Source organism: Diorhabda carinulata, chromosome 8 (genome assembly GCF_026250575.1).
Source record: "Diorhabda carinulata isolate Delta chromosome 8, icDioCari1.1, whole genome shotgun sequence".
NCBI lineage: Eukaryota > Metazoa > Arthropoda > Insecta > Coleoptera > Chrysomelidae > Diorhabda > Diorhabda carinulata.
Window position 1 is genome coordinate 18,151,872 of NC_079467.1, and position 72,089 is coordinate 18,223,960.

The window sequence follows — 72,089 nt, forward strand, 5'->3', positions numbered from 1 at the left end:
TTCAAATAACCAAATGCATGTGTAGCCAACTTCTCTGGGAATTAACAATATATTATTTGCAATGTTCTCTCATGAGGCTTTCCTTTAAGTAAATCTGTCTAGTCTTGTGAATTGACTTTATATTTTAGATTCACTATCAATCTTGCGTTCTGTTTCGAATTTAAAATCATCAAGTTATGATGACATATACAGCTATTCAAAATTGAAGGATATTGATTGATTCCGATTTTAAAAGCTAGAATATTCAAATTTAGTGATATTTCTTAATATCATATCTCATAATTAGGTATAAATCTCGCACGTTGCGACTAGCATTTTTTGACACGTGCCACTACCATGCACGCTGCATGTGCTAGTACCAAGGTAGGAGAGGTGGGAACTTTTTGCTCCCATTTCAACGAAAAATATCACGTCGAAAACAACGTCGAGGAAGAATAAGTATTAGGTACACCCTTACTGGCACTAAAATGTTTATAGTACCCAATAAATAATCGACAAACAGCTCTTGGTACACCCAGAAAAGTGCCAGAAGTTGTACCCGCATGAATCCAGACACATTTATAAAATTACGTGACCTTCTGAGAGACCATTCTGTATTTTCAACTTAAAATTATAAAGTATTGGAGTATCCTCCAAACCTAATACAAATTCGATATTTGTTTGTTTGTCTTCCGGAAAAGGGCATTTCTAATTATAACAACAAACTAACCACACAATTTGAACTAGAGTATACACTATTCAATTACAAATCACTAATAACAAATTCAAGATATTTTAAAAGTGACTTTTGTACTTGTCAACGCAGTACACTGTGGGAACTACAGCGTCAGGACTGTTTGCGTATGTCCAGGGGACTTGGAAATGTGTTCTGCGAATGCGCCAACTTAAGACTCACGTTCCCTGCAGTGTAAGTGTTAGTTCCACCTAATTAACACAGTTTGATCTTCAAGCTGTAAGCTGGTCGTACCGTGTGAGATGCATATGTGTGTAATCCGCCTAAATATAAAAAACGAATCAAACAATTGTTTTTTCTCTTCTTAAAATACTTAAAATTAGACAAAGTATTAAATAAACAATTTCACCAAGTAAATATGGAATGATGAAAAATAATTTTTAACCAACAGTTGTGTGACCCCCTTTTGGACGCTTCACAGCAAGACTTCTTCGCGAAATGCTTTCAACCAAGTTGTAGAAGAAACTTTCTGAGCTTCTGTATGGTTCTGTATGCTCTATGGGATTTAGGGAAACTTTATATTTCTTCTAGAACATCTGCAGCTCGTTTTGGCGTTATAGTCACGATATATCGATATATCCCTTTGTACCAGCCCTGTCATGTTTACAGCCATTATAATCAACTTAGGACGATCATTAGAAACAAATTCCTGCACAGATCTCCTTGAAAGGAGTAATAGGTCGTTGATGCGAGAGTACTATGAATTTTTCCATATTTGTTCTTGTCTGCTGTCTGAAAAAAATCCATAACGAGATTGTGAATATCACTTTTGTCTATTGATTACGTTAGTATTGGTATTCCAATTTATTACTCAATCCAAGGTGTCAAAGTCTTTTAAAAATGGCTTGGATATTCAATGAGCATTTTGGGCTCTAGTCTTAATTGTTGAGATTGATACAGGAGCATTTATAGCTTAAGTCTTGTAGTTTTTTGTCTCCCGACCACAGCTTCCTGAATCCGATTTAGGGAAATTACACTCTAGGATACATTTAGTTGACTTACAACATCCGTATACATTGACTTTTCTTGGGGTAATCTAATAGACCGATAATTAATTATCTCTTATCCTCATTAAAATATACCAAACTTTTCAAAAGATTTGTACAGCCACAAAATTTTCACACAAATATTATAAATAACCAATTCTGATTTCAACCTGAAAAAAATCTTGTCGATTTACCGACTGACATTGATAGGATGTCATAAAGCATTATAATGGCTTTGTAAACCAAAAATTGTTTATTCTCTTGACATTATTTAGACATTAAATAACAACTTATAGGATAATGTAATGACATTACATTATAATTTGGTTGGACAAATCTCCAAGCCTGACAGTTTTTCAAAACCTTTACGCTTTAGTTGAATGTTAATAGAGAAACTTTCAAAAAGTAGATAACCAAGTTTTACCCAACAAAGATCAAAAAGATTGATAGGAAGAGCAAAAGACATAGACGGGGTTTCTGTAAGAAATTTTGCGCGTAAATACCAGAGCCGCCAAGTGACTTTTGTTGACCTAGTGCAAATTTTGATCTCCTCTTGATAAAATTGAAAAAATCGGGAATTGAAAGTAACCTTCTTCGTAAACTGCCTCAATATCTCTTTTCTCCAAATTCGTGGCATGAGCAGAGCTTTTTTTAAACATCTTTAGATCAATAGGTCGATAGACCGATTTTTATACATGAAATTTTTAATTGAGCTACCAACTTTAAATTTTTATTAGTTTTTACCTTATACTATTACAAATTACTATGTTCACTTACTAGCATGAAGCTTTTCCTCACCGACTAAAGTTCTTTTTTATAGATAAGGCTAAGTACATCAAGGGCAGATAAACTGTGTGGATTACTTACAAACCTTAAAACAAAATTCCAGCTCTTCCATCAAATCCTCCTTGCTAAGATCTGACGGGTATATGAATGCAAGATGTTCAGCTAGTATTAGAGTTTGGTTTGTACGTGTAGACTCAGTGTGGAGGGATCATCTTCTTCGTCTTCTTTGGAGCTTAGCTGTATTTTTGAGCTTCAGAAGTAAGGATTGGTGACAACAGTCTTGAAATGTTTGGTTTGGAGCAACAACTTCCATAAGAAGGAAGTCGAAAACTGGATACTTTCTATTGTTCCTCAGAGGATTTAAAGACGCATTCCTCATTGGATTCATCATGAAATCTTTTCTTTTCATAGAATCTAGTAATCTGAGTGTCTTCGCTCCACTTCTCGGTGGCACAGGCGAATATCATATCGCGAGAATTAGCACGAAATTGTTAAAATACTGATAAAGACGAAATTATTCTGAATATACCCCGAACCAATTATCACGAATACCAAGATGCTGCCATTTACTGAGGCGGATACATTTTTTTAAATTTTTTTATACAGACAAGATATAGACGAGTGCCCTATGTACAACCAAACGGAATTCACTTTATGTATACGTCTCGTAAGTATCATAATTTTTGAAGGGAAGCGGAATAATGTTTTGATCAAATACCAATTCATAATGTATGTTACTAATATTTACATTGTTATTATAAAACTATATCCTTTTGTTTTTATCTAATTGATGGTTTAAACCAAATAAAATTCCATTGTTTTTCTTGATAACCTCACTTTAAATAGTCCAGATAAAATATGAAATTCCTCACGTCTATTATTAATTCCCATAAGATCTGATTTTCTCTCTGTCTGAACTTTTAGCTTGGAACTGAATTTTTAAATAGCACTAACAAGTCGAGTTCAAGATTATCAATTCCATCATTGAATATAACCGTGGATTCATCCGGAAAAATCATCTTACTTGTAAAATGAAAGCCTTTTGCATTATATTTTCCCAAATTTCTCTCGGTCATGACCATCTTCAGATAACTTTCATAGGAACGTTATTTTCTGAGGAGGAAATTGAAGGTTTCAATCCCAAATGAAACGTTTAATTTTTTAATAACAGAAATTTTGACGTTCAGACACAATTCGTCCTTGCTCAATTCATGAAATGAGTCTATTTATTTTTATTACTGATATCGTTATTGATGGGCTTGAAAAATTTGAGCAAAGTATATTTTTTTTAACAAGAATACATGCAAATCAATTTTACAAAGATAGGGGTTTGTTCGTAGTTCTTCAGACAACTTGCCTTAAATATATTCCTTTGCAATGGTTAGTTATTTTACCATAATTTACCGATATAACTGTTGAAATCCGCGATATAAACGCGTGAGTTTTTATTTTCAACATCAGATGTGTTTGTGGTATTATCAGTTCATTGCCTGAACCAAAACTAGGTCTATCATCAGAGAAGTTGAGTGGATCTTCTCCAATAGTACCACTACCACTACTATAATTAAACCTCTTCCCTGCTTTTGAAATATGTGTGATATTTGATGACTTTATATTCTGGAAGATCTCTATGCGCTGCAGTACAATTAGTTTGATAGACTTAGAACCTGACTGCTGACACTTGAAAATATGAGGTAAAATACTATTACTGAGTCTTACGTTCCCGCCCATCATATTCCATTCCATATAATTTTCATTGCAGATTGATCTAATCTATTCATCTGCTATGATCAATCCAGATGACTATAAGCGAAGCAAGAGTCAGCATATTAACACCTAGAAGAGAATCTATTAAGTTTATGATTAACAAAGGAGTGAGGCAAGACGACGAGTTAAAAGCTTGGAATATATTTAAAAAGAATAAATAAATTCTATAATATACAATATTATGCGATGGAATCTCGATGGTAGAGATAGAATCCAGAGAGATGTGCCGCGGAATGAGTCACAACTTTCTACGGATGAAAGAAACTGGAGTATATTGTAAATCCACCTTCTGCAGCCAATAAAAATCTAATGACTTTGTGGTCGCTAGATACTTTCCAATAGAAATATTGAAAAATTCTTAGCTTATTATAGGACCAAACAAAATTTCAATGTCAAAATAATTTATTACTCAACATATTCTCCTCTTAATTGGATAAATTTATTACAGCGAACCTGGAACGTCCCTAGACCTTTGAAAAAACAAATGTTTCTTCTTGCTCTGCAAACCAGACATCCACAGCTTTTATTACCTCCTCGTTGGAAGAAAATTTACGACCTTTTAATTTTTTTTAAGTTGAGGAAAGAGATGATAGTCGGACATAATCTGGTGAATAAGGGGGATGTTCTAGTAATTCCCTATTTGGGTTGTATGAGAGCCAGAGGCTTAAACAAACATTATTCATATTATTTGAAAGAATACTGAAGAAAAATCAATGTATTCTAAATAGAATTATCCTGCTCGTCAAGATAACCAAATGATAAATATTATTCTTTCCAGTGAACTGATCCTGAGAAGTTTTTTGTATAGGCATGATCAGGAAAACCTGATGAAAAATTAATTCATTTTAAATAAGGTGCGATGCTAGCGTGGACCTCATCAGTACTGCCCTAATAAGATTAATTTTGTTCTGCCCCAACATAGTTGATAATGCTTCAAGGACATCAATAGAAAGTTCGGGTCGAGTGGTACCAATAAAGTTCATTTAAATATTTTCGCTAAAACTTCCCTAACGATAATAAATTTGAGGTTTCTTCGACAAATAGTCACAGTGCTTATTTGATTCAACGTTCCAATAATTTATCTTCCGCAAATTTATGAAAATAAATATTGAGGAAGTGAAAAATCCCATTTTATATATAAGATATATATATTTCATTTAAATGTTTAATATAACGCAATAGATATCATTGTCTGGTATCTTGGTTAAATATTTGTAACACTTCTTCAAACAAAACAATGACATTCAGAATTAATAGTAGAAAATAAAAATTAGTACTATTGTATTATCTGAAGAAATATAAGACATTGATTGTAAAGTTAACAATTACAAAATGGATGATAGTGAAAAAATTCAAAGGTCTACCAATCCTCGTGAAACGGCTAATGTATTCTCTTTAATCACATTCATGTAAGTATCAAGTTGATGATACTAGAAATTATGAAAATAAATATTCAAATTCATTTTAAGCTATACAAAAAGTTTATTTACACGCGGTTACAAAAAGGATTTGGAGGATGATGATCTTTACGAAGTTATCGAAACTTGTCGATCGAAAAAATGTGCTGACAAACTTGAAAGTGCGTATCATGCAGACCGAAAAAGAAAAGGAAAATCTTCTATTTTTCGTGTTTTATGGAATTGCTTTGGTATGTCCTATCTAATATTAGGACTTTTCAATTTAGCTTGGAAATTATTAACAAGGTATAATATGAAAAATTTTGAATAGGGCAAAAATATTAATTTCCTAATTATTCTTCAAATATTTCTATTACTATATGAACAAACTTATTCGTATTTGATTAAAATAATTGGTAAGACATCGAATTAGTACCAATATCCGATGGAACCTTCTATATGAGATGTGTTGGAAATAAGTTATAAGGAAAACGAGTTCCAGTCCACTGGATTGTTTTTGTCACCGAGAAAAGGGGATTCCAAGTGGCAAGCTCGAAGGCATTAAAAAACAGGTTTTAGGCTCAGAGTGCTTAGACGAGATCTAAACGGAATCATCGGAGTCCAGGGAATAAAGTGAATTTTGTCTCAAGTGTATAGTAAGGATAGAAAACCAAACAAAAAGTAACCGACTCTAACATTGTTTGTATCGAACCTTTCTCGGTGAAAACAGCCGGCACCCTGTCTGTGGGTGTCGGGTGTCTCCATAATCGATTAAAGAGGTATTGAACCAAATGTTTAATGAAATCGTCCTCCTAAATTCTTCGGTTCGGAATGAAAATTGAAGATGAAATCGATACGCAACGAGGGAATAGAAAGAGCTGAGTGAATTATGTCTTAAGTGCATATAAATCATATTTAGCTAACCTACTGGACTCACTGTTTATACACTACCACTACACCAACACTCACAATTACACTGTCTAAAGCTGACACTGTCTGAAGATAAACAGTCTTAAGTCTCTGAAGACGATAACTTGATTATCGAAATGCAGGTCAGACAGGGTAATTGTGAGTGATGGTATAGTGATAGTGTGAACGGTGTTTTTAGTAAAAATATGACTAACGTTTCCGGAAATACCAACTTAGTTAACTAATCCAACCAAACCTAACTCAATCCAATCAAAATCTACCTAACCTAACAATGTTTGGATTGATCCTTTCACGGTGAGAAAACCTGGCACCATTTGAAGTTGAGGGATGGGGCCAGCTTCAAACTGAAATAGTTGCTTCGCGTGACATTTCAAGCAAGCTCTGGGAATTTTACGGTTCTCCTCACCATCATTTCTTCATGAGTTCTAGTTATTTGAGTAAAAACTTCTCTGATTTCACAGACGGTGTTCACATCATCGACTCCACTGGTATTTAACCAAATGTTTACTGAAATTTTCGGATGATAAGTGTAGATAATATCGATACGTTACGGGGAAATGACAGGAATCGATTGAATTTCATCTTAAGTGCACAGAAATCGTATTTACCTGACCTGTATTGTTTGATTCCCGATAAGAATATCCGTCATCACGTGAAAGAAGGGATCAAGTCAGCTTTGAAATTGTCCTGTCACGGCTGGTACTGAAATAGCTGCTTCGCGTGACCATGGAAGCGTGTTCTGGGCAGTTTCTGGTTATCCTCGCTTCTATTTTCTTGCAAGATGTCATTATTCAAGAAAAAGCTTTTCCGATTGCATAGAGGGTATCTACACTATCAGCTCTAGAGATATTCAACCAAATGCTCATTGAAATCTTCCTTCGGGATTTTTTGGTTTCGGATAGAAATTGGAATTAACTTGAGTAACAATATTTTGTCCAGTTTCATCTGTTTTTTGGAAGTTCTCGCTTTTTCGAGTTATTATATGGATAAGAGAGCTGAGCTTGGATACTAATGCATCTATCAGCGTTAAGGGAGTTCCCAGAATAAACAAACAAGCTCCAGAATGAATTTTGGAGTTAATCTTCAAACTTTAATATTTAGCAAGCAAAATCGGTTGTTGGTACTAACTCGAAAGCAAATAACTGTACAAATGTACGTAAATGTAACAAATGTTTCTGTACTTATAATGGAAATAATTATTTTTTAGTGCCTTGGAACCTGATGCAATTGCTAATTTAGTTGCATACTTCAATCCTGGTCAAACTAAAATGTCGATGAACGACGCTTTGTATTATGCTACTATCCTTATAGGACTAAAATTAGTACACAGTTTTTATCATCCTAATTACATGATTTATCTTGTACAATTGGCCATTCAAATAAGAACTTCATTCTGTTCTTTAATATACAGAAAAGCTCTGAAGTTGAGTCCCAAGGCTTTAGAAAAAACTAGTTTAGGTAAGATGATGAGAATTTTTATAATTCGAGAATTAAGTATCATTCTTTGAAAATATATTTAAAATATGTTCCACTGAGTTTTGTCCAGATATATTTATCTGAATCTTAGTATCGTTCTTTGTGGCTCTGTTCAATCTCTTAGAAAGAGTATGAATGTGATCAAAATATAAAAAGTTATAAATAAATGTTGAGAAAATCACTCATAGAACAAGAAGAAAGTTTTGAAATCCAATTTTGAAAATAATAATTTAATAGGAAAACATCGGAAAAGGGCAGCTATATTGAGGAACAACTGGAGAAGTCAAAGCCTATAGTATGATGTATCACCATAAGAAAAGGAAGAATACAAATTGTGCCAAAATAACTAAATTTTGTCCTAGAAATGCGTGATATGAGGTTTTAGCTCGTTTCAATTTCTTTAACGCTCCATCTAAAAGGATTATTGTTTTGAAAATATTACACTTGGTTTATGCGTGACCCTTCATCTCCACTCTCATCACAATTTTCTTCTAGTTTCATTCTGTCACTTTGAAGTGGTTTCTCATGAACTAATCTTCAAATCTTCAATATCTGATATTCAATGTACTCGTTGCCTCAAAAATCACTCATGGATTTCATAAGGTAACAGCGTTTTTGACAAATAAAGATATTAAGTGTCGACTTTGAGACTAACGAGCTCAATCTACAGTCGATGCATTAGTTTTATCTTCTAAATATTGAATTTTGATCCACAAATTCATCACCCAAATCACTTCTAAGCAGTCTAAAGCTGCCAAATTTTATATCAATCTATTTACTGGTAGTTTTGGTATTTATTTCTATCAGTAATAAGTAATCATTTTAATTTAATTCAAATATTGATAGCAGCTCTAGTACACAAATTGATACAAAGAAATATACTATTTTCAGGGAATATAGTGACGCTTATAACTAAAGACGTAGCTCAGTTTGAAGGTGCTATATGGTTAGTTAATGATTTATGGATTGGAGCAATACAATCTGTGTACATCTGTTATTTGATATACGTTAGAATAGGATGGTCTTCCACAGTTGGAGTGATAGTTTTGGCTTCTGCTGTACCGATACAATGTGAGTAATAATCATTAGATATATTATTATCAATATAGTTTTTGAACTGATCTCTTTTGCAGATTGTTTTTCTAAAATTATAAAGAATCTTAGATTGAAAATGAATACTAGGACAGATAAACGTTTACAAGAAACACAAGAAGCTTTATCAACAATTAAAATTATTAAAATGTACACTTGGGAAAAAATTTTCGTAGACAGAATTGATGAGACTAGGAGGTAAATAATTATAATTACATTTCTTTATTTTCTTACTTCTCTTTTATATTTGACATTTCGACTACTTTTAGTCTTCATCAAAATATGACTTGACATTTGCGTATTAATATTAATATTAATCAATCAATCGCCTATATCATGAATATAAAAATAAAAATAGAATCAAAATAGAAATCTGTTTAAACAAGAAAAAGTAATTTTTTCTTACTTTTTATATCAAATATGTAGCAAATTATTCGTAGTTTCATCAAAACTTATAATATAGAACTATAAATTCTATTTTTCGTTTTTATACATCTTTTTTACAATCTTTATAATCGAATATATGATTTTTTGATATTTCGTGGGTCGTCGATGCAGTTTTATTTTGATTACCGTTCAGTCTATTCTCTAATTATTTTGATGTCTGCCCTATGTTATTATATTATATTGTATTATATATTATATCCTTTTTTTTTGGTCTTTTAGATTTTATTTTATTGAAATATTTGGATAATATGTTTATAACTCATACTAATATCATATTTATTGAAATAATTCGATAGTTGTTAATTGATTATATTTTTCATTTATCCTTTTCCTCAATATGTTGTTTATCATTTTTTCCGACTAATTCAATGCAGTTTTTACTTTTTGAATAGTTAACATCTGAATTCAGAATTTGATTTTAAATAGATCTATCAGCCGAACTTTTTGTTATTGATTTTTTTTGTGAAAAAGTATGACGTAGATTGAAGTTCAAATATCTTGAGGACCAAGTCGGTTTTGTAAACCGTTCTGTTCTTATTTTATTATCAATTTCATAAAATATGACATCAAGAAAATTATTTTCATGATTTGGTTTTATGTCGATTGGGAATTGAAGTTTTTTATGATGAGAATTGAATTTTTGATTTTTGTTTTCAATTCTATTCATAATACAGCAAAAGAATTAGATATTCATATCAAGTTCACTTAAGACCTTTTACTTAAGATCTTCCATTATTAATTGTGCTATGTTTGAAGTATGTTGTTGTAAGTATGTCTGTGTATTCTTTAATGTCATAATGTGATCTATTGATGAATACAAAAGCTCAAATTGTTAATGTGAAATAAGAAAATGTTTACATAAAGAATGGAAGCAGCTGAAACTCCAATACCATATGCTTTTAAACGAAAGCACAATTAATAACCTAAAATCGAAATAATTCATCAATCCATTCATGTTTCACCTAATTTTCTCATTGTATATTACTGGAATATTTTATCTTATAATTCCGTTTCTCTGGGGATCTATTCATCCAGTATGTCACTAAAAAGGCTTTAAATTTGAAACATACCCCAAATTAGAGCAATTATAATTAACCCTATTTGTTTTTTTATACAGACCACTTCAAGATTAATGTAATATTTCTATTCTGGTTTGATTTATTCATTTACAAAAAAAATCCAATAAATTGAACATCGATTCAACACAATAAGCTATTAAATTTTGTAAACCAATCGGAAATTGAAATACTAGGTTAGTTTATTTTGTGAACGAATTTTCTGAGTTTTATTTAACAAAAGTCCACATTTAAAGTTTGGCAGTTCAAGGATGCTGCTCGAATCAAATCAGTACTCCATAAATTTCTTCTTGTGCACGAGACACTCTTCACGTGCAATTTCTTGTTCTTCTTCATACCTTCAAGTCGGAATGTTTCGAATCCTTGTTTCATTACGACTTTTTCGGGAAATATTCCATCGTCTTAGACGGGACATCGTTCACGATAATATGGTTGTTCAAGTAGAAACTTTAAACTTTACTAAAAAATGTAACTTGTACTTGTTTTGCATGGTTTTAGAAATTTAGGATACATTTGGAACTTAACTTGTTGTTCTAGGTTTCAAATATAATTCTAAATTTTCATTGATTAGTTGCCTTCTCACTTTATTTTTAATTATATTCATGAAATAGAACGCTTGCTAGCACGAATATGTCGATCCGAAGATATTCAGCATGCCAAATGCCAACTTCTTCACCTAATTGCAGCAATGTAGGAGACTATTCCATGCATCGAGTATATGAGCGTCAAATCACGGCATTTCTTTCCAAACAGTCCAAACTCTTCTAATATATTTTTAGCTCCGTAAATTTTCCACTTCACAAAGCTCTACTTTTTATATCGATCAATTGCATGTCTAGAGATCCAGTTCCAGTTCCGAATGGCTCAATGTAGATTTCGTTACTATTTGTGTTAAGAGGATTTACTAGAAATGCTAGAGTGGTTTTTTGGTTTTGAATTGATCAAATCTGTCAGCAAATTCATCTTCATTTTTTTTTAATAAATGTGCTGAAGTAATAAGTGTCAACAGTTGTTTTAAAATTGGAAATGAAGTCATTTACCTCTTCTACAAAACATGGTCTGGGTTTCCCTTTACTTTATTTAATTTCGCTTTGATATACACCATAAAGTAAAATTTTTGTAACCACTCTTCAATTGAGGGTGATTAATGTCTTTTTCATTAAGAAATATATTTAATTCATTCAAGCACAAAGCAAAACGTTTCAACACCTCACCTTTAGAAAGCCATCGCACTTTACTATGAAGAAGGAGGTAGGGATACTTAGTCTCCTTTTCGTTTCACAATTATTAAAAATGGTAGTGGTAGAGTGCCTTTGACAAGATGCTATTATCAATTTTGATTACTAAATTCATGATCTCAACTACTTCGGCCGGAAATGTTTGGAAACAAAGCGCATCTTGGTGTATTAGGTAGTGAATTTATTGATTTATTTTGCTCCGAAGAACCATTTTTGTCCTTTTATTTTTTCCTGTTATACTTCTGGTTCCATCAGTTGCTATTAAAACGATTTTCTTCAAATTGATCTCATTGTCTTTAAAGCATTTTTGAACGGCATTCCCTATATCTGCCCTCTATAGTTTGTCTCTAGAGCGGTAGCAATCCTAGAAATTCTTCTTTTGAATCTTGAATCCCAAGAGTAAGAACATCTGCGACCTGGTAAGATGAAAGATAAGTTCTATGTATTGAGTGATTTTTTTGCTGGTATCTTTTTGGTAACACTGTTTATAATTGATCACGCGTGAATCGTGTCTCGTGTCATTGTCAAACTTGTACAGTTTGGTCTATAATTTAATCATGAATCGACTTATGACCGAACAACGCTTGCAAATTATTGAATTTTACTATCAAAGTTTGGTAGGCCTACTGAGGGAACTATTCGGAAGCCTGTGACTAAATTTCGAACCCAGTTTACACTATTGGACATTAAACCCCCAGCACGCAAACACTGTTCGGTGTGGATTACGAGTCGGTTGCATCATCGGTGGAAGAATTGGATATGCCTGAGATGTGGTTTCAACAAGACAGTGCCACATGCCACACATACCGCGAAAAAATGGACAAATTGAAAGCCACCTTCGGTGAACAGTTCATCTCACGTTTGGGGCCCGTCAATTGGCCGCCTAGATCGTGTGATTTAACGCCTTTGTACTATTTTTTGTGGGGACATGTTGAGGCTAATATCTACAGGGATGAACCAGCAACGATTGACGCACTGGAAGCTAATATTGAAGCATTTATTCGGCCGATATATTGGAGAGAGTGTGCCAAAATTGAACCTTGCGCATGGGCTATCTAAAGTGGAGCCTCGGCCAACATTTGCATGAAATCATTTTCAAACATGAAATTATACTGATCGTTCCATTGATTCCAATGATAATTTTATCAATTTTCTCAAACTTTTTTGCGGTTTTTTACAAAATCAAATATTATACCTCTTAAAAAATCGCTAATTAGAATATCTATTCAAAATTATTTCAGGAAATAAACAAACAAAACAATTTTATTGGTTTCCATTTCTATTTTCAGAGTGAATCTATCAAAAGCAGAAACATAAAAACAACTGGCAACCTCGCTAACGACCGTTATCACGTGTATCACGGGGGAGAAGGCGAAAGCATGCGCTAAGAGATATAATCGGTGCTTAATCTTCGAAACCTTATTTTCAAATATATTATTTTTCGATAAAATTATATTTGCGTATAGAACTAAAGAGTTACAGCTCCATATCCAAAGAGCCGCATGTGGCTCGGTAGCCGCAGGTTGTTAATCCCTAGTTTTGACTGATAAATTTTTGGTTTTTATTTTGTTGTGTTTTGTTATACCCTATTGCTGAAAGCTACAGATACAAGTCATAAGCAAAAATTTGATATGAAAAAACTTGAGAGGTGTAGCGATTTCTCAAAGTCAAAAAAAATCTCGTGAATAATTGTGATTTTCGAAATTTCCCATTATTTCAGTCTGTGATGAAAAAAGAAGAATATAAAAAATACTACTTTGTAAGGTAAAGCTTTCTCGATAAAAAATGTCTCCTACACTTTTCTTGTAAAAGCTGAAGTTTTCTTGGAAAAAGTATTAATGCAACCCGCGCGCAAGACATGCAAGGGCTGCGTAAAATACGAATTCTTCAGTTGCATAATTACGTACATGTGACGCAGATTGAACATATGGAATGAAATATTGGTACCACCCAAGCTGGTAATGTAAAAACATTTGACGTTTTGACTTCTTTCAGTCTTTATCATATTATATATTCATGAATACAACCAGGTACTAACCGTTTTTGTCGTTGTGAGACTGGATCTCAATAATCACTGTTTCATAAAATTCCGGTCTATTATAACATATACAAGGGGGTTCAAAGAATAGTCTAAGTATCATACAGCTAAGTATCCAGGTACAAATACAATGAACCCGAATGGGGACGGGCGGCCGGCGCGGTAGCTGCTATGTTTCTCAGCTTGTGAAACTTGTTACTCGGATTATTGTGAAAATTTTCACCAGCTCTCAAATGAGTCAAGTGACGATGAATCTGAGAGTGAAAAATCAGATTCCGATATCGACATCGATGTAGATTGTAGATATATTTTCAATACAATATTAAATAACAAGAAGAAATTTCTCTATTCATTGATTTTTTCCATATTGCCTACGATTACTAAAAAAAAAAATAAAATTTTTCCAGAATTTTCAATTGTTTACTTAAAAAACAGAAATATTCGTTTGGCGTCTATAGGAGGTGTCTTGCCTTACAAGACTGATAGATTTACTATTTTTTTCTGAGAAAACTATAGTTTTTACAAAAACAGAGCAGAGGGCCTTTTTTATTAAGAAAAGCTTGATCTACAGCGTGGTATTTTTTATTTTTTTCTTTCTTCATCACAAACTGAAATAATAGGAAATTTTATAAATCAAAATGATTTTCGAAATTTTTCTCTTTGGGAGATTTTAGCAGACCGATAGACCACTGAAATATTTTTTAAATCAATAACTAAACTTTGAAGTACAAGTACAAGTGAAAAAAAATCAACCTTTTTGCTTTTAACTTATTCTTTTAATGAGAAATTGCCTCCACCCATTGGGCTATTTTATATCTCGTCCCACGGAAACGGGATGAAGCTAACACCTTATCAATTTCTAGCCAAATCTGCTCGATCCTTATAGAGTTTATCTTTTATATATACCCATAGAATGTGAGAATTGTGGTAATTAGAAAATCATCAGCTTATTTTTTATAATGCCTTTATTTTGTTCTCCTAGTAATTCCAAAGTATTTTCAGGACTTTAAATCATCAAAACCGAAATATAATTCTCGTATTTTTTCAATTTTTTCAGAAAGGAAGTCGAAATATTACTCCGAAAAGCTATCACACAATTTTCGTTGATGATTTCAAGCGATTTACTTGGAAAAGTTGGATTTTACATACTAGTAATGATGTACATTCGGTTCAGCACCCATGCTCAAGCCGAAACTATATTTTATGTGATGAGATCGTATGGAACCCTCCGACATATAATATCTCTAATATTCACTTACGGTATATCATTAATTGCAGAGTTATCTGCAGCTATAGAAAGAATAGATAATGTATTGCAGCTTGATGAATTACCGAAACATGTTGATACACACGATGAAAATCCACAAATTGATATAAAAAATGTTAGCGTGGAAATGAAGGGAAAACAGATTCTTGATAATATAACTTTAACATTAAACGCCGGACTAAATGTCATAACAGGTCAATTGGGATGCGGGAAAAGTTCATTGATAAAAACGATTCTGGAAGATCTTCCCGTAGATAGTGGAGAAGTACACACCAGAGGTACGAAAAGTTATGCTTCGCAAGATCCGTGGTTGTTTCCTGCTTCTATTAAACAAAATATTTTGTTCGGTGAACAATATGATTATGAAAGATATAATAAGGTAAGTAATGTTATCAGTATCAAACTATAGCGTGCGGAAGCATAAATTTAGAACGTAGGTGAATACCTAAAGTTTCGCTTCACATGATTCCATATAAAACAATAATTTTATTACCAACAGATTGGTACACTTACGGTTACTTCTCGACATAATCACCGAAGAGATTGAGACATTTGTTATACTTGTGGACAAGCTTTTCAATACCCTCTTCAAAGTTCAGTAACATTAGAATACAAAATAGACTTTGAAACTTCTGGAACAGATTTGCAATGTTGGCCCTCTTCATCATGCACATCATTACGGCCATCTCTAAACTTTCGACACAATCACTCATGAAGTATTCCTCATACACATAACTCATTCTCCGATGGATTTCTGCAGCACTATGGCCCTCAGCCTGTAGAAAACGAATCACATTTCGCAATTCACACATCAATAATGACGGACATGTTTACGTGACTGTAGCACCACGCCGACTGACGCCTGAATGTCAAAAATGGCAGAGTGTGTAGTGCGACTTCGCAGTCGCCTACAGCGCACGGAGCGACCGGAGGTTCAAAAGAAAACGGTCATCGTAGATATATTGATAACATCGATTGTTATGACTCTTTAAGCATAGCTGATATTATGTTGTCAATATCCTCCCGAATGTTGTCCATTGAAATTCCGTAATAGAAAGAGAAACAAATTTGGGACTAATGGAAGATAGACAAAGAGAACTACCAAATATAAGGCATAAGTCATTAGACTCAAGATCAACAATAGGAACAATGGACCAGGATTACAAAAGCAATAAAAATTTATCGAAATATGAAGATGAACATCTTATAAAAAAATGGAGAAAGAAGACCACAAGAAGCCAAAAGTCTGAGAAATGTATATAAATACAGATAAGGAAAAAATTGAAGTAACTAAAAACAATAAAAAAATTGTACAAATATGAAGAAAGAAGATTATAAAAAGACGGAAACCAAAAGCAGAAGTAAGAAGTAAAAGATTGTATAATGTTTAACAAAGCTAAAGAAATAAGATCATTAAAGCCCAAAACTATGAAAATATGTAGTAAGATGTGAATAGAAGATCATAAGTAATCAAAAATCACGAAAATCTTTGGAAATATTGAACTTTAAATGTTAAAGAAATTCCAAAAAATTTACAGATCAAAAATCACAATTGGTAAAATAGGAAGATTGAGCCAATCAATACTAATTTCATGCATCGAGAATTGATGTTAATGTAGTAGCACACGCGTTGTTGAATCATGGACTGATACAATATAAAATAAGAAACAACGTCCGCATGAACGACAGTAAGAATAAAGTGACACCCAAAACTTGTAGCCACGTTTTGACATTTCCTACACACATCTTATATGGATGGATGGAAATGTAGATCGTCATGAAGAAATCTTCTTACAGAATAAGCGGATAGTCCAAATGCAAACGAATATTTGCGGTTGCAGAACATCGTGGATATCAGTACATTGAAGATTTTACTGCCTTAATGTTCTCAGGTGATCTAATAGGCCAAGGAGCTCATTTTTTTGTCCTACTTTTAGGTTGTCTAAATGTAGTGGGCTACATAAAACTCAACAGAGCTAAATTAAACCGATTCTGGAAGACTCGATTTGTTGCGATCACAGAATATCCAATCGAAAAGTAGGCTTCCATGGCAAACGCACGTTCCACAGTATTCCAACACATGATGGTGACTGAGCTGTGTCTGAATAAACTTTATGGCTCAGTCTATGAGAACAATCGACCGAATAACACGCATTCAAAAAAAGTTATGTTACCATACTTTGTCTAATACTCTATATTTCGACAAGTTTTGGTACTCTGGATGAAAAAAGGAAATTGTATACATAAATCTTAGTTCGGGAGAGCTTGAGTTTGGAGCTGTATGCTCAATATTGTGTGAGATATAAGCACATTTAGGAAATCATATCATTTTTGATCATTTAAAAAATTTCTTATCTTGAAATTTTCCCAGTCAATCAAATATGATATAAATTGATCTAGAATAATGTCAATGTCAATTCCGGAACCATCTTTTTTCAAAATTACTGTGAAAAAGACGCGATTGTTGCTTTAGGAATAGAGCTCAAATTAATAGCTCTATGTCTATTTTTTCAAAACATATCGTAACAATATGTGGTAGTATCTGAAGACGTGTTCACAAATATTTGATAGTTTGATATTTAATGGACAATAATCACTAAGAGCTAGCTTTGAGGCTCTGTATCTAGGAAAGACTGCCATTGAAAGTAACACTCTTTATGGCAGCCAACGGTGTTTGAAGGGTAAATTTTTATTATCATTACTGAACAATGATTACTTTTGAGCATTAATATTAATCGAACAACTAGGACTATTGCTAACATTGATGCCTTGGTCCGTTAGGGAGCTTCGCAACACATTACTACAACCCCCAATACAATCATAACTAGTAGAAACCGGCAGCATAATTTTGGATGATGACGTTCCAAATTCTGTTGAGTTGTAAGAGCTTGGGAGAATTTATCCAGTAGTGCTATTTCTATAGGCAATGGAATGATCAACATAGCCCTCGACTACCGTCGAAGACCTCCATACATCTTGTTTTTTTATTTCCGTAATATTTACTTCTACTGACAAAGAAGTAGAGGATCTACGAAACAGTATAATAGAGGGCATTTTCCCAAATGTATAGATATCAACTAGACTGGCAGTGCATTTTTTATCCATGTATTTCAAGAAAAAACGACGGTGTGGTGTTTGATTACAGAAGGACGCAGTTGAATATACTTACTTACATAATAGTCAACATACTCAATAGTACATAAAGAACAACTAACTTTTATTTTGTGCTTGGCAGTTGTGTGACCAATGATTGATTCCGAAAATAGTTGCAACCTCAAACATCAAGTATTTTTGTCATCAATTGTGAGAATTTTTTATGTTTTAAGACGATATTCTTTATTTTCACTTTTTAAATTTGCAGTATTAACCAACATCAAGATCATTTAAAACAAGGGCACTTGACATTGCAAAATTTGTTCCACAAAGTTGCCGAGTTCCATATTTTTAATTTTTTTTGTAGGTATGCTCAAAAAAAATGAATGACTGAAATTCTCTTCTACATTTTTCAATTTATCCCAAGCCAGGAAATTGTAAACCGCATTTTGAAGTTTAATCTCACACCAAATTTTAGTTTAATATCACAATAGAGAGTTAATCATTTTTTTGGAACTCATTACAAAATAACAAAATTCTCGAAACTTGAAAAACTAAAGTAATTTTTAGAGCCACTAATCAAGTGAACTAATGATATTGCAAAAATGAAAATCAGATAGTTTGAAGAACAATTATTCCCGATTAAATGAAGCTCGATTGTGAAACAAAACCTAAACTGTTCTTCAAATATGGCATATTCAAACATAGCACTATAATTATAAAACCATTATTAACGGATTCAATCTTGTATAACTAAAATTTTTCAGGTTATTGAAGTGTGCGCTTTGAAATACGACTTAAGTATATTGGAAAAAGGTGACGAGACTATAGTTGCTGATAGAGGAATGAATCTAAGCAAAGGACAACAAGCTAGGATAAATTTGGCTAGAGCAATATATAAAACCAGTGATATTTACTTACTTGATGATTCCCTTACTGCTCTAGATACGAAAGTACAAGATCATATTTTCATTAATTGCATCGAAGGTTTCCTAAAAGGAAAATTAGTTTTTTTGGTAACACATAACACCAAACATATTGCGAAAGCTGATAAATTAGTAATACTTGAAAATGGTGCAGTTAAGTATGAAGGAATTAAAGAAAAGATATTGCCGGATATGTTGAATAAATTGGAAGAACTAGAAGGATCAGATTCGAGTAAAAATTCTAAAGATGATGTGGAAATACAAAGTGAAAGCACGGAAAATACAAAATTAGTAGAAACTGCAACAATAAAGAAGCAAATTTATCACGAAGATAAAAAGAAAGGTGGTTTGGCGTTTGAAGTTTATACCAAATATGTTAAATATGGAGGAGGCATTTTCTTTGTTATATTGATTATTACCTGTTATTTTGGATCTACGTTTTTTGATAGCAGTTCTCAAGTTATGTTGACTAATTGGTAAGTTAGAATTTATGTGAATTTTGGATATTTTTTGTCTTTTAAACATAAAGTTAACTTTTCAATAACCGAATTATATGCTCCAGAGATCAAAGATGAATTCCTCATAGAAAATCAACCATTTTGTGAGCTTTCTCAACTCACAAGACATGCTTCGAAGTTTTGAACATTATTTCATATGTCACTGCGCGAAACGAGTTTCGCCTTCTTACTCACACCGAATCTTATTTCACGAGTATTTTTCGAAGTAAGCCAACGCCAGTCGGTTTTCGATCGCTCAACAAAGTGTTTTCTTATTGTCCACAGTGTATACTTGCACTATGTGCGAAAAATGGATCAAGCTGCACTCGGTGTCATTGTCTCGCACAAACTAACGGCTTACGTTATTTTCACATGGAACCCGAAATGTTTTGTCCAGTCGACCAAAGACATTTTCGCGAAACAGTTTTTTCCAGTTCTTTTTCTGCGTATCAAAAGTTGTTACTTATTTTTAGAAACTGTATTTCATAAAATTAAGAATAATTTGATGCAAATGAACAGTTATATGAATTTTGAAACTCTCTATTATGAAATCAAAATGTCATTTGCATTAAAAAACTATCCAGAATTTATCTTTAACTGAAGTGAGTCGTCCTTTGTTTTTGAAAGATCTCTTTTGTGAAATCGAAATGTCATTTGCATTTAAAAACTGTCCTTCACAAAGTCATCCTGTCATTTGTCTTCGGAAAGTTTTTTTTCACAAAATTTATTCGTGATTTGGCTACAGAATTTATCTTTGACTAAAGTGAGTCGTCTTTGTCTTTGGACGATCTCTTGTGTGGAATCGAATTTTCATTTGCATTTGAAAGCTGTCCTTCACAAAGTCATCCTGTCATTTGTCTTCGGAAACTTGTTTTTCGCAAAATGTATTCGTGATTTGACTACAGAATTTATCTTTAACTAAAGTGAGTCGTCCTTTGTTTTTGAAAGATCTCTTTTGTGAAATCGAAATGTCATTTGCATTTAAAAACTGTCCTTCACAAAGTCATCCTGTCATTTGTCTTCGGAAAGTTTTTTTTCACAAAATTTATTCGTGATTTGGCTACAGAATTTATCTTTGACTAAAGTGAGTCGTCCTTTGTCTTTATAAACTGTCTATTACTGGAACAAGCCATCATTTGTCTTTAGAAACAGTCTACTACAGAACCAAACTGATATATATGATCGGGAAAAACGCTGTAGATGGCGCGTCTGTATATTTTTAAGGTCGCGGCTTGATTATTCGTTAGAGACCGTTAGTTACAGTATGGCATAGTTTTTACGCGCGTGCTACGACTATTAGTGAACGTCAAGTTCTGACCGCCGTTGTGCAACTTATATTCATTCGTTTTTTGGTATGCATATGTGTTAAAAAAGTGAGTCTGCTGTATTAAAATGGATAAAGCGTTCAAAGAAGGCAGCAAACCGTCGAGAATGAGCCGCATGATTGTGGGCTAAGAAACCAACATCGCAACAGACAACACGAGGGGGGCGGTTTCTTAGCGCAAAGCTTCACTACCAACCAAGGGTTCACTATGACACTCCCGAAAGCAAGGTGTAGTCTAAAGAGTGGTGAGGCGCCAGTCAAAGCGAAGATAACAAGTCCGCCCGGGTGGCGTGTACTATAATCTGGGACCGAGGGGGGCGGGGAGACGTGTTCGTTCACATCCTACGCACTCAATGTTCCATAAAGGCTTCATAGTACTCTAACCTTCTGAAAACACACGCTTATCGCCGGAGATGGAGGAGCATTCCAGCGCCAAGGACAATTCTTCTCTAGGATAACGCGCGCTCCCATACGAAATCAGAACTAGAGTGGGAGATTCTAGAACATCCCGTATACATTCTGGACCGATCACTTTGCGAGTACTACGTGTTCGTACAACCGAAAAACGCCCTATGAGGGGGCAAAAATATATAACTAGTGAGGGGAATTAATAAAAAAATTAAACATTTTAATAATAAATAATGGTGTCAGAGCTAAAATTTTCCTTGTCTAAAATTGAAATACAAGGGACATATATGAAATTTTATCAGCTAGTTACGAGGTTTATTGTGAAATAAGTAGTTAATTCAAGAATAAAAACTCGATAACAGTTGTGAGAACAACGATTCATGTTGATATAAATTAAAACTTTCTTACTTTTGATCAATGTTCAACCCTATTTCATACCCTATGTTTATTCACAGTATTTATTTGTACTTTATTCAAATTTAAAGATCTCATGTGTTTTTTATTCTAGGGTAAATCATCAATCTTCGATTTCCACTTTAAAAGAAAAGTACTTTGGATACTCATTCGAAAGTTATGACCAGTTATACGACGTATATTTTGCATCTGCTAACTCCACAACCATCGCTCCTCTTTCAGTACCAAATTTCATAAGGTCGTCAAACGGAACTTCAATGGACGAGGAATTTATTTTGAATCGTACGGCCATGACCCAAAACCAAAACGAAACCTACCATTTATTGATTAAACTTGAAAATATAGAAACAGAGGCTGCGAAAACTTTGAATATATACACAATGTTATTGATAGCATCGATAGTGTTTGAATTTATGAAAAGTTATTTTTTTTTCAAATTTGGAACTAACGCTTCTATAGGTTTACATAAAGCCATGTTACAATCCGTTGTTTTTGGAAAGATGGCGTTTTTTGACACATTCTTCGTGGGAAATATTCTGAATAGATTTTCACAAGATTTAAGTGTTGTGGATGAGCATTTACCAATGATTCTAGCGCTGTTAATAGGGGTGAGTCAATCCTAATTACATAACAACAAACTTTTCTTCCCCAACAAGTTAACTTGCATTGATTTTGAGGATATAAGAAATGTTACTGATATTTGTTCGAAAATAAGAGGCTAAAGTGGTGTTGACTCAAGCATTAATGCAAACTGCGTAGCTAACGCCATCTATCAAAAAAATTCAATAAAGGATGTGGAGGAGCTTGTTGGGAATGTTGAAAATAACAATTGATTATTTTTTATCTATATATTAAAAAAAATTATTTTATTCCCTCAAACTATTTTAAACTTTCTGAAGTTCTGGTATTCATCAGATTGATACTCAAACAATGGATGAAGTTTTTTTCTTGTCTCTTCAGGCTGCTTTCGCTTTTGGAGGAATTGTTGGTATGATGGCAAGCGTGAGTTGGAAGTTTATAGTTCCATCAGTGGCTATTCTTATGTTGTTAATCATTTTACGACACTTATATATGCCAACTGCTAGGAGTCTTAAGCGTTTGGAAGCTGCAAGTAAGTTTTTTTTATTAATCTTGTTTCCTTTGTTTTTTAATGACTAATCTCATTTGAAACTCATGACAAAAGTGTCAAAAATTATGTTGTTTATGATCAGTCTATTTAGAATTCTAGTTCGGTTAAAAATGTTTTGTTTAATTTATATCAGCCCTAAAGCACGAGTTTGTTTGTGGTTATCATTTCCCTTTGACTGAAAATTTTTACTTCCTTGAGTCAATTTTTGTCAAAAAAGACATCTCTGAGCTCAATCTGTTATGAAAATTTTGTTAAAGTTGCCGTTGGTGAGTTTGTTTCGATTTAAAATAGAAATTTGTGAGATTATTCCACTCAAAAGTTCATATGATTTGTAGAAAAATTTAATTTTCCAAATATTAATATCGTCTTCAAGTTTAGCTCTGTAGTAAATTGAATTTAATCAGTTATTTTTTTATGCTTGTTTATTTTAGTATGACCTTGTTCTCAATTCAATTTGATAAATTGTGTTGATTGTGTTTCCTAGGTGAAATTTGGGCCAAAAATGAATTTTCTGTTTTGGTGGAACCTTACATTCTAAGCTCAATTTGTCAATCATACGCTTTTTTAATTCAATTTGGTAATTATTTGCTTTTCTGAGTTCAATTTTCTTAAAACTTGGAGTTATGAATCAAATTCTGTCATTCATGTGTTCAATGGTTCAATTTGACAGATAATTGCATATCTTAAGTTCAATAATGGTGTAGTATGAATTCAGTTCCTAAAAATTACCTTCTCTCATACTTATATGGTTGAAAATTGTATTTCTTGGGTTATTCTCACATTTTTTAGTTGAATACATTCAAAAATTAATTTTTCTGTGTTTAATTTTGTTCAATATTCTGGAAATTTCCTTCTTTACTTTTTTATCATATTTTTCCAAAAAATGTCTTTTCCACGTTCAATTTTGTCAACAATTATCTTGTCTATCAACAGTTTTATTCAAAAATGGCTTCTTCATGTTTGATTTGGTCAAAAAATTGGTTTTTTTCAGGATAACTTTGATTTAGTAAGGTATTTTATCAGTATTTTTTTCTTTTTTGAAATAAGTTTGATCAAAAATATCATCAGCTCAGTGCTCAATTTTGTTGAATATTGGATTTTCTCTAATTTAATTGGAAATATCCTTCTCATAATATTTTTTGCTTTTTCAAGTTGATTTAATGAAAAAATATATTCTTTGTGTAAAATTTTGGCGTTTCCTTTTCTGGTTTGGTTGAAAATCTCATATTCTGAGTTACTTTCTTGAAAAATCCCTTTTCCAAACTCAAGTTCTCCAGAAACTATCATTTCTACATTCAATTTTGTCAAAAATGTTTTTTCAAAAGTATCTTATCTTTCAAAAGTATTTTATCCTCGTTTAATTCGGTCGAAAATAGTTCTCTTCAACTATTTTTGTCAAAAATTAGTTTTTCCAGTTCAATTTTTTGAATATTTGTCTTCTCTAGGATCAATAAGATGAAAAATCATATTTTCCTGTTTAATTCTAATTGAAAAATATATTTTTTGAAGAACTTTATTCAAATGTTTTTCTCTCATCTTATTTAATCCAAAATTGTCTTTTCCTAGAGTCAATTTGGTGAAAAATTGTGTTCTTTATCCTTAACTTGGTCAAACATAGTCTTTCTCAAAAATAGCATACTTCTAGAAATTGTTTTAAAAATTATCTTCTCCGATTATAACTTTTGAATTGATTTCAATCAAAATTTGCCTTGTGCATCACTAATTTTATCGATTCTTATCTTCATTGGATCAAAAATAGCCTTTTCTGTTTATATTTGTCAAATATTTTCCTATTTTATTTCAATTTGGTCAGAAATTCCATTTTCCAATTAATTTTTCTGAAAATTATTTCTCTGAGTCTGATTTTATCAAAAATTGTCTCATTCAAATTTCATTTCGTCAAAAATTGTCTCTACCATTCTATTTTGGTAAAAATTTGTATGTTTCAAGTGATATTGCCTAAAATTCGCTTTTATTAATTCAATTTGATCAAACATTATTGTCTTCTCTAAATTTAATTTTTGAGGAAATTTGTTTTTCCAATCTCATTTTGATCAAAAATTGTATCTTCCACTAATTTGCTTTGATTGAAATTGGTTTCAGCTCGTAGTCCAATGATCGGCCATTTAAACTCATCAATGGAAGGTTTAACTACAGTTAGAGCTTATAAAGCACAGGATATACTTAGAGACGAATTCGACAGACATCAAGATCTTTATATTAGTGCTAAATATACATCACTATGTGTCAAGAATGCGTTCCATTTCTACATGGATATAACGGCAGTTTCTTTCACAGTATACACAATCGTTAGATTCCTATTTTTCGAAACAGGTAATGTCCCTACTAACATCCAATAATAATTGTAAAACAAGGAATTCAAATTGTTCAATTGACATTACGCCACAGATGTGGCACAAAAACAATGTGGAAATAATCCAGTTATTATATCAGCAACCGGCGTCGTGCCTAAGAACCTCTCCGAAAATAAGTTTGATACTTTGTATCCGGGATAGGTGAAAGATACCGGCTCTAAGCTACGTAGTGCATAATAATAATAATTGAGAAGCTCCTGAAATCTTAAAGCAGTTGAAACGTGAAAATTATTTCAGCTTCTATGGAATTACAAGTGAATGCATTCATTGAAAATAGATAATTTCGTTAATTTGCCTTCATATATAATGTTTGATATAATGGAGTTTTCGTTGGAATATTGCGCTATCAAATTGTTATTTTTGTGATAAAAAAGCGTGAATGGTCTTCTAGAAATTACACAACACGTCATAAAGTTGCTAGGAAATGATAACTCTGCAGACGTTTTTCATTGTGAAATCACAATTTTTCTATGTTATTTCTTTCGGAAATTGATATATTCACATTCCTCCAGTTCTTATCACTAATTTTCGATTTCTTCAACGATTGTTTCAATATATTCAATAATTCCTAGTGACATACGATATCATGAAATTAAATTTCAATATACAATTCGAAACTTGTTAAAAACATTTCATGCCTTCGTAACGTTGTCTTTGTGGCACGTGACATACGGAAATATATTACCAATTAGGAATATTCACTTTTCATATATTTTTCTTTATTAAATCAAATTTCTTCTCTGTTATTTCCTTTGTAATTTCAAATACTCACATCCCTATAATTTCCATCACTAATTTCTTCTTTATCTTACACAATCATTACTCCTCATATTCAACTGCATGCTGAACGAAGCGATGTGATTTTTTTAAATATTCAGTTTTGAAAGTAAATATGAAAATTTTTGTAAAAACTACTAAGGTATACTTTGATTCCATCACATATTAACACAGGAATCTTTCATCAATTCGTTTTAATTACTTTGGTAGGTAATGAAGATAGAAATCCCATATTTCATTCTCATTTGTTATTATACATGTTGAAGTTCTTTATTTTTAATTTGTTTATTATATATTAAGTCATTTAGTAGGTTTCTCATACCATACGACATCGTAGCAGTGCTTATAGAAATTTCTCTCCAAAGAAAATGAGGGATGGGAACAAAAAATTTTAGATTTATTGATTGTTTCTCGTAATTTATCAGTTGTCAAATGTCCTGACCAAAAACATCATGCACTGAACACACTATTTACATTACCACTACACCAACACTCATAATTACACTGCCTGACACGCGTTTCGATAACCAAGTTAAATTCGCGTCAGACAGTGTAATTGTGAGTTTTGGCGTAGTGGTAATGAAAATTAACATTACGTCTTTGTTAGAAGTTTGGAGTAAGGGGAATCTAAAAGCAAACAAACAACGCAAAATATTTGCCAACTTTTATGAACAAAATTAAGTTCTGAAGAAATCATTTACGGATAACTCAAATATTCGAGATAACTCAGTGGCGAGTTTTCGTCCGCAAAGGGTTTGGAAATCATTATCGACCACGTGACATACTTTACTTGTGACGAAAGTGAAATGACGAATAATCAGACTTATTGTTGTCATAAAGGCGAAAAAATATATCCAGAAGTGTATTTTTAAAGATACAAAAAGCTCAACTCGAAAGTGTTTTTCTAAAGAGACAAAAAGGTTAACTCGAAAGTGTCTTTGTCTTTCTGGAAATAATATATATAATATGAAATATTGAAAGAATGTCGTGGGTCTAGATCAATATAATTCATGAAGAAAAAGCATCGTCGAGAAAATTTTGTGCTCTGGCCAGATATGGGAACCGCTCATTAGGCAAAGAAAGTTGTAGAAGCCTTTGCAGCCTTGAATATTCCGTTTATTGAACGCTTTTTTCAAAATTTCTGAAGGCTGGGAAATAACTACAGACAGAGACATAGAATTTTGAGCAGACTTGGACAAAGGCCAGATTCAGTATTTCATAATTTAATGCAAAATTTAGAAACAAAAATAAGTATGCTGGCCATAAAAACTTTGTTTGCAAATTGGCCGGAAAGTGTAAAATATGTAGTGTTTAATGATGTTTAATATTGGCCGAACCCAAAACTAAAACAAATGTTTCATAGTTAAGCATGTTTACGCAAAACACTCATTAATTTTATGAAATTATTGAAACAAAATACAAAACAGGGTATTTACAAAACTTCAAAACATCCTTTTAGAAAATTTTTTCTCTAAAATAAAACCAATTCACTCAATTAAATAGTCTGTTCTATCAACATGTATACCAGTGACAGATTGTGTAATAAGAAATTACCAACAGTTTGTACTTTTATTTTATAAAACTTGAATAATAAAAATTTTCGTATTACTGGTAAAAAAACGGGACTTTTCGTAAACCAACGGTACAATCCCAAAAGCCTAAAATAACGGGACTCTCCCGTTCAAAACGGGATGTACTTTAGTTATATGAAATGTGTGTAATCATAAAGTAGTAACCATTGTTTTAAAGTGTAAGGTACAAATAATTAAATTCAAATAAACCGTTTGTACAGATTTTCGTCCCCACACCGTTATATCAAGAGAAAAAATTTTATATTCCAATAAAAATATTGCAGATTGTCGTTTTATACATCTACAACAAAAATAAAATATATAAGTTATCATTTGGTTTGGTATATTCAATTTGATCATATTCTAAAATATCCGAATATCCATTTTTTCATTATTTTATGCTCACAAACTCCTTTCAAACTATTTCTATTTTTAAATAATAAATATTTTTCCCAGACACAGCAGCAGGCGACGTCGGTTTGGCTTTAACCCAAGCAGGAGCTTTGACTATGGTTATCCAATTCGGTTTATTACAATGGTCAGAAGCTGAAAATCTGATGACGTCCGTGGAAAGAGTAATGGAGTATACGAAAATCGAACCTGAAAATAAAACAGGAACAAAAATCCCAGACTGGCCTAGTACAGGGAAAGTTCAATATCAAAACGTTTCTCTAACGTATACCAATTCAAATGAAAAAGTTTTACAAGATATCACTTTTGATGTCAAACCCAAAGAGAAAATTGGTATTGTGGGTAGAACAGGCGCCGGAAAATCCTCAATAATAGCAACACTTTTCAGATTATATAACCACGAAGGTACAATTCTAATTGATAACGTAGATACCAAAATACTCTCGTTGAAATACTTAAGACAACATATTTCGATTATTCCTCAAGATCCTATAACGTTTTCTGGTTCTATCAGAAATAACATCGATCCTTTCAAGGAATTTTCAGATGAACAAATATGGAATGTAATAAGAAAAGTTTACTTGGACTCTAAAATTCCAAATTTGGAATGTTTGATTGAAGATACGAACTTCAGTTCTGGTGAAAGACAATTACTTTCTTTAGCTAGAGCTATAATAAGACAAAATAAAATAGTGGTATTAGATGAAGCTACAGCTAATATGGATCCTAAAACTGAAGAATTTGTACAAAAAGCTATCGATGAGAACTTTTCTGACAGTACGGTTTTTATAATATCCCATAGATTGAATTCTATCACGAATTGTGACAAAGTTTTGGTTGTAAGCACGGGGAAAATCATTGAATTCGACACTCCAGACAAACTAGTCAAAAATAAGAATAGTATGTTATCGAAAATGTTGAAAGTCGCCGAAAATTCGAACTATTAGATTTAATAAAAATTTTCAGAAAAATTTGTCTTTGTTTCCTTATCCCATTTTCTGAGAATGTTTAGCTTGATCTCTAGGGTGTATAATCTATCCGAATTCGTTCACAAACATCCAACTTTTGGCCTACTATGGTGAAACATGGTAAGACATATGGACGATACAATAAGAATTGATAATAACAACAGCAATGAAAGAGCTTTATAAAATGTCATCAAGAAATAGAAAACTTGAACAAAGAAGATCAAAAACAGCATGAAATAAGCAGACAGAAATTAGAAGACGCAATACATAAAATGAGGTTGGGAAGACCATGATGAGAAGATTGAAAAGCTCTAAATATGATGGAATTGCTGAGGCAAACACGAAAGACGAAATATTATCTGGAAAAAATAATTTTTGATAGCAATATATAAAAACGAGATCAGACGAAAATTGATATTTATAAAGATAGCGAGAAACACAATTATAGGTAAACTAGAACAAGCAGTAAAACGAAAATTTGAAGGTATCCGGATGAGATGGAAATACCCAGTAGACTAAATTAGCCTATAAGTCACATCCAAAGGCTAAAATTAGAATATCAGGAACGAAATTAGGAATAAGAGGTTGAAATAAAGGGATAGCGCGACTTCATTATTATTTCTATCTGTTACGGATACTAAACGAATAGAAGACAAAACTGAAGAAGTAAATTCGATTTTGAGTTGGAAAAAAAAAACAGTGAAAATGAATCCACTACTATATGCAGATAATATATTAAGAGCGATAACAAAAATATGGAACAGTTAAAAAAACTAGACATGGAAGTGAATACTAATCATTGTGTAAAGTTTTGGTTGGTTGAATTGAATTTCTCCTACAAACATGATAGTATATCAGATGAATTTTTTTTTAGAATGTATAAAATATCTCTTGCAATAACTTATTAGAGAGCTCTAAAGACGCAATACGCAAGAGAAGCAAGTGAAATTAGTTCAAATAGAAAAAGAAAATTCCTTACAATTCCCTTCATGGTTAGTTTAGTTAGATTAAAATCGAATGTGAAATAGTTCAATCATTTCAATCAAGAATGGAAATCAAACATATCTTAGGAACGGATAATATTACAGATTCAGAGAAAAAAATTGTAATAAAAATTGAAAGAACTTCTGTCAAGCAGTATAAAATATATGAGTTTGAAGGAATTTAATTAGTAACTTGAATGCTAAAGGCCATATTTCAAATATTTTGATTTATCTTGAAATTTAAAATATGGATAGGACCTTTGAAAGTAAACTTAACGAACGAAGTTTTTTTGTGGCAAGATATCTTGGAAAATGTGTGAACGGCTAGAATTTTTCTTCAAATGTCTATTAGGCTGGTTCGCCCAAACGGAAATTGAACATGGAAAGTTCTTATAAATGAGAACAAATTATTAAATAAACCGTATAACAAGCTCATCAATCAATAGTTAAGACAACTAACTTCGTAATTAGTGGCATCCTAGGTGTCGTAAACTATTTTCTATACGTGAAATTAGTAGCTGACGGGTGGATAGCACAGCAGTTTCAATTTCTGTCCTTGAAATACTTTGTATTACCTGTATTATTCTTTCAATCATATAATGTCTTGTCTCAATTAAAAATATAAGCAAGTTAGGTCTGGAAATTAAAGTGGTCAAATTAATAACTTCCATGTTCTAAGCACCTATCTGGATCTGAACAAAATGTCAAGACGAATGGTTGAGGGTATGTCTTTTATGATTTTTTGAAAAGTGTAGATATCTTTCTCCTTTAACTGTCTTATTGGAAATCAGTGATCCATTTATTTGTCCACCTATCTAAGTTGCTAATTGTTAAATTTGTTACATGTTTGTGTAATGATTTGTTCTTATTGTTGGTAATATTAGGTTTACATTTAGATAACGCCATCTAGAAGCTAAAATAAGATTATTATGAGAACCGTTTAAATTGCTGCAGGTGGGCCAATGTAAGAACCGATCCAAAATGAATTTTTGATTTTGGATGATTTTGAACCACCACTAATAGACATTAGAAGGAAAATTCTATGCTCAAACATTTCTTGACTTATCTGAGGACAAAAAAACATATCGAAATGCGGTTTTCGAAATTCCAATGTTAGTTTAGTTCACTTTGAAAAAAAATCACTCAACCTTTGATGCTTCCAATTGAAGTCAAAATAAATTACAGTTTCTAGATTATATAAAACAACGCTCTTTATTATTATGGTCAATTAAAATGGTTAGAATCTATATATTGTGTATTATTGGACTGAAGCTCTTTCAAACAACATCATTTTTATAGAAATGAGCTGAACATAACCGAACTTGCAGAGATTTTTTCATAATGAATTCCCCACTCTCCCCTACCTCCTAGTTTAAGAAGTGAGATGAAAAATGCTCAGAATTTGTTGAAGAATTTGCTTATTGTATATAAACTACTACTAAATACAAATATGCCCTCTAGTAGTGGGCCTAAAATTCTAAAAATAAATTTCACGTGTATCCCGGGGCAACTTTTGTTAATATAATCCGATCTTGAGATATGTTTGCTTTATCTGTTGAACTTCCTCAAGGCAGTATATACAACATGTTTTCGTATCCTTGGACAGTTTTTTTTATTCAAATTATGAGTTTTCTCATCTGTGATGTACAATGTTATTCTCTAATTTCTATGCAAGAAATCCTTAATACTCTATCTGAGATAATGTTATAGCACTTTGGTACTGAATTGTTGATCCTAATTATTATTCACCTTTAGTAGTCGCTAACAATAACCAAAATTATCACTCCAAAGCAAGAACGTCGCATATATAATATGTACTTGTTGTTGCTACATAAACAGACATACAAATCTAGTCTCGGGCAATTCCTGTAAGGCATCACTGAATTTTTACTTTTATGTGTATATATATATACAGGGTGCATCGGGACCTCTTTTCTGAGTTATAGGCCTTTTAAGTTGGGGATAGGGACAACCAGTACAATCTAAAGATAGCGAAAATGATTTTTTTAATCGCTTTTTCAATAAAAAAGGAAAATTACATAAAGGAAACAATTAAATGTAGAAAAATTTAGTGGGCTAGTCCACAACTTATCAAATAAAAACCGAAAAAACTATAATAACCTTGTACTACTGATGCTTGCATATTTTCTGGTTACGTAATGACAGTATCCTTTCAACAAATGTCCTTGATTTGGATTCTATCATCTCTGCAAGAACAAAATACTGAATATAGAGTATCATTTCTATATACTTGCTATTCTAAGCTTATAAACACACTCAAAATAAATAATTGAATCAATATAAAACATTATTCGGTAAAAATAGATTATCAACTTTAGTTGATCATCAATTTACAATGCTAAAAAATTATTCACACGAATATTATTGACAAACTGGACTCTTTGTGTGAGATTTTCAGAAATTCACAGCATTGCGTCACCGTAGTGCCTCTGCGACTTCTCGTTTCATTGCACCAAATTTTCCAAATCATTAACTTTGGTTTATAAACATTGTGTATTTCCATACGGTTTGTATTGTTTTACCGAATACAAATAATGTTAATCGATATCTCTGTCAACATTACCTTGTTTAGGTACTTGATTGAGAGTGCTGCATCAATTTAAATCTCTATATTGTTGATTAAACTGATACAAATTTCAATAAACATTATAGCATTCACTACGTCGAGTGGTAACTAGTATAGCAATAGCAGGATATTGCTCTTTTTTGAATAAATATCGAATGTGAGTATAAATTTTTGATTCAAACTATCAAACTCTTTCAGATAAAAAGTAGAAATAATTAATCTACTTATATATAAAAATGAAATTTCAGGTCTATTTTGATAGTTCTTCAACAGATATCGATGGTTTTGGTTTATATGAGGGTATGAGAACAAAAAATACGTAAAAATCGTTTGTTTCAATTCAATTATTTGCACTTTACTCTATTAAACAATTGTTAGTTACTATAATCAAATATTTGATATAACTGAATCAGCACCCAGTCGGCTAACTTTCCTAATTTTTGTTTGTAAATGTTGCATTAAATGACGAAATTTGAAAATACGAAGTTTGTTTGAAATTTTCTTTCCAATTCTTCATGTGTAGTTATTTCCTTTTCTAGGCGAAATACTAAAATTTGCTAAAGCTGCCACAACGTCCTGCATAATGGACAGTTGCCATAACTTCCTAAAATACTAAATTTTCTTCAGGCTGCTTTTTCTTCATGACCTGCATTGATCTAGATCCAAAACACCTTTTAAGTGATCTGGCTACTATTAACAATAAAGATCTTGAATAGGACGAAAAAATGATCAAACTATGTGGTACTACCTCAAATAAGCTCTAAGACAAGGAAAATATCACCTTATTGGTACTTTAGCAGTTATCAACATGACTGAGATTTGAGCCAGAAGAAGATATAAGAAATTATGAACGAAACCACCGGGAGACGATTCCAAAAACTGAATACATACTTCACTGCCCAGCTAACGATAGGCTACGGTTAACAGTAAAAGCATCAAAAGAGAAAAGATCATGTTTTTAATGATCAGATTATCAGTAAATATTATCAGGACTCTCAATAAATGCAATATTCAATTTTGCTAAAGCTCCCACAAGGTCCTTTACCTAATGAGCAGTTTCCAAAACACCAAAATTTCCTTCAGGATATTTTTTCCTGCAATAATCTAGATCTAAAACGTTATTTTTTGAATATTTCAGCGGCTACTAAATGTCCAGAAGGACAAATCTATGATGAAGAATGACCACGAAAAGATATCGCCAACAATACCAACACGTTCGAGTTGAATTTTTTGATTCTTTTGAAATACATTTCTGAATTCATCCTCAGCCTTTCTAACAATTCTTATTATACGTCTTTTCACTCCCGTTAAAAGTAATCATATGGATTCCAAACCTGTAGCTCCTTGTCAATGAAACTATTAAGTTTTGATTTTCGGTCTATATGTTGTTTCTTATAATATTTAGATGTCGATGTTCTTGATTTTCGAACTACTTTCTGTTCCTTTGGAATGTTGTTTACAAATTTTTTGTCTATTTTGAATTTTCTGTCCATTTTTGCAAACTAACTCCCAGTTTTCCTTCAGCCAGTATAATTGAAGCTTTTGTCTTCTTTATTGGCATTTTTTCATTTTTTATCCGATGCTGACTCTATTTTTCTCATCACACCGACAGATATCGTTAATTGTGTGTCTGGCTAAGTTTATACTTATGAAGAAATGAATTAATAAATGAATTTTCTTTTTAGATTTTCCATACTTTGAACTAAAATTCTAGTAGAGACAAAGTTCATTCCAATAATTTTTGGTACAAAGTGAACAAACTCGAGGCCTAACTGAATATCATTTTGCATAATTATCAACAGTTTTCAAGAAGTATATTTTGAGCAACTATCTACTACTTTTGTTGCCAGATATTTTTCATCGGGAGCTTCGTTTATGGTATTATTTTGAGATGTTTTGGCGTACAAGTTCTAGCCACATATTTCTTTAATTGAAGATTTTATAATAAATAACGATGATTATGAAGTTTAAACAGAATTGGTTATGTTAGATTGATGAGATAACGAATCTACTATCGAATCAAGAGAGATATTAACCTACAATGTGATAAAATAAGAATTATCAAAACTAAGGGCGTTAAATATTTACGGTGAGATTGTAACAAAAAAGTTTAGAATTAATCATAATTAGTAACAAACGGATATTGATGTTTATATTCAAATATAATGCTAAGGAATAAAAAATCAGAATTCTCATCGTGGTTTATTCTATCATACTTGAAGAAGTCTTTAATTGATTAACCATTAGTAGTATATCCATTTATTTTCAGCAATTCAATAAACGATTTTCAATGACGTTCCGATAGGATTGTACTCGATAAATTAACAGAAAAATAACTCGAAAATGATAGCAAGAAATGAAGTTTTAGTCAGTATTAGAGACAGATATTTGAAATTCCATTGATGGTGAATGATATTCCCATCCTATTGCATTTCCTCTTCCACTTCCTCTTGAATTCCTACACAAAGTAGATCTTGAATAGCGTTGGCGAGATATGACATTCTCGTTTTTAGCCTTTTATAAAATTTTATAATCCATTAGATGAATTCCGGTTTGCTCTAATATTCGTTATACAATGTTCGTATGTACTTCAGCACCTTTCAAAGGAACAGGCTACTATTAAACATTATCAGGATTTCGAATAGGAGGGAAAAAGGAACAAACTGCATTGAATTACCTCAAAGATGCTCTTAACCAAACAAAATACATTCTTCCGATACCTTAGAGATTATCAACTTCACTGAGATTGTGACCAGAGAAAGATACAAAAAACTATGGACTTCACCACCAGGAGAAGATTCCATGATGGGTTAAAATAGGCTACAATCAACAGTAAAAGCATCTAAAAGAATAATCAAACATTCTAAATGATCTAGCTATTATAAAAAAATATCAGGATCTCGAATGGGAAGAAAAAAGGACTGAACTGCCTGGTAATATCTCAAAGAAATCTCCAAACCAAAGAAAATTATATTTATATTATTAGCAATTTTGAGCATCTCTACGATTCAGACAAGAAAATGATATAAGAAATTATGAACGAAACCGCCAGGAGAAGATTCCAAGAGCTGAAGATATACTTCAACGCCTACATAATAGACTACGATAGGCTACAGTCAAAAGTTCCAGCATAGAAAAAATACCTTTTAAATCATCTGGCTACTGATAAAAATTATCAGCATCTCGAATAGGAAGAAAAAAGGATGAAACTGCATGGTACTACTTCGGAGGAGCTCCGAACCAAGCTATATATGAGCCTTTTGATACATTAGCAATTATCAGTTCCACTAGGAAAAAGACCAAAGGAAGATGAATAGGAGAAGATTCCAAGTACTGAAGACTCACTTCAAAACCCAACTGATGGACTACGATGGGCTACAATCAAAAATGAAAGCATCAAAAAGAAAAAAAGATTTCTTAAATTAACTAGCTAATATTAAAAATGATCAGGACCAGACTACATGATACTACCACAAAAAATCTCTAAGCTGAGAAAAATATCAACCAAACGATTATCAACTTCAATGAGATTCGGACCAGTAGAAGATACAAAAAATTATTGACGACACCCCAATGAGAAGATTCCATATCTCAACACCTAGCTAATGATCTGGAATCCGTGTTTTCATTGATTGATCATTTTCTGCATCTGACACCAATAGACATTTGTGATATAGGTAGCTGTTCGTATTTGAAAGAGAAAGTACAGAAAAATGTTCACTGTGAGGTAATCCTGCAGCTGTTTTTAGCTGTAATTTTGGTATATTTCAGAGAATATATTAACAAGAAAAAAATCAGTATGAGAAACATATATTTTCAATTCCATTGATGGTACATGCTATAAAATAACTTTCATATATTATAAAATTATTAATATTGGAATAAATTGAAATGAACTCTTGTTGTTGAAGTTTGCACTATATTGAAAATTTAGACATCAGAACGGTGTGCGCAAGATTGATGCCGCGTTTGCTCACAATGAAACAAAAACTACACCGTGAAGATGTTTCCATCGAGTATTTGCATAGAAATAAAGCTGAATTTTTGCGCCGTTTTATAATCATGAATGAAACGTAGGGAGAACTGGCTCCAGAGAAGGCAAAGACCGTTCCATCTGCAGGAAAAGTCGTCGCGTCGGTTTTTTGAGATGTGCATGGGATAATTTTCATTGAATATCAAGGACGATTATTATGCGAACTTTTTGCAATGTTTTAGCGAATAAATCAAGCAAAAATAGCCGCATTTTCCTAAGAAAAGAGTGTTCTTTCATCAAGACAATACACCACCTGACACATACGTCAATCCAGTGGCCAAATCTAATGAATTAATGTTCGAATTGCTACCTCATGCACTATTTTCACCAGATTTAGCCTTCTTAGATTATTTTCTGTTTCCAGTTTTAAAAAGATGGCTCGAAGGTCAAGGATTTTCGAACAAAGAAGAAGTAGTGTCGGCAGTTAATGGATATTTTGAAGAGCTTGACGATGCTTATTATAAAAAAAATGCCATCTTCGTATTGTAAATATAATACGTTTGCAAAAATCTTAACAAGCTTCACACAAAGCTCCAACTTGCTGCTTCGATTACTTTCATTAAACCAGAACCCGAACGTCTACAGAGTCAACTTGTATTGAAAATTCTCCAAGGTTATTTTATGCTTTCCAAGGTTATTATACACGAATGTGGCTTCACAGACACCATATAGCCCTGATATGGCTACTTACGACGGTTTTTTGTTCGCTAAGCCGAAGGTGGGGAGTCGAAGATTTAACAGGAGAATGAAATTAAAAATATTGATTACGAACATTTTGAGTTTTATACTAGCAAGCTCCAGTAAGACGTTCTGAAAATTATATGGAAATTAAGGGATAATATATTGAGAATTCATCAATTTTGTTTTATTTATGACCTTTGCATGTTAGGCTAACAACTCATAGACCGCAGTACGACTATTTCAATTTGTAAGAAAATTAAAAATTCATTAACTGAAATAAAATAATTTTATAACAATCAATGAATTCTAGAAAATATTTTAGACAATAGACTTGTAGCATAATAAAATGGTTCAGTAGACATATCCAGTACTAATTATATATTTTCATAAAGTGGAATCTGACCCCTTCATTTACCTAGTAAATCCTTCTCTGTAGGTCCCCACCACAACCTGAATTCGATAAAAATATTGTAAGTAGCGACAAACGGTGTGGTTTCCTGAGATCTAACCATGAAAGCATCGGTTCGGTTGATCTTCGGTGGGGTTCTATTGTTTACATCGACGATTTTGTTGGGTTTTGTTGCTTTTCAGGGACTAGTAGAATTGGCAGTTAAAGATGTGAGTTGAAATTGAATAGTTCCTTACTATATTTTTTAATTAAAAATTAAGTTATTGGTATTAGGTTTCAAATCATCAGCTTTTATTTATTTCAATGATACTAATCACGCACTAGAACTAGTCCTTTTTCATTCAAAACGCTAAATTTCGTAGAGAAAAAATAGCAACCATCTGCGTGGCTTTTCTGTCAGCAGTTTTGCGATGATATAACGTACACATAATGAAAATAACTTTGAAACATCTTCCACACCATCCGAAGCAGAATGAAATGAGGTTAACTTACAATCTTTATAAATACATATTACTGTCACTTAAATGTCACAAGAATAGAGCTCAGAGTCTTATTATATGATTAGGTAATTGATATCAAGTAACAATCAGTTTTATCTTTTTTGATTCTATTTTTTGTTCTCAGTATTCTGTTTTTTTTTATAATTTCCATTTGCATCTCCTACTACTTCTGTATTATTAGGTATATTCTCTGCACTACTTATTTCTCTTCTAACATATTCAGTTTTCTGTTACTTCCATAGTACACTCATCATCTGAACATTGGAAATTTACAATTTTTTTTTTTTAACTCATATTCGATTTGGATCAAATATTTCCAAATTCACTCTATTGTACTTTCTCTCTAATATATTCTCCCTAATTATATCATCGTCCACCTCCTGGTATTCCTGGCTACGTCATAGGTAGCAGACAATTTTTCGAAATTATCTACACTTCCCTTGGTATGATTATATCGGGTTTACATTTTTTTTTTGAATATTATATCATATCATCATCATGTAAACTGGATATAAGTTTGATATTTTTATATTGTTTTGGTATTTGAGACACAATATTGATGTCTTTTTGAAATCCAAATATTGTAAAAAATTCAGGGAGAGCTTTGGTGGTGGAAAATTCAGAAAGCAATTTTTTTATTGTTCCTGCAAATGTTATTTTGTGCTCGCTAACAAACTTTTTCACCAATTCAACACTGGTAAACCAATTATCGCACGTAAGATTACGATTATTCGCATATATAGGTTCTATTATCCTCGATACTATATTTTGTGGGTTATCAGGTCTTTCATATGGACTCTCAGGCTGCTTTCCAACATATACCTCCAGATTAGAATCGACTAGGGCAAATATGTTTATTCCGTATCTGTTATGCTTACTTGGAAATCACATCGTGAGACATAACTAATTAAAAGCCTTCAATCTGAAGCTCGTTTCTTTGCCATAGCTCTTTTGTATTAAGTAGTTCACTTTTAGGAGTCTCCGCTAAATATAATAGACCTTGAAATACTTTTATTTCACATAGGTTCATGAGTTTTCCTCTTCTCTCATTTTCACAACCTTGAATTAATCTAGAAATGTACAGATTTGTGTTTTCCCCTACAATGCTAAGCATTTCATCGGTTAAAAATACGCACCAACATTCTATAGCTGTTTTGGCGTTTTTCCCACAGTTCCTATTGCCTGGTAATCGAACGATGATATTCTCCTTTCGAGTTCTTACTGTTTTGATTGGACAATGTTGTTTCCATCGCGTGGTTCCATATTTACCAAAGAAAGTAGGGATTTTCGGTAATTTTGCGAGAGTTATATTGTCATAACCGCTATCATTGCACTCTTGCTCTGATTCCCTATCGGTACCTCTAAGTCTTCTTCAAAAGCCGACTCCTCTTCTTCGTCATTCGGCTCCGAGATTGGCTCTTCCTCTGAACCAGCTTCAGCCCACAATTTATGGAGTTTCTCCCGCTCTTACTCATAATTAGACATTGCTGATAAACAAAATAACTATTATTTGATTATGATATAAAATAAATACAATTTACCGTAACTTATCGTGAAAAAATCCGAACGTCGGGTCTGAGAAACTTAAGGCCCCGCCACCAAGGTTAAGCACAATCTGTTCGTCTTGATATTCGTTGTTCTTTTGCTTAATATTTTCTCTAGTAACACTATATAATTTTCTGGACATATGGAGCTATGGAGAATATGATGTTGTATTCGATATGCTTGTAAACTCATTATAATTGTCGACTTCATTTTTGGAAAATTCTACTAAGCATAATGTTGTTTCTTTGCAACGACACGCGATCTCGACGGCGCGTTTTTTGTAAGCCATCCATTATAGTTTGCCACAATCTTGCTGATCAATTAAGAAATATTCCCAATCGTTGTCACAACTTTTTCCTTATTATCGATAGTATCTGCTCGCTTCATATTGAAAGGCCAAATTTTAGGTGTTAGAATTTCACAAATGCTGCCAAACGCTTTTTGCAATTTTATTGTATTCAGAAGCATTAAAGATCCAATTGCTTTCTTCATTTCTTTACAGTTATTCCAAAGTGATTTTAAAATGTTTCTAGACTTTATGACAAATTTTAAAAGCTGTTTACTATCGCAACACATTGTGTAGTTAGATAATTATTTTAAATTTTGTTTCATTTACTGAAAAATGAGATTTTGACTTATATTATACACTAACTGAAGTCATAGGAATAACAAAGGTAGTAGAAATTAATTTGCTTTAGAGTTGTATTCACTAGAACTAAAAAATAATTGGGATAGTAGACGTCAATAAAAAACTAACAAAGGATTTCAAATTGATCATAATCCATTCAATTTTGGACAAAATCGGTTTTATTATAGTATATTTGTTTTAAAATTATTCTATTAAATAATTGAATTATCTACGAGGGCTGCTACTTAAGTTTTGAAGTGAATATGTCAAATTTGACATAGCCATCATAAACGTACTCAGAATGTATTGTCATGGAAGTGCTATTTGAATTGTTCACATATACTTAAAACTCTCATCTTAGATACAAAATGGAATTAAACCGCGAACATTTTCTTACGATTTTTTTTACGATTTTCGACGTGGATATAATCAACAGCAATTTGCCGATCTTTAGAAAAAAAGCTCGTGTCGAATGTTGCGAAGAAAGAGATGAAGAAACCATTACGACTCTAACACATCAGCTCAAACAAAAACTATTTCGAAAATTGATGGGGCGTTCGCCGTACAGTTATTGTTTGGCACCCAATTTTTTCTTCTTAATCCCGCGAATCAGAAATAAACTTCGAGGTCAACGTTTTTCCACACTGGAAGAAGTGGTTGATGCCTTTAAATCACATGTTTTCAAAGTACCCCAATCGGAATGGAAAAAAATTATTCGACAATTGGTTCAAACTTATGCAAAAGTGTATTAATCTCTATGGAGACTACTTTGAAAAACAATAAAGTCATATCTAATTATGAATATTTGTTTTTATTTGTCTGTCTCAGAACCTATGTAGCATCCCTCGTAACTGTTGGGAATCTGGAAATTTTTGTCCTTAGTTTCTTTAAATAAATATATTTACCACCATAACATGTTCCAAATATCTTTTCATATTTTAGAGAAATAAATGAAATATTTTATATACTAATTTGAAGCAAATTCTGCTTAATTAGTTCCTAGATTGAAAAAAGAAGATACGAGAACTTTGCTTGCGTAAACAAAATTATAATTAAGTTCAAGGTAGTTTCTATTTTATTGTAATTGATTTTTTAGTTAAACATATGAAAAAATTAAATTTTATGTACCAGGCGGTTAATTTCTAACGGAACGGGGATCAAAGTTGAATACCTTTGAATATACACAACTTTGTATTTCAAATAGCGTCAAAATAAATTATTCGTTTATAACGATTACATAATTTCGTTGATTCTAAATTCTTCTAACTCTTTACTGGACTAAACAAAACTGTGAAGTAATTCGCAAGGTGTTTGTAATTCTAACTCTTAATCCAGTATTCTCTTTAATTGCTATCTACATCAACTAATAAATAAAATAAACAGAAAAAACATGTAAGAATAGTCAGCAAGTAACTAAAGAGGAAAAAATTGGTGGTTGCAGAACACGAAGATATAGTTAAAATTAAAAATAGAAATAGAAGAATTAAAGCCTATTTGAACTAAGAAAGTTACTATAAACGAAAAGACAAGTTGAAACATTAGTTAAAGATGGAAAACAGAAGTCATGACGAGAATTTATAAAGAAAAAATAGTTCGTCGAAACTGATGAAAACACAAAAAAAACAGTGATAATAATAGTTCACTGATGAACATGAAATATGCTAAAATATATATAATATAAGGTGATATTATGAAAAAATGGAGAAAATATCCAAGAATAGATGGGAACGGTATAAAGGAGGCCTGAAACAAACTGATTAGGGATCAAGTAAAAGTAACAGACACCGAAACAATAAAAGATGAAAAAAGTTCAGAAGAAGTAAAACAGACAATACAGAAATTCATTATAAATAAGTACATTTATAATAAAAGTAACTGAAATGGGAATAACGAGTAAATTAGAAATCAAAATATACGCATGAGAAGTATCGAAAGATTGGCACGTAGGAATAATTATATTGATATAGAAAGAAGGAGACACAAGAAACTAGAAGAATTATGAAGAAGATATATTACGAGAATAATAGAATCAGCAAGAGAAGACATAGAAGATTCCCAACAAGGAATCAGAACAAATAGAGTTTCAAAATATTCAACAATTAAATTGATTCCAGCTTCTGAGGATGCTAATCTTTCATTTTGACAAAACAAGTGAACACGGTTCGAAAAAATAAAACGAAAATGTTTCATTTCGACTGAACACGTGTTACAATGAGAATTACAAGTTATTGTTCGTAGGCAACCGCCCCAGATCAACTACTCATCCACTATATTATGTCAAATGTCAATGCTGTTCTGGGATTGGCTCGACGCTATAGCCCCTATTCTTACCTACCGTCAAATCTATAAACGCATTAGTTGTTTTCATGAACCAATAGAGGACGCTACGATTCATTTTCCCATCTCGCGCTAGCGATTTTCCATAACCTGTTCCACTTCACGAGCCGTAGGTTGAATAGTAGTCTCTGATTGGTCAACGCGTGTCACGCGTGCTTTCTTCCCCTCACCGCGTCAAATTTAGCTTTATTATCAAAGTGGCCAATTGTCACGTAGCGATATAATAATGACTAGCCAATGTGATAAATAATAAAGTTAAGATAGTAATTGATCACTTGGTCCATATACTGGATGTCTCGCTTGAATCTCAGTTAATTCTAAAGCTGTGTCGTTCGCTCATTAACTGTATCTTTCATTTGAATTCGTAAAAATTCCTTCCACTGCTGCTTTCAACTTGTGTTTCTAATAATGTCTTGACAATACAAGAATTTCATATTTATCGCTCTCCACATTATTCATTATAGAAACTTACTTCGTAGGCAATAAATAGGGAGATGAAATGATGAAGAGAATGGGAAGCAATTTTATTTTTCATAGAATTAGATACTGATCTTAACAAGCTACGACATCTTGACATTAAGACGTAGGAATGATCACATATGAAAATCCGCATTACCTGCATGAGAGACTTACTATGTTATACAAAATCTCCAAGCTCCAATTTAATTTTTAATTATAATTTAATTTAATTTATTGTTTTAGCAAACAGCGTTACGAAAAAACAATGAAATTAGAGGTATTTATTTGAAAATACCTTTTCCTCTCAACTTCAAAATATTTCTCTTCAATGTGACTAATCCCATGGACGTACAAAATGGCGCAATACCAATCCTAGATCAAGTTGGACCTTATTACTACGAGTGAGTATTTTCTTAGTTTTCGTTATTCATCATGTGACATGCGTAAGGATTTTTTTGTTTTCTGCGTCTTCTTAGTTTATTACAGGTATACACTCAACAGCAAAAGAACCGGACACTTCATATTTTTCTTAGTAATAGCTAATTTTCATCAAAGTGTTTGTTTTGGTGGGTATTCTAGTTATCTCTCTATCAGAGAATGCAGGGTCTAAGTCCATTTAAACAATCCCAAGATAAGTAACAATTAGATGAAACTCAGATTTGATTTATTTGTCTTTAAATCCATGTACCTCGAACCTTTTCTAAAGTTTAAATAGTTTTTCGCACTTTTGAACATCTTTAATTTATTAACCAAAACTTTTCTGTGATTAAGGAACATGTTTTTTTCTATTTTGGTCCAGAATTTTAGTTCAGAATAATGGTTCTTTCAAATGTTGACATATCCCGAACTGATTCCTTGGCCAGAGAAGGCCGGAGCTTACATTGCCAAATCACTTGAGGTAGCGAAGTCTATCATTCACGATGCACTTCCGGAAGACCAGTAGCTACTATAGGAGGGCCGGCAATGGTTGACCAGTGGCAACAACGACAGAGAAAGGCGATTATTTGCCAATCAGCATTCTCATCAAATCTGGAGCAATGAGGAAATGTTTTATTCACGGATGAGTTTCGATTTGGTTTACACCACTCAGACTATCGAGACACAGTGTGGAGACGACCAGGGGAGCGATTTGCTCAATGTATCATTCGTGAATCACTTCGGAACTGATTTTTATGAATAATGAGGCTCTAACTGCTCGGAGATACATCGAGAAAGTCCTCCCAGATCCTATGATCCTATTTGCTCCATTTATTGGTGAGTAGGGGAATGCTCGTCCACATACCGCCAGAATTTAGAGCAAGTCGGAATCATAGTTCTGAACTGGCCTGCACGATCTTCCGATATGAATCTCATAGAGTATTTGTGGAAAAAATTAGTGAGTCGAGTTAGATGTCGTCATCTTCCTCCTAGTGACTTGAATTAGCTCCAAATTGCTCTTCGAAAAGAATGGGATGCTATGCCGGTGGACTACGTCCAAAATTTAATTTCTTCGATGTCTGACAGAACCCTTACATAAACTGTTAGAAAACCTGATGAAAATGAAGAATTGCGTTTTTCTGAAAATGAGTTAATTTATCATTTTTTCTTTATTTTCTATATATACAATAAAAAATATTCACTTCTGGCAAATTTTGTTTAAATAACCTATAAACTAACCAATTCTTACCATAAATTAATTGGATTGATATATTTAACAAATCCAAGTGTACGGTTTTTTATTGCTCTTGATACAATGTTAATATCTTACTCATTATTACTTATTATTGAATGTATTTGTCATTTTTGCTGAATACTTTTTGGCCTTGAAAGTGATGGAATTTTTTATCAGATCAGAGCTGGGTATTGATAAGTGAATGTCCAAATTTTTTGTTCTAGTAGGGTGACACACAAAATCTAAACTAAAAAGAGCCGGGAGAGTTAAAATTTTTCATTTTTTAAAATAGGATTGAGCAAGGTCGGTGGTTTCAGACGTAACTCCAGCCATATAGGAGTGAAAATATATTTATTGTACAAAAATCTACAAATGAAATAATTTTCTACATAGCTTCGGAAATTGTCTAAGCACTTACTATAGCGTAGCATCATCGTTGAATTGTTGACCACCAAAGAAAGATTTCAGGTGTAAGAAAATTAAATACGCTCTAGCTAAAACACTATAGGACTTTTTTATCACGTTTGCAGTGTGAGGTGGAGCATAATCATTTTTTGCTGTTATCAACATTAACATCAACTCAAAAGCTAAAACGAATGAAAACAAATTGTTGACATTTTCCAAGTTACCTCATCAAAATATTCTGAAATCATCAGTTGTATTTTGGACTATCTCCATTTTTTCGTGTATTTCTGCAAGTTTTTGTTTATTTATAATATCGTTCTCAATAGGTTGATAATTATGGAAATTCAACTAGTAATTATATCAAAATTCATTATTATTAACCTTGATATAATCCTATATATTAAATTTCCATATTATGACCTTCATTACAAGTTTAATTGAAAATTGAAGACACATAAACATACCAATCAATTTTTGTAATAATGCCTCATTAAATATATTGACATATCATTTATTTTATCAAAATTATTGATTAAGTTCTGGATCTTCTTTGTATAAAAATTGTTTATTTCTAAATTAAGTCATTTATATAAAAAAAGTTGAAGCCTAGCTCTCAAAGTAATGACGAAGAAATCTGAACATACTTTCGACAAACTTTTTGTTCATTTAATATACAAATTTCCAACTACAACTATCCAAATCTTTTTTATCTGGTCACCCCATATGTTTCTTCAATAAATTATCATTTTTCTTATCATTACTTGAATAAAATGATAGTAATGCCATTAACAAGTTGTATTCGTGATAAAGTAAAAAGAATCAACATGAATATTTTATATCAATATCTACTTTATTATGTATTTTTTGCTCATAATACCAAAATACTATTAGAAAATATTTACTCAAACATTGTCTTTGGATCATGATAAAAGACATTATATACAGATCGTCCCAATTTTATATCACTTATGTATAATAGTCAAACAAGTGAAAAAAGTGAAATTGCTAGTTGGACCCGTTGCTTGCTTTTATATGATTCGCTTTGACATTTTCTATACTTTTGTTCAAAACCAAAAACATATTTAATTTAAGGTGAGTACTAATTATTTAATAATTTTGCCTCTAAATGTACTAATATCTGTACATTGTTATTTTCTTCAAGATGAAATGTGTATTGTGAGACATCTATCCTCACCCTTCTTCCACGTTTTTTATATCTGCTTTATCTCCAAGAAGTGTTATGGAGGATCTCCCGAAGCAGTATCCTGTGGAGGATAATTCTCCAAATGCAGAATTTTTAGCAACGTCTCTGCAAAGAAAACGTTCATGTGAAATATACTTTTTGACTGTGGCACATCTATAATTAATATTGACCTTACTACTTCTTTGTCTTCAATATTAAATTTTTGAGATTTTCTCAGAACATTTCTAATGTAATAGCGACTTTGTCGTTTAAAGAAATTAAATAACGTGTTCTTGGAGATGGCTGGATGCGATGGAAGTATCTGGACGACTAGAAGGAGCTATTCGAATCACATATGACAAGGTAAAGGCAAAATACAAATATCAGGAATGAAAACAGGATTCTATGGAACTTGGTATCATCCTATATGAACAAAATTGCTTTACTTAAACTTATCCCACACAATGAGATCATTATTGGCTTGTTGAGACATTTTCTGGTCTCGTCAGTACATAATACCCCTACCCTTTACTAAGTTGAAATGTAAATTAAGTCATGCTTGTTGAGGACCTAGTGAGAATGATCAGCAAATTGTAGGTTTGTGTTTTTTTTATGAAAATCTTCATATTGGCGTGTAACGACTGATAGAACACTTTTCAATTCCTAGAGTTGCTGCACGAATTGAATAGCATTGTCTTTTCGATTTATGTAAGAGTCAGCTTGGTGATTAGTTGTCTTGTTCGAGCTATTGATACTGGTCGTAGTTCTCCTTTAAAATATTTAAGCCACTGTCTATTTCTCTCTCTCTATCCCTCTCTCGATAGTTTCATATTCTGGTTGAAAGTTTTTGAGGTCGATCAGTACGAATATCAATAGAGCATAATTAGTTATAACCCTATAAACAATTGAGGTTATGAATGATTCAAAAACATTACTTTTAAAATTAGCTGAAGCAAAATCATTCGAATATAACTAAGAATCTTAGAAAAAATAGTCGATATAGCAAAATTGGTTATGATTCTATGGAAAATTGAGGTTATTAATGATTCAGAAACATAACTCTAAAAATTCGCTAAAGCAAAATACTTCGAATACAATTTTATAAAAAACTAGAAATCATAGAAACAAACATGTAATTTGAAACAATAATATTATTTTTTCAATGGAATTTGTTGTTACAGTGAATATAAAGAAAAAATTAACGTTGTTGATAATGATGCTCAAGATACTTTACAGTACGATTCTTACGATACTTATATCTTCAATAAAACCTTGTCAGGTAAACTATCAGATGAAGATTATGTAACTATTATACATCCTCTTCTTGTGGTAAGTAATTTTTTCTTTCATGGAATTCATTAAAATCAATTTTTTCGAAACAATGATGAGATATACACTTTTATATTTTCCCAGTGAATGCATGAAAATTTATTCAAATTCTTAAACGATGGACAGAAAAACTTTATGGGAATTTATGAGTTGAAAATCTCTTCATTGGTTATAATATTCTGCTTATCGGTGACTATTTCGTTTTAGATTTCATAAATTCTAAGAAAATAAATCTTATGGAGTGAAATGGTTCACTGTACTAGAATATTTCACTATTTTCTTCTTTTTGATCCGTTGAATTTCAAATATTTCATTTAAAAATTTAAATTTTTGACAATTTGTATACGGGTCAAAGCAGATATTAGTAGATTCTATCATAATTTTTCTGTGATATGAATGACTATAAAAAGCGGAAACCTACAATTTATCAATTGAAATACATGATAAGAACGAAAAACGTTAACTTACTCCAATTTTTAACTAATTGTAAATGTAAAGACTTGAACTGGTAATAATATTTGAAAATGAAACTCAAATTTGATTTATCAAGTGAAAAAACCGCCTCAGTCAAAAAAATATTTGATAAGGGATGAAAGTAGATTCAAGAATTAAGGCATAAATTTGATAAATGCTTGGTAATAATTGTTGTCAAAATTCTAGTAGAAGAAGTATTATTAATCAGAATATTTGAAGATCAACAAGGATCTAAATATATTAGATTTGCAGGAAAAGTATTATTGATCCTCCAAGAAATAAAAATTTTATAGTTTGATAGTATAGCATCCAGTTACTAATTTTACCCATGAAGTGATGACAACCCTATTGCTGCTAAAAAGGCAATTCTTTCAATGTCACTCATGGAAAATCACCAATGAGAGATTTCCTTTTTCAGGAAAAGATCAATTTTTGATATATTTTGAGACACGTAACAACACTGCTTCTCAAAACTCTGTCATTTGATAAAATTCAAGGAAGGTAGTCCGTAATATCGACCCGTTAGACCACTTTCTCGGGAGGTAAATTTGTATCAACGACCTTTATGTCTCATAAGAAAACATCTCTTTTGCTGTTTGTTTCGCATTAGACGCACTAGATATACAAGAACCCAAAAATAACACAAATAGTTAGACCACAAAGAACAAGATGGTTACCACAAATTTCAAGATTGCCACAGCAGAAAATTGTGAGAATGTTGCTGGAGAGAAGGAGAGCCAACAAGAAGAGGACGCTCAAATGAAAAACGGCTACAAGAAGTCAAGCGGGATATAGATAAGGTTAAAAGGATCGAGTGGAGAAGAGACCGAGGGATGTAAAAAAGATTGAAGCCAATACTTTTATCTATGATAATGAAATCAACTGCACTGCAATAGCATTTTATAAAAGTATATTTGGAAAATAATTTTATTTTGCTTCATCCTTTTTTATATGTAACTAAATTTGCTTAACATAACCATAACCAATTATTATTAAATGTAGTTCTTTGTACTAATGTCGATTCATTTTTAGAAAAATGTCTCTGAATTATTAAGTTTAAGTACCTCTGATTACTTCGAAAAGACATTTACTTCGTTTATTGAAAAAATTGAGGTCGGCAATATATAAATGGATTATCGTCTATTCTATTTACTTAAAAAAATATTCTTCACTTCATATAAATATTGGATGAAAAAATAAACCATTAAGAGTAATAGGGATAATTAGTCGAAGAAACTAAGCACAAAAAGGGCAAAACCTATGAATTTCTGAGCAGTAAAACGGACCAAGATGCAACAAATTTGACTTGGGAAAGCCACAGGAAAATTTGTGAACAAAAATTATGAATGAGAATTGCATTTTGAAATATGAAATATATATGAAATCACTGATTTAAAGGATAAAAAATTTATAAATAGAAATGAGTTTAATTTTACAATTTTACATTTTAAAATGACAGAGAAGATCTACGAGATACCTGGTGCCCAGTGCGGCTGAGGTCTACGTCAACTACTGGAGTTTCGTGTAAATTCGTTATATACATACTGGAGGTTTTTGAGATCGCTGAATATGAATATCACGGGCAATGCAATGACCTGCGGGGTACCTTGATTCCGGGGTTGATGGTTTATATGTCGACTCCGGGAGCCCCAACGAAATTCATTATGAGGAATTCTTCCTAAAATTTTGAAAACTTCATTTGGTGTCGTGGTTTTTCTACAAAATTTCTACCTTAACAGTTTAGATTAACGAGAGGCACGAAAGAATAGACGTAACATTTTGAGCTGATACTTCAGTACTATAGATTTCTTCAATCAATTTTTATCGTTCTTTGAACATAAGAGTCTCCGGTTTTTCGAAATTTTTTTTGCAGCATTCATCCTCTTAGTTCCTGCGTGCTTCTTCAAGTCGTCTATTTATCTCATTTGTTGTACTCCTCTACTCCTTTTGTTCTCCCATGGTCCCCAATTTATGATTATTTTGTTCTATTTTTAGTCTGCTATTATAACAGGTGAATTTCCATTCAATCTTCTCTAGCGTCTTTTACTTTTGTCCTGTTTTTGATCCAATTTTCCCTTAATCTCTCTTAGTTTATCCATATTTGGGATGCATATGCTAGGACTGGAAGAACACAATGGTTGTTGGCATCGATTTAAGTTTATAAGGGTATCTTTCATCTTTTGGTATCGCTCTTTAATCAGATTAATCAAGTTCTAGCTTTATTCAATAATAACAAATCATGTCAATGCTTTTCTATTTCAATTGTCCTTTGGGAGATAAATGACCGATACAGATATTTTTCATGAAAAAATTAATCAAAAACAAAGAAATACGTCTAGTAACAATTAATCGAAGAAGGTTGAGTTTGAAATAAATTTATAAAGCAAATTTGTTGTGTTTCCACATTTTCTAGAACCTCATACCGCAATTCGACTGAAAGATTATTTTCATCTGCTTTTTTCTCTCTACGTAAATATTTTTTATAGGGTTTAGTGAATACAGTCACTGCCGTCTCACCGGCATTGTTATCAATCGTCAATCAAGCGATACCCCACATTTTTAAGGAGCCAAAGTCAATTTACCTGACAGATAAAGTGAAGAATATCGTTTTCGATGGTATGGAACTTAATTGTCAAGGAGGTAATTTCGCGTCTAAAGCCATTTGTACACAACTTAAGACCCAAATTCCTGGTATTAAGGAATCTGGAACTCAAAAGAATATTTTGTTGTACTCTCTACTCGGAAACGTGAGTATAAAAGTTAATTCTATGAAGATTTATTAGATGAAAATTCATTTTAAAAGATTATGAATTGCTTTACATAAGTATGTGTGCATTAGGGATGATTGTAGGTTATTTTTCGAGAATATTATCATATAATGGATAAAATTAATTATTGTATTATGAAAAAAATTACTAAAGTGGTCTATCGTTATTAAACTAGCTCCTAGAGGAATGGATTTTAAGATTAAAATTGAAAGAAGCTTTTCGCAGCTTTTATTTTCTAATTAATGAGAAATTCATGACTTGATATATATGATGAATGAATGATGAAGAAAATTGATGTTCAAATCGCTGTAATATATCTTGAAAAGATGAGAAGACGTTTAAACTTCTGTTAAACGTTGAAGGAACTGGAAAAAACCTTAGAAACTAGCTTAAATTTTGGTACAAAGTACGAGGTTATATTTTGAGATTTGACAATATTGATGTGATTGCTGTGATCGAGTCACCGTGATATGCTGGTTTTCCGAAACAGAAAGAACTTTGTGAAGGTCGTAAAAAATCGGGTGCTATACCAAAAAATATTAATGCTGTGCGTAAACTGATTTAGGCATAGTTCAGCATTAGTTCCACTCCGCATACATTCAATATATCATGAATATTTGATAATGTCTCAAAAATCTCGTGGTACAAAGAAATGCTAAGAAAACATTCGATCCCGGTGCTTCAAAAGACATCTATGAGATCGGGACAGGGGACAAATCATGGATCTATTCATATGAAACCAAAAATAAACAACAATCCACTGTATGGGTCTTTTATGACGAGCCAAAGCGCTCGAAGCTGTTTTTTCGGAATAACTGGATATGTCACCGATCCATTACTACAGAATTTGCTTGCCAATGGGAGCAATGACTCCTTCTCATTCCTGCAGATCAAAAATAAATTGCGTGGTGATCGTTTTTTTACACCTGAAGAATTGTTAATTGTTAATATCTTAATGACTTATTAATATCTTTTAACACTACAAAATCGTTTTCTTCATCGTCTATCCATCAGGATTTTCTTCCTTTTCCACCTTTTTGTTCTACAAACTGTGACAAGAAAGAACTTTTTTACTGGGTATAAATCGTAAATGTGCCACCTAGTTTAATTTTCCAATTTGAATGGTGTCATAATCTGTATGGTTTGAATATAATTTAGTATTGAATTTTATGGAAAGACGTTGCACTCTGTATATTTCTAATCGACTCATACTACAACATTGTTATCCGAATAATTATTTTTAATCGTCATCCTCAACTGATTCACTCACACTTTTAAACAGTTTATATTCACAATAAGTTATCTTCAAAGTGAGTTGAAAATAAAGTTTCCAAATTTTACGAAACAATAAACTAGAAAGCTTCCTTCAAGCATTCATTCAAAGTTGGTCTATTCAGTACATTCTGGCGCTGGCCATATATCTTAAACCTTCCTGAAGAGCTAGTACGTGACATGAATCAATTTTTGTAGCCCATAAAGTCGGTGTAACTATTTTTTAAACATTATACCCGATTGAAGAATTGATTCATTGTAATTATTTTAGAGAAATGCTACTATTGTGGATACGATAAAAATCATGAGAGGTATAAAAAATAACAAAGATCTTGGAAGAGTATTAGAAGTGAACGGCAAAAGTAAATTAGATATCTGGGGAAGTGAGGAATGTAATAGATTCAAAGGAACAGATGGGTGGATAATACCACCATTATTGAAACCAGAAGAAGGTATCCATACATATTCACCCCAAATGTGCAAGTACTATAAATTACGCTTCAAAGATTACATTTTATTTTAATGATATTTTTGTAGAAATGTCGTTCTTGATTATATCAAAGACGACGTCATTAAAGGAATTAAAGTACGGAGGTACGAAGGGAATTTAGGTGATCAACAAACAGTAGAAGCAGACAAATGTTATTGTCCTTCACCAAAACCATGTTCAAAAAAAGGTTTATTCGATTTGAGTAAATGCATTGGGGCACCAATTATAGTTAGCCTGCCGCATTTTTTGTACGCAGATGAATCACTATTGAAGCAAGTGGAAGGATTGAAACCCGTTAAGGAAGATCATGTCATGACAGTTAGTATTGAACCTGTAAGTACTTTCAATTTATTTTCATATTTCTTCTACAATAATTCATATATTCTTCCAGCTTCACTTTTTAACCCGATTATATAAAAGTAGCTGAAACAATTATCATTAACTACATTTACGAAGTATGTAGTTTTTGTTGGAGAGATAAGACTAAATATCAATTTTAAATAGGTTTTCTACACATAATATCGAGTTTCATGGGAAGTGGACGTTATTGGGTGTACAATATCTTGAGATCCCAATTTAAATCCGGAACTTTTCAGGATACCTCACGTAGTGTTGATTCATTGCACGACTATTCTACAAATAAAGAAAACATAAATATTACATGAACTGTTTAGAGCTAACTCTTGAATCTCCACATATCTGCTACTCTTAGCCGTTTTAGTTTATTTTATCATATAATTACATAGGAGACCAAGAAGTTTCGTGTTGAATATCCCACATCAGATTTTAAGTTATAAATCATTTATGACATTGAGTCTGTCAATAATCAAAATACTTGGTGGATTCTTGTCATGACATTGGAACTACAAAATATATACATCTTCTGTTATGTTTCATTTACTCAACCAACGACTTTCTAAAATGCTTTTTCCGGTAAAAATCTAGTTCTTTCGAAGAGTTTTCATATTGTACTTGGATTCGTTTCATGGTAACCCTTATCATCACTGATCATGACAAGAACTTTTTCTACTGTCGAAAATTCTTTTCCAAAGAAGAATTCATATACATTCTCCAGCAGTTTTTCTTTCAAAGGATTTTCTTGTTGATATTTTGGTATTGGGTTACAAAAATTGTGCAGACCACAGTTAGTTATTCTATTTATGTTTCAGCTGACTAGTGCTCCATTAAATGTGAGAATAAGGATACAGATGAACTTGAACATAGAACCCAATCAAAAAATTAGTATTATGAATAATTTGACCACTGCACTACATCCAATATTTTGGTTGGAAGATGTGAGTTTCAAATATATACAATATTTCGCTTTTATTGTCGTTTCTTCACTTTATCTTCATTTTTGCAGAGTTTAGATTTAGAAGGACCACTTTTTAAGAAAATATCGAGCATTTTCGTTATCCTTGGAATAGCTCATATCCTAAAATGGGTCATCCTAGTCATATCTTTTGGAGTTTCTGGCTTTGGATTTTATCTTTATTTTAAAAACAGGAAATCTATTAAAATTACACCGATTCACCAGCGACCGGAAACGGAAGAAGAAGCGTTTCGTAGAAGTACAAACGAACTTTTATCACAAATTAAAAAAGTAGAGAAAAGCGGCCATACTAATAATATTATGAGCGGACACGAATTTGATAGATATAATTAATTAATAAACACATAAAGATATTTCGTGCTACATTTGGAGTGTTTGTTGTATCCTAATATACGATGTTTGATTGAATAATAAGATTAATAGAATCTTATAGTGATACTTTATAATACTGCTTCTAATTCCACAATTATTTGTGATATCCTGGAGCAGTGGTCAGCAAAGTGTGCCCTTCTGTCTTATAACAAAGTACGTTGGTTATCCAGTGGAAACGTCTTAATATGTTTTACGAAAATAACAGCATTTCTCGTTGAGATGGATGTTCACTGTCCAAAACTCAGTGGATCCAAAACCTTTAATTTAATGGTAGACGTTACGTCTCGTCTAAATCATCTTAACTATAAACTACAAGGGAAAAGAAACTTGATTTATTCGATGTTAAGAGAAGTGATAACATTCGTAGAAACATTATCCACTTTTGCTCAAAATTTTGAAAAAGAAACATTGTTTTACTCTCCGAACTTACTGAAGCATCGCAAAGAACATTTTAAAACTATTATTTTGAACATTGGGAAAGCATTTTTCAACAGGTTTCAAAAATATAAAAACAGAGCAACTTCAGCATTTGTCAATAATCCGAGTTGAAATTTCATTTTTTTGAAATTAACATTGGTACTTTTAAAATACAATTGCTGGATTTAAAAAACAAGGAGATATGGCGCTCTAAATACGAACGTGTGTTGAATTGGAAATATTGGAGAATGAAAAATGTGTTCTTAGTTCACAACAAAGACATAATCATTTTCAACGCTTGGAATAGTACTCTTGACTTTTACGATGAGCTGAAAAAGCTCGCGTTTGCTGTTTTTTCCCTTTTTTAGTTTTACATATATATTCGAACAGTCTGTTTCAAGTGAACATTATCAATAATAGACTGAAAGTCTTCTTATTGATGATAACTTGGAATAAAAACAACACACGAACCTCACTTAGTAAAATTTTCCAAGGAAATGTGAGGCAAATTGTTAGAATCTATAAGTATTTATTAAGTATGAAATTTATTTTTATTTAGTGAACTACTTATTTAGTGTAATAGATTTCCACTAAAGATTTGGCTCCTGTTTTTTTTTAAATTGTTGTAATGTTCAAACTGGGATACCAAATTTATTATATTTTTTGACTAAAGAACTAAAAGAACATTTTGCTTCAATGTTCATGTAAATGGAAAGTTAGCAATCACTGAAGTGGAAGTAAATAACAAATATACTTGCTAGAAGTAATGCAATTTCCTTGAAATCGGCTATTAGACAATTTATGTAAAAAGTAAACACTTGAATAATTGAGTAGAGTATAGCCTGCCGTATGGAGATGCTTGTAGATATTGATGTATGTTAAGTTGTTCGGGAAAGACGTGTCTTGGTAACTGATTCCACAAGATGGATAATTGAGTAGAGTGTAGCCTGCCGTATGGAGATGCTTGTAGATATTGATGTATGTTAAGTTGTTCGGGAAAGACGTGTCTTGGTAACTGATTCCACAAGATGGCACTTGCCCAAAGAAAAAAGTCCCGATAAATTGAAGTTCTATGCATCTGCTCATGGGCGACGTCCACCTGTCGACTAGGTTTTGAAAATACTGCACTAGGTGGTATTATGTTGGAAGAGCATCTACCGTGGTAGTATCGGTAAAACAAAGTCAGATCAGCGACTTTTCTTTTATGTTCTAAGCTCAGTTCCCTTCCTCAGGGTATACTTTTGAGCCGAAGGAATCTGGGGCTTGTAGAGGGCTAGAAGCTGTTGCGGAGATTTCAGCTCTTTGATCTTAATAAAAGCTCCAAGTTTTTGTGAAGCTGCCTTAGCTTATTGTGCCACGTGACTATGCAAGGACATATTGCTCTCAACTTCAACACCCAATAAGAGAATATGCGGTAATGACGATATTTTATGTCCAAATAGGACCAAACCCTGAGTCGCAGTGCCAACCTTCTTTGTAAAAGCCTAGGACTTTGTTGCATTAAACTTGATCAGATTGCTTCTGAATGTTTTCAAGATTAGTATTGATGGTGGTGCTGCTTACCGATCTATATATTGAGTTTGCAGTTTTGTCGAGTAGATCTTTGATATACAGGAGAGAGAGAGAGAGAGTCGATAATAAGATTTATTCATGGGAAATACTAGCGTCAACCTCAAACTTTTCTGAGGTGTGTTCCATCGATAGCGAGGACGACAAACCGTAGGATCCTGATTTATTCAGAAGGTTCACATACTAAAATCTGTTAAATACCATTGATATGTCCAGTGCGATCCATGTTCACAAAAGCCGTATTGATATTAAAATTATTTATTGGAATAATCTACAGTAATTGAAGCATGCAAAGATACTACCGGAAAACAGAATACGATCTATCAAATGTATCAACATAAGTATGAACAAGCATTTATATTAATAGGATAGATACTTAATGGCGTTTAGCAGAAAAATGCAATGTTACATGTTATCTCTATTCTCCCGGAATAGAAAACGAAGATATTCGGCAGATGGAGCCACCCAACTTCCTGAATTTTCTGAAAGGAGTGAGATTAAGGATCAGCTGTAAACACTATTCATCTTGAATGTTACATCAAGAAAAAAGGAACACAAAAGATCCTTTGAGCCATCCTTTGTAAATTTTTCAACTTCTTCGTTATGAGGTTTATTCGTTTTGCTAAGAAATTATCTTGATTTCAAGTATCGTCTAATTCCTAATTGATTTTTAGAACAATGTTAATGTCAAATCATATTTCTATAAGCAGAAATCTGTTCCTTGTTTCAGAAACCGATTTTAAGCCAGAAAAGCACTGAAGTCAAGATAATTCCTCAACAAAAACAACCTTTATATATACATATACATTAAAATGGAAGATATTTCGAATGCAGATCAAACTTTCGCTGCCAATATTTCTGTTGGAAACGAAAATTACGAAAATTGGTTTAGTGGATAGTGCACTAAGATAAAGGTACTTCTGTCAAAATATAGTTCTCGATTATTGTTGTTGTTTTGCCCCCAACTTACTGAACCTAACCACTACGTTGTTGCTAAGAAATAAGAAGATATTGGGGTCTTTTTATATATAAAACTTTCAAGCAGGTGTTAAGTTTATCATTAGATTCTTGTTCCTCAGAGGAAATTTCACAGGCTCATGTCCTATGAATATATCCATCATTTTTTTCAGGTCTAATTAATTAAGTCATATAGTTTTTTGATCCATCTCCTCAAGATTGGAAACAATGACTGAACCTGTATTTGCAGATCCTTTGACAGGATCTAATCGAGAACTTACCATCCAGTTAGTGATTTGCCTTTTGGTTTCACGATGTATTCATAAATCCTACCAGTTAATTCCCAAGTATTTCCTTTTGTATGTGGAGAAAGTTCTTTGGCTTTTACTGATTAACGCTTTAAGATGTAAGCTTTTGGTCAAAAATGATATTATGTAGTGTGATATCTGGAGACTGAGGTGATTTTGTCCATTTTGAGTATTTTGAAAGGAAAAGTCTTGGATTTACCACTAGTGCGTGATTATATGTGATTGCTTGGCACGAATTATAATCAGAAAAACAAGTGCTTTTCTATATTATTATGCTTCCGTGATGTTGAGAATTCCTTTTCTTCTTTTAATACTCCTTTTCTACAAGGTATCCCTTCTAGGTATTGAGAATGCCTGATGTAGATATTCGTATTTTTTGTTCAAGCTTTTAATATCTCTTTCCTTTCTGTTGATTTTTCTTATCTTCATCCAATATGTACAATAACTTTTAATTAGATTCAATACATTTTAATAATTAATCATTAGCATTTATATTTCTGGCCAAGTTATAAGATAATACTGCTAGTTTCTAAAAACTAGCCCTGATAATATTTGATGAAGTCCTTTGGTTGTAGAGTATTACATCTCTATCTTACGATTCAGAGCTGTATGTAGATTATAGTTAATGCTTCTGACCCAAGGTAACTGATGCAAATGAAAACAAATATCAATGAGTTTTGAGGTTTGAATAGAAAGAAATAACATTTATTTAAAATATAATCAATTTATTCAGTTAACTTTAAAGTGTTTCCTATCAACATATAACTCACTATTAACAAGGTATTTAACCAACATTCTAAGTAACAATTTAAGAATATAATAAATCAAAATACAACTGAAAATCATCACCAAAGCGACATCTATCAAGTAATACTGAATTACCCCTAGATGTCTTGCTGGTGATTGAAGATGCTTCGCCCCTCTATGCCTCAAAACGTACTCCGTCCAGTACACAGCTCGTTGAAGAGGAGTTTCCGATTGATCCATAAGCAGATACTGTCTTCTCTTTACTTCTTCTCTGTATTTAGGATCGTGGATCACCTTTCTAATAGCCCAGAGGAGTTTTTCAGCTGTTAACGTGGAGAGATCTAATTTGATGGCATAACCATCGGTTACGGCTTTGGCTGCGTTTGAATCGTGATCGCAAAAAACTGGCAGAGATACTATCGGAACTCCATGGTAGACCGTCTCGAACATACTTAGAAGACCTCCATGAGTTACGAACGCTCTCAATTTTGGGTGACCTAAAAATATATTATTAATTATCAATTGCAGCATTGAAAAAAAGTCAAAAGACAATTATAATTCCAAATCAGTGTCATCTGTGAAGTCGACGTGTCTAAAAAGCTTACCTAATATGTCTTGTTGCGGTAACCACCTCCCTAATTTGACGTTGCTTGGCATATCAACAACATCGTCTTCTGATTCATATTTCCATAAGACTCTCTGTGGTAAATTCTTGAAAACCATAATGAGCAGTTGTCTCAAATATATTGGCATATTTACGGCTTTCACCGAAGAACCCATGCTGAAGTAGATGAAACCAGCATCTCCAGCACCTCTAATGAATTCCTCGAGATCCTATAAATAATCAGAAATAATGAAAATAAAAATTTCATTTGCACTCTGTATTGAATTCAATCAATATTAGTAAAAAATTAAATTACATCAATTACGTGAATTACATATTCAACGGGTTATGTCGCATAAGTACATAAAGAAAAGAAAATTTAATAAAAGAACTTCATAGTATGTTAGCAAGACTAAACTGTGCCAAATTGTGTTATAAAAGAAAATTGAATCAGCTGAAATTCATTCGGCATATCTGATGAGACAATGAGAATCTTCTTACATTTTCCTTTTGAACATCGTCGCGTGATTTTTATTCCAAAGCGTCAAAATTATTACGGAAACACAGTTCTAAACCTGACAAATTAGAAAGGATATGTGGAATAAGAAATTTCAAGATCCTGTAGAAACGGTATTCGATTCAATTCAACATTTATTTTTTTGTTAATATTCGTTATAAGCTCAAAGATTTCTTGATTGTTTCATCTGCTTTTCCTCAAGTGTTTTAGAAGCCAGAATATACTGGCTATATTGATTGAAAAAATTGGAAACATTGATATGGAAGTGATTACTTACAAAACTATAGTTTGTAAACAAGCAGAGCAAAACGTTAATGGAATAAAATGTGAAGACGAGGTACTGAAAACCTATTAATATCTGAAGCTATTTTGACACAAAAAGGGAATATAGAGGCAGAAATAACAAATATAGAAAATAAATCCACGGGACTGTTTCCCACACGAAATAAGATAAATTTCTCCAATTTTTATCTGTTTTATAAACTGTTCAATCAAAAGAGTCCTAAAAGGATATTTTGTGCATAACTCTATATCTCATTGTTCTACTTCTAAAATACTTAAACTTTTTCCAAAAGAAAGTATTTTTTAGTAGATTTTTGGCCTAAGCTTTGTGCTGAAATTGGCCAGGAAATTCGAATGCTTGCTCTCAAAGTCTCCAGTTGTCTTTCTTCAATATATCTATCGTCTTAAACTAATATTTGAGGATCAATGACCTGTCAGAAAGCTGACCACCATTTTAGCGTCGTTTCTAAACATCTGGAGTAATTTTTCGGGCTTTTTAGCGGAACTTTTTGGATTGTGACATCCGATATGGCTTCAGCGGTACTTTAGTATAAAATATGGAGTCATAGCTTTCTGCTTCTTTATTACCTAATATACCCTTGTAGCCACCCTAGGGTTACTTTTTTCCCAATAACTGGAGCTTTTAGAGTTTGTTCACACTCCCAAACTAATTTAGACGTACTGCAATAACATTAATGGCAAAAAGACAAAACCATACCGGGACATTGATCTATCGACTTGGTAGTAAAGATTATCCAAAAGTCATAAAAAAAGAAGACAAAGCCAAGATGAACACTGTTGAAATGAAAAACCTAAAAATAACACCAGGGAAAACTATATGTTACAAATTAAGACAAAAGAAGATAAAACAAACAACAAAACAAGAAATAATAATAAGAAAAATAAAAAGGAAATAGATAAATTGGTGTAACTCCTAGAATAAAATCAAACACACTTACAAGAAGTGAATATTATCAAGAAGTGGACAGATAAGGAAGTATATAAATCAAATTATGCAGAAGGACAGAGAAGGAAGTACATAGATCAAAGGGAAATAAGGGAGGTAAAACAAAAATTGAAAGATCGGCAAAAGATGTAAAAGAAAAGAGATTGAGTGAATACGTAGAAAGAGAAGGTAAAAAGGCGTTTTATGTTACCTTTATCATAACTTCTGATTAAGATGATTATTGTTTTAATATTAATATCATTTTGTATTTTGCTTCTATCGAAAAAATGACACATTAGAAAGTAATTTTTGATTGTTTCTTGTTAGTACTCACTTCCGGAAGCGGATTCGCTTTTTTACAATGAATACATGCAATTTCCGCAACATTCGGTAAATACGGCCGAGGATACGTCATCGGTGCATAACCATTTTGTAGAATGAAGCTGACATTTTGCGACATTTCGTATATACGTGGAACATCTTGACCAAAATGTTTCCTGATTATATCTTGCAGTGACCATCTAATCTAAAAAATTGAAAATTCCTTATTATTGAAATTTACATACCATAACGTTCATTACATGAACTCATTTCTCTATTACTCTTTACGATTACTTGGTATAAAGGAAGTTCAAAGGTATATATCGAGAAACATCGAATAGGTTATAGTTCTAATGGAAACTTACCAACACCGAATGGACAGTATTAGCCAGCAAATGCATCAAAGTGTTCGTGGTTCTCTGATAGAGATTCATATTATCCGTATAAGCCAAAGACAAAAACGGCGTTACGGCGTAAGGTGTGGGATTTCCGGCAATGGATAGAGATCCTGTGTAAAAGCCTACGGTATTAATGTACATAAAAGGAACGTTGAAATGATGGACGAATCCCAAAGCACATTCCGGATACGCTCCATCTAGTATGAGTAAATCAAAGTGATGTTTTTCTTCGAGAAAATCTTGAGTTTCGGGATCTGATAACAAAACATCACAAACCTAAAACACAGATATATTTATAATGAGTAATTTTAATGAAATAACTTTGTTTTCAATAGAGATACACGAAATTAAATATGTACATGGTGACCAAATGAGATTCTCGGTCGTATATTAGGAAGCGTCAATAAAATCATTACAAAAGTAAACTCGAGAAATTATTCTCACGTTTGTATGTCTACCGATAGATGATTTGATATAATGAAAAAAAGTCGAACTATTCAAAAATAAATTTAATTAATGACATTTGTAATTTATATTATCTTTTAAATTCTCCAATGTATTTGTATAGAATGCGTCTATATGTATGGAAAAAATGGAACAGAACGAAATTTTGAATAAGAAAGCAGGTCGTGTGACATCTTGTTGGAAAGGAATTTTAGTTCAGCAATATAAAGTTTTTCCAATTTTGATGCAATTATAACTGATAAAATTGATTTTTAAGATGTTAGATTTTGTTAATGTCTATATCACAAAAGTTTACGTAAATTGAGAATAAAAATTTCGCATAATATTTAGAATGTACTTTACAATTAAATAAAATGTTGAAAGTGACGACCATTCATTTTTTGACAATAACCGAGGCGATTTTGGAATTCTTGTACAACATTTTGTATGACCTCGGGGGCTATTTTAATAATTTCTTCCGTTATACTAGCTTTCAAATCAGCTATATTGTCTGATCTATTAAAATATACTCCAGTTTTTCAATAGGCTCATAAGAAGTAATCGAAAGGAGTCAAATCGGGGGATCTAGCCGGGCATTCGATCGTTCCACGTCGTCCAATCCATCTATTGGGATAAAACTCGTTCAAATAATTCGTAACCGTATGTGCAAAAGGCGTTGGATTTCCGTCTTGTTGGTAGGAAATAGATCTCTCCAATTGTATGATTAACATCAGGAAAAAGTAATATGAACACTAAGAAGTTAATCACAAAATCTGGTTAAACCCCATCATTAACTATGCCTTGAAAAAAATAAGGGCCATTTTATTGTTAATGATACCAGCCCTAACGTTCACTTTTTTAGGATATTCAATGTAAGCTTCACAAATCCAGTGAGGATTTTATCTGCAATATCTACAGTTCTCTTTGTTAACCGTTTCGTTTAAATCAAACATCGCTTTATCAGAAAAAACTATCCTATTTATGAACTGCAAATTTGCCTTTATTTTGTCCATCATAAATTCACAGAACCTACTGAATTTTTTAAGGGTAGAATTTTTCTTATTGATTTACGTACATCATTTCAGGTTCTCTTATGTGGATTTTCCTCAATTTCTAGATGTACGTCGAACTTTTTTCATTACTAGATTGAATATTTCAACTTGGTTTTTCAATCTTGTTTACGTGTCCAGTTTCACGAAACTTTTTTCCAATTTTGCTAGCTGCACACGGTGTAACGTGTTGACCACGGTATTTATTATTAAAAATTGCACAAACCTCCTTTTGGGCTCTTATTTTATCATCACAACTAATCATAAATAAACTGTCTATTCTTCGAGTCTCGGACAAATGAGCTTTAATCAACACAATGATACCCAATCAAACTTGATAAAATTTTCCCTGAGCCTAAAAAACTCTCTCGTGTTCTTACACTTTATAGGGTGAGGATCTAAGAAGAAATAAAAGAAAAAATTTATTTGAAATAAAAAGTTTACCGCTAAAACTTTTCCTATGGAACGATGATTTATGCTTTTATGTAAAGTTCACGAAAATGTGCGATGTGTTTTGGAAAATATTATATGAGATCAAGGTAACATTCAAATATTATTCGAATTATGTTGAAGAAAACAACATGAAGAGTAATTGTTTTGCAATTGAGTTGAACATCATGCAAAACAATCAAATGGAAAAAGTGTAAGATGATGTTTCAAGAACCCTGACGGTCCAACCAAACTGTAAAACACATTTAAATACGGTGCGTTGGGTAATGGAGAAGATTTGAAATAAAATACGTCGTGCAATCCATAGGACCAGTTTGGGTTATGGGGAAAGTTCAGTTGCGGTTCTATAGACAGCACAAGAGCTCAATGTGTTGAATTTAATATGAGCACAAATATCATACTGATGTCTTATAGTAACTTCAAGTACCTTAATGACCGCAGCTTATTAGTTTCATATCAATTGTTTATTTTGCTTTTTCACTAATATTTTATTATCTTCAAAGATTTTTTCCTGATGTTTAGGAGAACAGATACGGAAATACCTTATTATTTCTAAAGTACATTTTAATAGACCAGACAATATTGCTGATTTAAAAGTCAGATAACGGAATAAATTAACAAAATAACTCCTTGTGGTCATACAAAATGTTCCTCCATTTAGAATCCACTGTCTTGACTAATTTTTTGTATCACATTTCAACTACAGTTATTACCCGATGGAAAACACTTTTTTTTAGGATTGTGAAGCAGAAAGTAAGCATCCAAATTAGCTCGAACTGGTCTCTGGTCGGTAATATTTATGTAGCAAAATATTTAGAAATGTTTGTGCAGCAGATAATAGCAAATATCCTATTGGCTGCGACAAATATATATATTCGTTCTTAAAACCTTAATTTTGAAAAACGATATTTGATTTCAATATTTGTTCTTGGAAATAATCCAATCGAAATTTCCAGGGAAAAGTTTTTTTAATGAAATTTCACTTTACATATAAAGCGTTCAGTTCAATCGGTGTCAACTGAATTCTATTATAAAATAATTTACCATTTACGTGGTCGTTCTCTTTCAATTAACTAGTAAAAAAATTTCTATCATTGTCTACGACTTTTTGTAATACACACACTTTTTTATGTATTAGATACTTTTATTTGAATAGACGTAAATACGACGCAAACAAAAGAAAACTATTCCCCAGAGACAAGTAAAAAACAATAAAAATTCAACGAAGGAGCTGTTTTATTTCAAAAAAAAGCTTGTAGCTATTGTCAACTGTTTTTTTCCAGTCAATTATCTGTTAAACTGGAAAATGGAATAGCACCCAATGCGAATAACTTTTTTGTGATCCATTTATGATAATTTCAACACAATAAACTAGGTGATTCATCATTATTAGTATGTTTTGTTTAAGAAATATTTTAATCATACTTTAGGGTTATACTGAAATCTAGGAAAATTTCAGATGAAAATTTTTAAAAATTCTTTTCTGCATCACAATATTCCACATTTCCCAAACAAAAAATCTTTATGATTTTGATTGAAAAATATGACACAAAAATTTTCTTGTATGATTTGTAGTTTGAAGTTTTTAGAATAAATTGAAATATTAGAAAAATTAAAACAAATCATTATGTCTGAATAAACGATCTAAATGTCTTTCTAATGATGTATAAAACGTATTTCCTATTTCGAAATAAAGGGTTGGTAAATGATAGTTATCTAATCTAACGAATTATTTCTTAATATTTCTTAATAATTATGGAAAAACACTGTTTTATCGAATAATTAATGAGGGAAACAAACATATTACCTCAGTTGCATACCTAACCATATCTTGAGGAGGTACCGGTTCTTCCCCTCGCATTCTCGCACCTACTAGGTCCCAGTTGGTGAAGTTTCTCACGTAAAACACTACACTGGCTGGTGTTATCTCCTCCAGGCCTCTCATATGAAAATCGGCAGAAAAAGCGTTTATGAAAGTGATATTGTGCCCACGTGGAATGAGTCCTTTCGCCAATTCCCAAAAAGGAATTTTATGAGATTTGGTTCCTCCCATCGTGATCATCAGTATATTTGCGCAGGTACACAAGTTAATTACAGCCAAACATGCTGTTATTATTGACAGGCGTGACCCACACATTGCTGTAACAACAAAAAATCAGGTGAAAAGACGAAATTATCGGTATTACTTTTGATTTGAATAAACAAAATATGCTGATAACTATAAACAATATGAATGACGTTTAATCAATCTCTGGAAACATTATTGCATCAAACTTTCTCAGTACTGACCTGTCTATCTGTACTTATTTTGAATCAGAATATATAAAATACAACGATTTCATTTTTTGGGTGGATTGTATCATATTTTTGCTACGTTAGTACTATGTCGATGAAAAACTATATTACGATAGATACTGAATCAGTTTTTTCAATTTTTTTTGTTTAAAAATATCAAACAATGTAACGAAAGTTTATATTAACTCAGTATTTGAATTACGTATAGTGTAAATAGTGTTGCCTATACTGAAACTATATTTAAAAATAGAAAGGTAATAAATATTCTAAGTATTAAATTAATGATTTTGACATTTTATCAAATTTATTTTTAACAGAAATCAACTTATTTGAATGACTATACAGAGTGTACTTATGCTAGGATAAAGTTCGAAATGTCGATCATTTTGAGAAATATTGAGGGTTGCATAACTCCACTAGAAACCAAACATTCTGATTTCTTAAATAATAATCCCTGTTTATATAACCGAAATAGAATTTTTTTTTCAAATTATCAATTTTTGAAATGCGTTTTTATCCGATTTTTTGAAATCTAAAAAAGTATAAACTTTGGATGTAAAAAAATTATTTTATTTGTCAAATTTTCGATATAGCTGCAAGTTTTTGTTGTTATTCTTCGGACGATTTTGTTGATATAATTATAAATAAAAAATATATCAATTTTCAAATAATATAAAAATGAAAAAAAAAATTAGGTCCCACCGAGATTCGAACTCGGATCGCTGGATTCAAAGTCCAGAGTGCTAACCATTACACCTTGGAACCTCATATATTAAATTAATCAACATCTGTTGAAAAACAGTTTGGGGTATCAAATTAAAATAAAGTAACAAATGATGAATATAGTATACAATTAAAAACTATTAGTAACATATCTAATATATTTTCAATTCATAATTTATTCTCGATTCGATACAGGTAATCTAAATACACCTCGTATAAATAGGTGATTTATATCAAGGTAACAAGAATCGTAAGTAGGTGAAATGTATCTCATAACAAAATTGGAAAAACACAAAGAAGAAAGTTTAAGTCAGTAAATCTGTTACGATGTGACGTCGAATAGTAGTTATGTAATCCTATCAAATGACCAACTTCTCAGTGGTACTTTATTATCAGAAACGTACCGGGTGATGTAATAATTGTTGACAACGAGTTCTCTCACGTAAGAGATACTTAAGACCTGTTCTCATTAAGCAATATTATGGAATAAAAATTAAGATGTGTATAGATTCGTCGAATAATTGTCTATATTATTTTCAATTTTCACGATTTGAATGGGAATATATTAAATATAAATATACTATTTTGGGGTGAAGTATAAGGATATTTATTTTCGAATGTTGTATGTCGCACGGCCGCGAGTAAAAGGGGCAAAAAGGGCAGAGGCACCGGGCATCAGGCACAGGGGGCCTTACAAAAGGTCTGATTTTTTTATTTATAAATTTTATCAGGCCACATACTCAAAAAAAATCTGAGAAATTTTAAACGACTGTCAAACCAACTCAACAGAAATTCTTGTGTTGTTCAAAACAGTTCAGATATTTTTTTAACAAGTACTATAAGCAATAGTCATAAAATTTAAAAACTAATTAATACTAGAAATTGATAGTTCAATTTCATGTACTAAAATCTATATAATTTATAAAAAAATTTTTTTCATGAACCAAAATTTCGTTAAAATCACTCAATAAGTCGTATGAATAACTTAGAAAAACACATGTTTTTGACAAAAATCAATTTTAATAATCATTGTAATTTCCTTCAAGTGCAATACAATCATTCCAACGCTTCTCTTACTTCTCGATTCCGTGCTTGTAGAAGGATTTGTCTTTTGTGACAAATAAACTTCAGTTTCAGCAATTACTTAGCCGCGAGTATTTTTTGTATCAATTAATAGTCAGTAGTCACTGGAGGCTAGTTCTGGACTATACGGTGGTTGAGGAAGCAGTTCGAAGTGTAATTCGTTTAATTTAATCATAGACATTGCAAATTGATGCACTTTCTTGACGAAACAATGGTTTTTTTCCGTCGTTTTTCTTTAATTTTTACCTTCTAAAGTGGAGCAACTCTGATCCAACAATACTGAAGCCACAACCTTCCCAGCTGACTGTTCTTCCTTTGAACACTTCGGACGTGGGTGACCGGCTGCAGTCCACTCAGGTGATAAACGTTTTGATTCCGGAGTGAAGTGATGGTTCCATTGTCACATATCGACGAAAAAAATCTGATTTATTACGTGTAAACATGGCCAAACACTGCTCTAAATCATCAACACGTTGTTGTTTTCGATCGACTGTGAGTAAACGCGGCATCCACTTTGAAAAAAGCTTTCTCATGGTCAAATGTTAGTGCATAAATGTGAATAAACTGCCTTTTGATATCTTTATGGGCTCAGCTATCTCATGGAATTCCAATTTACGATTGAACATAACCAATTTGTAGACTTTTTGACTAGACAATTTGATGTTTTCTCGAGTAACCACCTAAATTGGATCGACCAGAACGTGCACCATCATCTGTCTCTGTACAACAACGTTTAATTTCATCAAACCAATAACAAATTATTGTTTTCGATGGAGTAAAGTCCGGATAACACTTTTAAAGTCATTGCTGAGCTTGCACAGTATTTTTTCTTCATCAATAGGTAATTATAAATTAACACACCAAATTGGTTTGAATCCAATTTTTCAACAATAAAAAAGTAGCTTCATTTAAATGGCGGTCACTCTTTTCTTACTAATCGAAATTTCCTGAAATTTACTCATAGTCTTTTGAAAGTTGGTACTCCATTAATGTCATACGGATTTAACAACGGCAGCGTCATCTGTGTGTCGGTCACACGAATTATTAAGTGATGTAATATTTCGAACAAAGCTCTGTATTAAGTGATGAGTGAAAGTAATAAAGATTTGTTCTTTTTTTGAAAAGTTTCATACTATATCGCATTTTTTTAGTTTTTCTAGACTTGGTCTAGAGATGTTTCAGTTGCTAACTAGTCTATTTAACTTTTTTTGAGGCACAATTACGAATTTTTAAACAGTGTCGATTTGGAATTAAGTTACCCATATACGAAAAATAGTCTTCATTAATACAAAACGATCTTCTCGTGTCTTTGTTTTGAAGGTTGAATTTTTTGTTTACACGGTTCATAACATGTATTAATAATTTTAAGTATCATTTTAATCGATAAAATTGTAACTCTATATGGTAACAAAGGATTTTACAAAGACACGTGTTGTAGAACAACGGAAAATTTAAGTATTAAGTAAGTTTGTTGAATATCACATGGCTTAAGTATTGTTTTATTAATATAAGTGACGATGGACTAAGAATAATGTCACTTACAGCTTCAATATATTTGAGATTAATATGATTGAAAGATATCGCTGCTCTTTTTTCAATGAATTTGGGAATAATCTCAAATGCTCCGCTTTTCAATTTGATTAACTGAAATGTATGCAAATGATGTACAAATTTCCTTACACTTCTTCTTCTTCTTCTTCTGCTATCCATTGATGGTTGTTTGCGATCACTTCTGACTTTCCATCAAGAGCTGAAGCAAAAGATACCTACCTCTAGCTCTGTATACATATCCCAGGTATGTTGTTTTGGTACGTTTTATCGTGCCCAGCAATACACGTTCTCCTCCTATTTTCCTAAGAATTCCTTTCAGTGTTCAGCCTTCCATACCGTACAATAGCAAGGACCATACATAACATTTTGTGAATATTATTCTGAGGTTGAGGTCAAAGTCAGAGTTTATGAACACGTTTTTTAATTAAATGAATTAACTTGCTGCTTTTTCTATTCGGCACTTGATCTTTACGTCTGATGACCAGTTTTCACATAACCAAGTTACCAGATAGTTAAATTTTTTACACGTTCAATCTCTTCACTATTGTATCATAGTTTTACTTTCTGGAACTTATCTAATTTGCGGATGAATACTAGGAATTTTCTCTCTTTAATGTGTATATTGATACCCATAAGCCCACTGTGTATTCCGACTATGTCTAGGAGCCTTTGTTACATTTCCCTCCGAAATCAAAACAATCATTATCTGAGTAAAGCATCCAAAGATACATCAGTAAGCTGGGAAGGTTGTATCTTCAAAAGGAGAGGCAATCAATAGCGAATACAACATAGAGTTGTTGGATCGGTTAAATATAACAATAAAAGAAAAATGACCTTATAAACCGAAGAAAAAACCATATTTTCACCAAGACAATGTACCGATTCATAAGTAGATTGCACCGATTCATAAGTAGATGCCAACGATGGTTAACTGAACGAATTACACTTCGAATTGCTTCCTAATCCACCTTATAGTCCATATCTGGCCCCCAGTGAATACTGGCCATTCGTTAATCTTAAATAAATGCTCGCCGGTAAGAAATTCAGCTCAAATGAAGAAGAAATTACTAAAACTGAAGCATATTTTGAAGCAAAAGACAAATCCCTCTACAAGAACGGCGTTGAGAAGTTAGAGAAGAGTTGGAATGATTGTATTGCTGTTGCAAGAGATTACATTGATGAATAAAATAGATTTTTGGCAAGAAATTTTTCTTAGTCACACAACTTTTTGAGTGATACACGATATAAGTTGATTATATGATCAACACATTTCTAAAACAAGTTAGTTTCTTTCAGACAAAGAATTTCCATGTAATTTTTTATGGTGTGTGTATTTGAATATGTTACAACGATTACCGTATACGGATAGCAGTAATAGTTTCCTGGTAGGTGGTAGATGACTTTTTCATTAAAATTATTTCGTTTGTTGATTACGTGAAGGTATTTTTATTTGTTTCATTAAAATATCGTCAATAACGATGAGAAGAAACAGTTTAAGTGGTATATTAAACAAAATTAATGGAATTTCTTTGAGATGCAATGAAGTCTATGGAAAATGTTATTTTCAGCCATGTTATAGAAAATGCCATTTTTAAAATGTTTCCCAAAATTAACGCACGAATTTAATTTGCCGCCATTTCAACAGTGAGGCGTTGATAACTCTAAAAACAACAAATCGACAGCTGACAGTTTAGTGTCAGTAAAAATACACGTTAGAACAACGTCTCTCAATTATTGAATAATATTTCAAAAAGAATTGAAGCTTGGCAACTGTGAAGAGATTAATCAAAAAATTCCCGGAGACAGGATCTGTTGGAACCTTAATTTCGGTGTCGTGGACAAGAATTTCAAAATCTCTAGAGCGTATACTCACTAAATATCTGCGTCTCCATGCTTACAAACACAACAACTAAAGCCTAAGAACCATGCACAGAGATAAGAGTTTGTTGAATGGATTATTGAGCATCATCAAACGTATCCTGATTTTTGTGCAAAATTCTAAGCCACGAAACACATTTTTACCTTTATAATCGCCATAACTGCCGCTTTTCAGGTTCCCAGAACCCACATGGGATTGTCAAAAAACAAATTCACCCACAACGTCTGCATTTTTGGCTGAAGGCATAATTGGACCATAATTTTTTGAAAATGAAGTTGATGTTCGTTAATATAGTTCTTTTCGCTGAAATTGGATAATATTGATGTGGTAATTATGACAAAACAAAATTACCTTATGACATCTTTCCTGGTCGTATACTTTCTTATTTCTGTGATCAAATTTGGCTCCCTAGATCGTGTGATTTTATGGGGTTATTTTAAATCAGAGGTCTACTATAACATGTCCACACCACACTATCAAGGGAGGAGATTCAACGTTACATAAAAACGAAATACAGGCACATATATGCAGAATAGTCATAAAAAATTTTAACAAACCAAACCAAAATTATAATTCAAGAGATTGAAATCTGTGTTTTATATTTATTTCAATACGGGCCTCAATTTTAAGACATCTTAGGGAAAAAAATCTTACAAATGGAGTTGTAGAAAGCAACTTAAAGAAAATAATAAAAGACATGTTGAGGAAAATAAGTATTATTGTGTACGTAATCATGAAAATATATCACTAAGGTTTATGTGTAACTGTTTTGATCAAATTATATTTTTGATTACCCCATACGCTCTATTATTAAGTAATCCGATACTTTATTGATATTTACTTTTATGTAATTTATTATGAGAACATAAAACTTATCAATAAAATAGTAAATGTTCTATAATGAATAACATCCATAAGCTAAATTGGTTTTATTCAATCTCAGCTCTATCTTAAAGAGTTTCAAATTTATCTACTCTCCCTTAA

At 32.1% G+C, this 72,089-nt stretch overlaps 3 protein-coding genes and 1 non-coding gene across 4 annotated transcripts in view; 2 read left to right on the top strand and 2 right to left on the bottom strand.

Annotated features, from left to right (window-relative positions):
- The first annotated feature begins 5,544 nt into the window (after positions 1–5,544).
- LOC130897170 (ATP-binding cassette sub-family C member 4-like) lies at positions 5,545–29,129 on the top strand. The gene is made up of 11 exons (XM_057805890.1): positions 5,545–5,681; positions 5,742–5,975; positions 7,807–8,057; positions 8,967–9,146; positions 9,209–9,365; positions 15,024–15,612; positions 19,094–19,728; positions 21,990–22,503; positions 22,856–23,006; positions 25,128–25,358; positions 28,204–29,129. The coding sequence occupies exons 1-11, from the start codon at positions 5,605–5,607 to the stop codon at positions 29,103–29,105; spliced, it is 3,921 nt and encodes a 1,306-aa protein (XP_057661873.1). The 5' UTR covers positions 5,545–5,604; the 3' UTR covers positions 29,106–29,129.
- An 8,767-nt stretch (positions 29,130–37,896) lies between these two features.
- Positions 37,897–54,558, top strand: LOC130897174 (sensory neuron membrane protein 1-like). Its single transcript, XM_057805896.1, has 8 exons — positions 37,897–38,028; positions 43,532–43,689; positions 47,709–47,856; positions 50,817–51,077; positions 52,642–52,853; positions 52,908–53,193; positions 54,030–54,155; positions 54,224–54,558. The coding sequence occupies exons 1-8, from the start codon at positions 37,921–37,923 to the stop codon at positions 54,524–54,526; spliced, it is 1,602 nt and encodes a 533-aa protein (XP_057661879.1). The 5' UTR covers positions 37,897–37,920; the 3' UTR covers positions 54,527–54,558.
- Positions 54,559–58,520: 3,962 nt separating this feature from the next.
- LOC130897175 (UDP-glucosyltransferase 2) overlaps positions 58,521–72,089 on the bottom strand; it is an 18,261-nt gene continuing 4,692 nt past the window's right edge. The window contains exons 2-6 of the mRNA XM_057805898.1: positions 65,382–65,713; positions 61,599–61,907; positions 61,247–61,438; positions 59,169–59,397; positions 58,521–59,060 (exon numbers count right to left, since the gene is read on the bottom strand). Coding sequence (XP_057661881.1) covers positions 58,546–59,060; positions 59,169–59,397; positions 61,247–61,438; positions 61,599–61,907; positions 65,382–65,711 — 1,575 coding nt within the window. The 5' untranslated portion in view covers positions 65,712–65,713 and the 3' untranslated portion in view covers positions 58,521–58,545. The remainder of the gene's footprint in view (positions 59,061–59,168; positions 59,398–61,246; positions 61,439–61,598; positions 61,908–65,381; positions 65,714–72,089) is intronic.
- Trnaq-uug (transfer RNA glutamine (anticodon UUG)) lies at positions 66,563–66,634 on the bottom strand. The gene has a single exon. It is a non-coding gene; the product is annotated as a tRNA-Gln (tRNA).

Bases quoted from the DNA above. Each gene is read 5' to 3' on its own strand.
- LOC130897170 (XM_057805890.1), top strand. From the start codon at position 5,605: ATGGATGATAGTGAAAAAATTCAAAGGTCTACCAATCCTCGTGAAACG. The intron at 15,613-19,093 runs GTAAGTAATGTT...AAAATTTTTCAG, and splicing joins ATTATGAAAGATATAATAAG to GTTATTGAAGTGTGCGCTTT. The intron at 19,729-21,989 runs GTAAGTTAGAAT...TTTTTATTCTAG, and splicing joins CAAGTTATGTTGACTAATTG to GGTAAATCATCAATCTTCGA.
- LOC130897174 (XM_057805896.1), top strand. From the start codon at position 37,921: ATGAAAGCATCGGTTCGGTTGATCTTCGGTGGGGTTCTATTGTTTACA. The intron at 47,857-50,816 runs GTAAGTAATTTT...TATTTTTTATAG, and splicing joins TTATACATCCTCTTCTTGTG to GGTTTAGTGAATACAGTCAC. The intron at 51,078-52,641 runs GTGAGTATAAAA...TAATTATTTTAG, and splicing joins TGTACTCTCTACTCGGAAAC to AGAAATGCTACTATTGTGGA.